The sequence below is a fragment of the Nicotiana tomentosiformis genome, chromosome 6 (genome assembly GCF_000390325.3).
Source record: "Nicotiana tomentosiformis chromosome 6, ASM39032v3, whole genome shotgun sequence".
Classification (NCBI taxonomy): Eukaryota; Viridiplantae; Streptophyta; class Magnoliopsida; order Solanales; family Solanaceae; genus Nicotiana; species Nicotiana tomentosiformis.
Window position 1 is genome coordinate 68,760,526 of NC_090817.1, and position 72,089 is coordinate 68,832,614.

General features: G+C 39.9%; 2 protein-coding genes across 2 annotated transcripts; one reads left to right on the forward strand and one right to left on the reverse strand.

The window, feature by feature from the left end:
- Nucleotides 1–26,411: 26,411 nt before the first annotated feature.
- LOC138894161 (uncharacterized mitochondrial protein AtMg00820-like) lies at nt 26,412–26,828 on the reverse strand. The gene has a single exon (XM_070178843.1). It carries the CDS (start codon nt 26,826–26,828, stop codon nt 26,412–26,414), a length of 417 nt encoding a protein of 138 aa, XP_070034944.1.
- A 14,976-nt stretch (nt 26,829–41,804) lies between these two features.
- LOC104100678 (uncharacterized) lies at nt 41,805–44,264 on the forward strand. The gene is made up of 6 exons (XM_009607959.4): nt 41,805–41,977; nt 42,078–42,104; nt 42,238–42,300; nt 43,467–43,545; nt 43,662–43,707; nt 43,879–44,264. The coding sequence occupies exons 1-6, from the start codon at nt 41,936–41,938 to the stop codon at nt 43,886–43,888; spliced, it is 267 nt and encodes an 88-aa protein (XP_009606254.1). The 5' UTR covers nt 41,805–41,935; the 3' UTR covers nt 43,889–44,264.
- The last annotated feature ends 27,825 nt before the right edge of the window (nt 44,265–72,089 follow it).

The window sequence follows — 72,089 nt, forward strand, 5'->3', positions numbered from 1 at the left end:
TGGCACCAGCTGAGTTGAAGGAATTGAAGGAGCAGCTTCAGGAACTTCTTGATAAGGGGTTGATTAGGCCTAGTGTGTCGCCTTGGGGTGCACCGGTTCTGTTTGTGAAGAAGAAGGATAGTACTATGCGGATGTGCATTGATTACAGGCAGTTGAACAAAGTTACAATTAAGAACAAGTATCCTTTGTCGTGCATTGATGATCTATTTGACCAACTTCAGGGAGCGAGGGTGTTCTCTAAGATTGACTTGAGGTCTGGGTATCACGAGTTGAAGATTCGGGACTCAGATATTCTAAATACAGCATTCAGGACCCGTAATGGTCATTATGAGTTCCTTGTGATATTTTTTGGGATGACCAATGCCCCAGTAGTATTTATGCATCTGATGAATAGTGTATTTCAGCCTTATCTTGACTCGTTTGTCATAGTGTTCATTGATGAAATCCTGGTGTACTCTCATAGCCAGGAGGAGCATGCCCAGCATTTGAGGATTGTGTTGCAGCGGTTGAGGGAGTATAAGCTTGATGCTAAGTTCTCAAATGTTAGATTTGGATTAGTTTGGTGGCGTTCTTGAGGCACGTGGTGTCTAGTGAGGGGATTCAGGTTGATCCGAAGAAGATAGAGGCGTTTCAGAGTTGGCCCAGATCGTCCTCATCCACAGAGATTCAAACCTTTCTCGGCTTGGCTGGTTATTATCGCCGCTTCGTGGAGGGTTTCTCGTCTATTGCATTGCCTTTGACCAAATTGACCCAAAATGGTGCTACTTTCAGGTAGTCAGATGAGTGTGATGAGAGGTTTCAGTAGCTCAAGACTGCCTTGACCACAGCTCCAGTTCTAGTATTGCTTGCAGTTTCAAGCTCTTATACAATGTATTATGATGCTTCTTGGATCAGTATTGGGTGTGTCTTGATGCAGGAGGGTAGAGTGATTGCTTGTTGGTGAGAGATCGCTTGCAGTTGATGTTCAGTCCTTGGCCAACTAGTTCGTGAGATTAGATGTCTCAAAGCCCGGTCGAGTTCTAGCTTGTGTGGTTTCTCGCTCTTCCTTATATGATCACATCAGAGAGCGCCAGTATGATGATCCCCATTTTCTTGTCCTTAAGGACACGGTTTAGCACGGTGATTCCGGAGATGTTAAATTGGCTACGTGAGTTGATTCTTGAGGAGGCCCACAGTTCGCGGTATTCCATTCATCCGGGTGCCGCGAAGATGTACCAGGATTTGATTCAACATTATAGGTGGAGTAGAATGAAGAAGGATATAGTGGAATTTGTAGCTCGGTGCCTTAACTGTTACCAAGTGAAGTATGAGCATCAGAGACCGGTTGGATTGCTTCAGAGGCTAGAGATTCCAGGGTGGAAATGGGAGCGAATCACCATGGATTTTGTAGTTGGGCACCCACGAACTTCGAGGAAGTTCGATGCTATTTGGTGATTGCGGATCGACTGACCAAGTCCTCGCACTTCATTCTAATTGGGACTACTTATTCTTTAGAGCGATTGGCTGAGATTTACATCCGCGAGATTGTTCGCCTTCATGGTGTGCCAGTGTCCATCATTTCAGATCAGGGCATGTAGTTTAAATCACAGTTTTGGAGAGTCGTGCAGCGAGAGTTTGGCACCTAGGTGGAGCTAAGTATAACATTTCACCCTTAACGGACGGACAGTATGATCGCACTATTCATATATTGGAGGACATGCTATGCTCTTGTGTCATTGATTTCGGGGGTTCATACGATCAGTTTCTTCCGCTCGCAAAGTTTTCCTACAACAACAGTTACCAGTCGAGTATTCAGATGGCTCCATATGAGCCTTTGTGTGGGAGATGGGGTAGATCTCTGATGGGTTGGTTTGATCCGGGTGAGACCAGGCTATTGGATACTTACTTGGTTCAGGATGCTTTGGACAAGGTTAAATTGATTCAGGATTAGCTTCGCACGGCGTAGTCCAGACAGAAGAGTTATGCCGACAGAAAGGTTCGTGATGTTGCTTACATGGTTGGGGAGAAGGTACTGCTCAAGGTTTCACCCATGAAGGATATTATGAGATTCCGGAAGAAGGATAAGTTGAGTCCTCGGTATATTGGGCCATTTGAGGTACTTCAAAGGATTGGGGAGGTGGCTTACAAGCTTGCCTTGCTGCCTGGTTTGTCGAGTGTGCATCCAGTGTTTCATGTTTTTATGCTCCGGAAGTATGTCGTCGATCTGTCTCATGTTTTTTATTTCAGCACGGATCAATTAGATGGTGATTTGACTTATGATATGGAACCGGTGGCCATTTTGGATTGGCCGGTTCGAAAGTTGAGGTCAAAGGACATAGCTTTAGTAAAGGTGCAGTGGAGAGGTCAGCCAGTTAAGAAGGCTACTTGGGAGATCGAGCGGGAGATGCGAAATAGATATCCATGCCTATTTGAGACTCCAGGTATGTTTCTAGACCCGTTCGAGGACGAATGTTTGTTTAAGAAGGGGAGGATGTAATGACCCGGCCAATCGTTTTGAGAGTTGTAACCCCGTTTTCCTATTTACTGCTCATTTGGTACTTTATAGTTGTTATGTGACTTGCCGAAGTGGTCGGTTTGTGTCTGGTGAGGTTTTAGAATGAACTAAGACACTTAGTCTCAAGGATAAAAACTTAAGTTGAAAAGGTTGAGCGGATGTGAACTTATGTGTAGAAGACTCTAGAATGGAGTTTTGATGGTCTTGTTAGCTCCGTTGGGTTATTTTGGACTTGGGAGCGTGCCCGAATTGTGATTTGGAGGTCCATATTAGAATTAAGCTTAAAATGGCGAAAGTTGGATTTTTGGAATGTTTGACCAGGAGTGGACTTTTTGATATCGGGGTCGATTTCTGATTCCGGAAGTTAGAGTAGGTCCATAATGTCTTATGTGACTTGTGTGCAAAAATTGGGGGCAATTGGACGTGATTTGAAAGGTTTTGGCGGCGTTTGTAGAAGTTGGAATTTCTTAGTTTCAATAGGCTTGAATTGGGGTGCGATTCATGTTTTTGATATTTTTTGAGGTGATTCGAGGGCTCAGCTAAGTACGTATCGTGTTTTAAGACTTGTTGGTACGTTTAGTTGAGGCCCTCGGGGCCTCGGGTTGATTCTGGATGGTTAACAGATCAAAAGTTGAAATTTAATGGTTGCTGAAGCTGGAAGTTGCTGGTGTAACCGCACCTGCGGAGCTTTGATCGCAGGTGCGAGCTCGCAGGTGCAGGCTGGGTTGCGCAGGTGTGAGTTTGGAGGGGACTATGCAGGTGGCCGCAAGTGCGAGGGAATTGCCACACCTGCGTGACCGCAGATGCGGCAGGGGGACCGCAGAAGCGGAATTGGGCAGGGGAGCTAGGTTCCGCAGAAGCGGCTTGGAGGCTTGCAGAAGCGAGTCCGCAGGAGCGGAGGAAGGTACCGCAGGAGTGAGGGAAGCCGCAGAATTGGGTATGTTGTTGCTTCTGCAACGCCGCAAATACGGGTAAGTTTCCGCAGAAGCGGAAGTGCTAGACAGAATACTTAAATACAAGGGTTCGCGATTTTGCCTCATTTTAAACATTTTATGCTCTGATTTTGGCGATTCTTGAGAGGATGTTTTAGGGGTTTCTTAAGGTAAGTCCCTTGTACTCATTTTTTATCAATAATCTTGTTTCCCCATTAATTTTCCCACCTAGTTGGTGTGTATTTAAGGTGTAAATTAGGAGTTTGAGGCTAGGGATTTGGAGAGTTTGATTTGGGGATTTGGGTAACAATTTGGTATCATATTTTGGCAAATTTGGTATGGTTGGACTCGTAGTTGAGTGGGATTTTGGGTTTTGTGACTTTTATCGAATTTCGAGACATGGGCCCGGGGGCCAGCTTTTGAGTCGATTTTTGACTTTTGATTAATAACTTAGTATTTTTCTTCTGGAATTGATTCCTTTAGCCCGTGTTGATTCGAATTGTTTATGGCTAGATTCGAGGCATTTAGAGGCTGTTTCGCGAGGCAAGGGTGTGTTGGAGTAGAGATTTGCTCGGATTGAAGGAAGTAACACTTCTAAACTTGGCCCTAAGGGTTCAAAACCTCGAATTATGTGTTATATGATTGGTGTTAAGGTGACACACATGCCAAGTGACGGGTGTGTGGGCGTGCACCGTAAGAACTGTGACCTAGTCAATTCCATGGAACTGTATAGTGGATTTATCTAGTTGGTATCCGTGTTTTCTTCATGTGATAAGTAATTGAGCTACCAATCATGCTAGAAATCATGTTTAGGCTATTGCTGGTACTGTTGAGACCCATAATGGTCGTTTTCTTGCTGTTGACTTATTAATTACATTGAAATTTTGTACTCAGTCATATTTATTCAGTGTATATCATTTCTTAATCTCTGTTGCTATTTATTGCTATGTCATATCATCATTTTGGGCTAGTTTCATGACATTGTGAGCTCGAGAGAGAGAGAGAGAGAGAGAGAGAGAGAGAGAGAGAGAGAGAGAGAGAGAGCAGAGATTTATGACTGAGTGAGGCCGAGTGCCTGATTGAGAGTGATAGTTATGGGATCGGGCTGCATGCCGCAACATGTTTATTGATTTATGCCTGGATCTGGCTTATTATAGCGCTTGGGCTGAAGGAGCCCTTCCGGAGTCTGTACACACCCCTAGTGAGCGCAGTTGATTATATTGAGGGATGGATCTTCCCTGGACATGGAACTTGTCCGAATCATTTATATTTAGGGATGGATCTTCCCCTGGGTGGATTGGCCTTATACAGTACTGAGTGACTGACAGTCAGTCGAGGTATATATATATATGGGATGGATATTCCCTGGGCTAAATTGGCCATATACAGTACTGAGCGATTGAGTATTCTGAGAGTGTGAGTACACGAGACTTTTAGTGTGGTGCATCGCATACAGCATGTGCATTGGCATGCAGATATAGAGAGGTAATACTCCCCATATTATTTAGAATTTGATCTATTTTACTCGTATTGAGTTTAACTGTTGAACTTGAAAGCATGCCTACATTCCTGTACTGTTATTCTATGTTGAATTGTACCTGCTGAGTTCGTCACTGCCTTTCAGTCCTAAGATTAGATTTGTTACCTTTTGAGTTAGTTGTACTCACGCTACACCTTGTACCTCGTGTGCAGATCCAGGTGTTTCAGGTCACGGCGGTTGCTGAGTTATGGAGTCCGAATTTTTGGAGATTATCGAGGTAGCTGCTTAGCATTCGCGGACCTTGACTCTCCCTCCTTATCTTCCATTTCATGTTTCAGTTGATATTTCCTAGATGGTGTATTAGACTGTGTTTTTATGTAGATGCTCATGTACTCTGTGACACCCCGATAGTTGGGAACTTCCGCGTAGTGTTTTGGGTTTTTAACCCGTTTATGAGAATTTTTATTGTTTAAGCTGCTTTAATTCGTTTTCTGCTAAAAGTGTTGGAAATATTTTGAAATGTCAGCTTGCCTAGTACCACAGTAGGCATCATCACAACAGGTTAGGATTTTGGGTCATGACAGCTATATACGCACGAGGTGACGAGAGTCTATACGTAGCTAAATTCATGTTATTGTCCGGGTAGACTTAGGTTCACATCATGCTATAATTGTACCATTGGGGTTATCTTTGCTCGTTTAATTCCTATATTTCACATTACGACTTGTGACTAGACTTGCATAGAGTGATAGACTTTCTATTGCAGAGATTTGATGAGCTTCATGATTAGCTGCGGAATAATTGTACTCCTCTTACGAATTCCTCCCGCGTTGTGCGCTTTCATCGAAAAGCTTCCTTAAAGTTCCTAACTCGCACATTTATTCATAAATGGGGTCAAGGACCCGTTAAAGCATCTTATTCTAATGGGATCGGGCCGTTCACCTTGGAAGTATAATAGATACATCTATGGTTTGTGTCGTTCGACCCTCAGAAGTGTGCACATTATGATGGGATCGGGTCGTTCGCCTCGGCAGGATTATGTATCACACTCACATGGGAGCGGGTCGTTCGCCTCGGATGGGATCGGTCCGTATGCTCGACATTTCTATAAAATACTTTTATGAAATCATGCGTAATATTTCATAAGAAGCCAGTGTACGTGTGAGTTTTCCTTATTTGAACTGTGACGACCTATCTAGTGAGGTCCAATGTATATATACTCCAAATGAGGAGGTAGCTGCTTAGTGAGAGCTTGAGTTTACCGTTCAGAGGAGGATTGTACCTCGTATTTATATCTGTTCATACCGTTTATCTGCTCTGCCCCATATTTATTTACTTCTTACTATACCTGTCTTATTGGACCACTAGTAAGTGTCGATGTCAATCCCTCGTCACTACTTCTCTGGGGTTAGACTAGAACCTCATGGGTATGCGTTGATTTACGTACTCATGCTATACTTGCTGCATTTATTGTGCAGGTGTGTATATATATATATATATATATATATATATATATATATATATATATATATATATATATATATATATATAGTTTCTGGAGGTCATCTGAGCGCAGAGGCGCGGCATTTGCGGAGACTTTACGGTGAGCTGCATTCCATGTTATGATCTGCAGCATACAGAGTCTCCATCGGAGTTATTTATATTCTCCTGTCTAACTTGTATTCCAGACAGATGTTGTATTTTATTATATTTCCTAGTTAATGCTCATGCACTTGTGACACCGGGTTTTGGGGGTTCCTATTGGTTGTTCGTTATTGTAGTTCACGTAGTTATTATCATTTTTACCCAATAAATTCTATTTTATACTATTTAATTAATGGATATTTTGATTTCGAACGTAATAAAATGAGTAATTAAGTTAATCATTCACTGTTGGCTTTCCTGAGGGTGGCGTTAGGTGCCATCATGGCCTTAAGTGGATTTTGGGTCATGACAACTTGGTATCAGAGCATTAAGTTCACTGGGGTCTCACGAGTCATGAGCATGTCTAGTAGAGTCCTGCAGATCGGTACGAAGACGTCTGTACTTATCTTCGAGAGGCTACAGGGCTGTTAGGAGCACTTCCCTTCTTGAATCCTTATCGTGCGATTTGATTCCTTTGAGGCTTATGCTTTTGTTTCCTTCCTACTCAATCTTACGCGACGTGGGGGGTTTGTTATCAATTGGACGTCGAGGAGTTGTAGTGGTACTGCAGATGTGGTGCAGGATGTTTTTCCCTACGTGTTCGGGCAGGCTATTATCGTCGCCTTGCGAAAGGATGTTCTTTTGTTCTAGCTCAGTATCTGTATTTTATATGGTTTCGAGACTGTGCACGGATTGCTACGATGTCTATGCATTGTTATCGCACAATGTTGGTGTAATGGTAGGGTGCTTGTTTATGTGTAGAGGCAGTGAATGACTTGAAAGGAGGATTTCTCAATGCATGATTTGGAGGTTCGACATTTAATTCCACCAAAGGAAAGGCAATCGGACTATGGATGTTCAGGCCTTGGTCAATGGAGCGACGAGACTTGATATTTTTGAGTGTGGTAGAATTCTCATTTGTGATGTGGTGTCGTCGTCCTTGTTGGAACGCATTAAGGTTCGTCGGTGTTATGGTCTTCTTCGATTTTCCTTTCGAGCAGGATATTGGGAAGTGGCGCCTAAGAAGCAGTTGTCAGAGATAGCGGTGTGTAGCGGTTCAGAATCGAATTGGTATTTCTAATGTTGATGCTCGATAAAGATGATCTTCTAGGAGGTTTAGAGTTGGTAGAAATTCATTAGTTCTGGTGCTACAGGTATGGGTTTGACTTGAGGCAATATTTGGGCAGTGAAGTATGAGGAAGGACATGGTGGGAAGTGTCACGCGGTGTTTGAATTACTAGCAGGTCAAGTATGAAAAGCAGAGGTCGAGAAGTTGCTTAAAAGAGATGGTTTAACCGAAGTAAGAGTGGCATATTAGCATATGGATTCTGTGGTAGGATAGCCGCGCGCCTTGAGAAAGTTTAGAGCGGTTTGGGAATCATGGTGGAAAAGTGACTAGGTTTATGGATTTTATTTGGGATGGTGGCTACTATATTGAGGAACATTGAATATGGCAGAAAGGAGTTTGCTTGAAATGAAGAGGGGTGTGAAAACTTGATTATCGTTGGGATGCAACATGACTTCGAGTTTGGAATGTATTATCGGACTTTCAATTGATGTCAATGGGGAATGAACAGACTTGTACAGCTGGTGGATCAGCACGGGCTCAGGGGGTTTACTGATTTCGTGGTAATTGTACCCAGTGAAGCGTCATTGGAAGATGTCGGTATGGAATTCCACAGGTGGGTTATCTCCTGTGGACAGGTCAGCGGTTGTGTGATTTTGATGAAGTTTCTATGAAGAGTTCTACTTACTACGAAGCAGAAGGTCGAGTATACGATTATGGATGATAATTCAGAATGTACTTGAAAAGTTTAATAATAAACTACAAGAAATTTGGCGGGTTGACGGTGCGAGATCATGGTAATTGAGAAGGAGAAATCCTTGCGGGCTCTAGGTTTATATAATTGTAGCTTAAAGCTAAGTGGGGGAGCCCCACCGTCTACGATTGGATCACGTGGTTGTATGCTTGTGCGGCTTCTGGTTATCGGTGTATTGGTGGGTTATTATGACTAAGGAAAGAAAACACCAGGGATAATTCGAGCAAAGAAATTGATAAATGTGCACTATATTCTGCCTTATCGATTCATGTGCAAGTTTTGGGAAGACTAGGAGTTTATGCTTCTTGTGGATGTGATGTACAAGAAAAATAATTCAGTTGGTTTCTTCTTTGAGAGGCTGTTCATATGCTAGCAGAGCATTGAAGTTTGGTTATATTCGGGATCAGGTTAAAGTGAGTGACTCTCAACGACGGTTCTAGTGGGTTCAAGAATTAAAGTGTAGTGCCTCAGGATTTCGGGTCCGTTGTGTGGTTAAGGATCAAGTTTTCACTGTGGATTACGAACGGGACTTGGAATGTTCTATGTTATCATCGGGTATGCGGTGCAGTATTGGAGCAAAGGAAGAAATAACTTTGGATTCGCGGAAGGTCTTGTAGAATGGGTGTACCAGTTGGAGATGTTATTGTGCGCATAAGGAGAGTATGAGATGGTTCAAGAGTATTTAGACGATGTGGTCTCGTGATGCGGATCACTCGAGATGAGTGCGGATTTCGTTTGTTACATTTGTGAATGGAGCTACTATTATTTCTAAGGCAAGTCGACAGTAAATTGGAAGAAGTTGGGGTCGGTTAGTAAGGATTGAATCAGCATGATTGTGGCAATGGTCAGTTCCTTCAGCGTGTGAAGTTATACATGTGGTTTTTGGTTGTATGCACGGGCTTGACAGCCACCACAACTTGATTGATTTGGGGAGATATTTGATTCTAATGGCCTTGTTATATGTTTATGGATTTGACGGGCGCAAAACACACACTTAAATATGCTCGCTAGTCAAATATAGTGTAATAAAATATCGTATCCACAAGGATTGGATTTAAACAGTGTTTTTGTAGCTTCTAGTTTAATTTCTATCCAAGATGATCGACAATTTAGATTTGTGCGATTTAAAACTAAAATTAACTAAAAGTCTAAACTATTGGCTAATGGCAATCGCAACAAGAATAAGCAAAGAAGATATCAATGGGAGAAAATAGGGGTTGATTGGACAGGTGCAAGATACTTGTCTGGGATTTAACTCTAGCTAATTCACTCCTAAGTTTCAAGTGAGTCTCTCCAATTCACTCAATTATTAGTTCAGATGTTCAGTAGAAACTCCTCTCTCGATTAAGTCTCAACCTCACAATATGAACCAATTTATGCTCGGTGAAGATATGCAAGAATTCGTAATGGATTAGTCTTTAGGAGAACCTCTTTCGATTATCCTCCTAACTAGGTCTAAACAATAATTCAACTAGCCTCTTTCGATTACCAAGAAGAATCAATGAATTCACCCAACAAGATAATGCAAAAACATCACAAGTTATGCCTTTTTCGATTACATGAACATGTGAAAATAAATGCAATAATTAAAACACCCAAAATGATTCAATACATACAAACTAGAGTTAATAATCCACAAACAATTCTCGATACACCAAATCCATCAAGCCCTAAAGAGAACTACTCCATAGATGTGGAGTAATTCATCACAAATAAGTTTAAGTAAAAAGAAAACATACAACCATCCAAACTCTTGTCTTGAGTGAGGATTGAATGATGAAATCCTTGTGCTCTTGCTTCTCCCACTACTCCTTAGCCTCCTTAGGTCTAAAGTATGTCAAAAGTCCCAAAAATACCGTTTTCCATGTATATATACTAAGTAGGGTCGGGCGCAACCGAACACACCTTCTCCTACGTGAAATAGGACTCTTTCCGGAATATGACATGCACGGCTACGCACCTGGAGTGTGCTCGCGCATATGGCCACGCACTTTGGCCAGACCACTGCCTCACATACGCGCCCATTGCACAACCAGTGTGTGCTCGCACACCTGGGTGGCGTCCTGCTCGATTCTCCATTTATTTCATTAAGTGGATGATTGTCCGTTGATCCCCGAACACGATCCCAACTTAATCCTTGAGCTTTTACTCAGACTTCAAAGCTCCAGAATAGCTTGAATTCATGCCATAACATCTACATAGCTTGGGATCACTCCTACAAGGCATAAAACACACAATTAGTGCACAACACTAGCAATTAACGCTCAAACGCAGTTAAAGTGCAGTAAATTAGAGTGCGATAAGCAACTAAAACACACAATTATAGGCTACCATTAGGATTCCGGAAGAGTCATGACGGTTTAGACCATGACTTGAGGTCTGTATTTTCTGTGGTTTGGGAATTCAGTTGCGTGTAGCATTGGCTCTTCTAAAATGAGCTAAGTGAAAGGTTTCTAGCCAATGAAGTGTTTATTCTACTGGTAGTTCAGGGGTTATGATGAATTCGTGTATTCTCGCATAGCGGCATGATAGGTGCAGTGAGCGGCATGGGAATTTGAAAGTTGAGGATCAAGGTTGCGGTTCGGTGTTGACAAGAATGTCACGAGCTCGAATGAGCAGGGGAGAATTCAGATGTTCAGAGTAAGCTGGCATTTTCTTTAGTGTCACCTGAGAACGGCGTTCTGTGTAAGAGGCTTAGTGTATTGATTTGTGGATTCTTGATTTTCTTTATAGAGTTAGAACAGTTGGTGGTATGGATATGTAGGCTTTGCTACCTAGTGCGAAAGGTCGTAGGAGAGTATCCCACGGGGAAATCTGTATAAGTGTGACATGTTAGTCACTTGATTGTTAAAGATTCAAACCAAGTATGGAGATTATGGTACTATCGTTAATGTGAGAGTTTATGCCTGGAAGGCACTCTATTCCTTTGGTTGTGAACTGTGGGATTTGTTCAGGATTGAGACGGCTTAATTATTCGCACATGTGTTGAGGTCCCGTGTAGCTTGTGGTTTTATATGAGAAAGATGGCTCTTGAGATGCAGGTCATTTATCGCGCCTTAGTTGTGCTTGGGTTTTGTTACATATTGCGCTATCCGTCTCCCCAGAGTTGTATTTTTACACTTGGCGTGCTTGTGGACGATATTCGGTATTCCGTAGGTATAAGCATTATGGGTTGATGGGTACGTCCTTATTTATTGTTATGTGTGGATGGGTGGCACGCCGCCACGGGTCTGTTGTTTGGATCGTGTTACATGCCGCAACGGTATCACGTGTGGATCGGGTTGCACGCCGTAATAGTGATATATTGAGTACGGTCCCCTATATTTATTTTGTGCATTTGTTTTTCATTCTCTAGGAAAGGTTCATAGCATCTCTTCAGCTGTTTTATTCGTTATGCGGGTCGGGTAGTTCTTTCTCCACAGTTCATTTTTCCTTATGTATCACATTCGAGTCTGTAGCTTGTTGGCGCATTGTGGGCATCATATGAGATTTGTAGCAGTGTTTGAGATGGCTTATTGCCTGAGCATCTTGTACTTGGGATCAGTGCGATCGGAGTTATGTAAGGTATATTAAAGAGCAAATATCGTTATTAAGTTCAGAATAAGGTAATAGTCCTTGTCAGGAGGAGAGACTCCATGATTTGTTGGTTTGGCAGGTGGTTATTAGTTTCTACACATCTCTTCCGTCGTGATAGTATTTTGAGAGTTGGAACAGGACTTATATGCATCATGAGGAGTATTTCGGGCATCAGATTCGTAAAATTCTAGCTATTGTGTTTGGAGGATGTTATTATGGGCAACCGACTTATGTGGTGCATGGTGTGATTTCAGCATAGGTGCATGATCATGTTTTGGTACAGTGTGTGGTGATTGATACGAGGTTCGAATGTTATAATCAGGTCTTGTAGAGAAATTCGGAGGTTGGAATTTGGTTTTAAGGCTCTTTGACTAAATAAAAGGGAGGATCTTCAGTCTGGATCGTTCTAATAAGCTCAACTGGGTTGTGGTGGCACGGGTAGGTGCGAGAGGTGTTAAACAGTAATTTTGGACAACTCCAGAGCAGTTCTTAGCACGTTCGAGGATGAACGTATGTTTAAGTGGGGGAGAATGTAACGACCCGACCGGTCATTTTGAGCTCTAGCGCGTCGTTTGGCGGTTTGAGGCCTTGAGTAGCTTCACTTTATGTTTTATGACTTGTACGTGTGGTCGGAATTGAATTTCGGGAAGTTCGGAGTTGATTTGGAAAGAAAATTCTAAATTCGGAAGCTTTAAGTTGGAAGAATTGACTAAGGTTTGATTTTTGAGTAAACGACCTCGGAATCAGGATTTGAAGGTTCCAATAGGTTCATATTATGATTTTGGACTTGGGCGTATGTTCGGGTTGAGTATCGGGTCGCCCAGGAGCATTTCGGTGCGTATTATGGAAGGTTGGCATTTTGAAAGTTTTAGGATTTCATAAGTTTGGTCTGAAGTGGATTTTGATATTATCAATGTCCGTTTGAGGTTTTGAGCTTTGGAATAGGGTCGTATTGTGATTTGTGACTTGTGCATAAAATTTGAAGTCATTCCGGATATATTTGGTACGTTTCGGCACAAGATATAGAAATTGGAAATTTGAAAATTTATAAGTTGATTCGAGGCGCGATTCGTAATTTCAACGTTGTTTGGTGTGATTTGAGGCCTTGTCTAAGTTCATATTATATTGTTGGACGTATTTGCATATTTGGATAAGGTTCTGAGGGTCTCGGGTGGATTCTGGATGGTTAACGGATCGTATTTTTGACTTCAGGAAAAGCTAGAAAATTTCTGGTTGTTGGTGCAATCGCTTCTGCGAAGTCTTGGTCACAGAAGCGAGATAATCGTCGCACGTGTGAAGAATTTCCCCCACCTGCATGATCACAGAAGCGGGTGAAGGAGGCGCAGAAGAGGACAGCATCGCAGAAGCACAACTCTAGCCGCACATGCGGTTATGCAGAAGCGAAGCTAGTGTCCGCATGTATGAGGCTTCAGCTGGCAGTGGTCATTCGCAGAAGCGAGGTTGGTCTCGCAAAAGCGAGCTCGCAGGTGCAATAATTTGGCCTATAGGTGCGAAAGTCGTTGGGTAGTGGGGGTATTTTTAATCTGAGACTTAGCCCATTTCTCTCACATTTTCATTTGGTTGGGCGATTTTTGGAGCTCTTGAAGGGGAGATTTTCATCATCTATGTCAAGGTAAGTAATTCCCGCATATTGTGAGTTAAATACAAGGTTTATATATGGATTTAAACATGAAAATTAGTAGAAATTTGGGATTTTGGTAGAAAACCTAGAAATTGGTATTTTTGGATTTTAACCACGACATTGGGCATGGAAATTGGAATAAATTATATATTTGAGTTTGTGGTATTATGGGTAAAGTTTATCTTCAAAAAATTTCGGAATCCGGGCAAGTGGGACCGAGGGTTGACTTTATTGACTTTTCGAGTGGAGTTGGGAATTGTTATAAATTGTTAAATTGTAAGCATTGGAGTATATTTTTGTCACGCCCCAAAACTGAGGAGCGCGACCGGCGCTCAACCGAGTGAACCCGACCGAGCAAGCCTGTTAAATTCCTTCTACCTAAACTCATTCATGAATAAAGAGAATATATGTTTTCCTTAATTAAACAATAAAGTGGTCATGTCTGCAATTACCAATTTCCTACCATAAGTCTCACCATTTTTAAAGTCTCAAATGGACAAGTAATACAGCCACAACATAGCATAGTTTGTCTTTCCCAGCACCAATACACAACCCATACTATGTCTACAGAGCCTTTATAAATAAATAAGAGTACAATGATAATACCGGCAACAAGGCCCCGGCTATACCTCAAACAGAATACACAAAGTACAAAAGATTCATGACCCTGATATGAAGTGGGGCTCACCAAGTCAGCTGGGAAGAAGGTGTACTGCTATCACTGATCAATATCTCCTGCTGTGGAACCACCTGCATCCATTGAAAGATGCAGCGCCCCCGGCAAAAGGGACGTTAGTACCGTCGAATAGTACTAGTATGAAAACTAAACACCAAGTTAAGAATTTAGAAATACAAGATAATTATGATGAACCAGTGCGGCAATAGAATAATATAGATAACCATCTCAACCATAGCAAGCTTATTAAAAGCTATCAATAACATTTATAGGATTTAAGATGAGATCCTCTATAACCATCTTCACACAAAGCGGCCCTGTCGCCTCACCCGATGTATGCAGGTGGAGGTGTACGTATGATACCACAACTCTAATCAAGCGGACTGCCGCCTCACCTCAATGTATGTGGGTGGATGTATAACCACAGTACCAAGAACCTACACAAAGCAGCTATGCCGCCTCACCCCAATGTATGCGGATGGAAATGCATCAACGATACCAATACCAACACAAAGCGGCTATGCCGCCTCACCCCAATATATGCAGGTGGTGGTTCCACAACAATACCAAATCCATACACAAAGCGGTTGTACCACCTCACCCCAATGTAAGCGGGTGGAGGTGCAGTCCCACAATATCATAATCCCTACACAAAGCGGTCATGCCGCCTCACCCCAATGTATGCAGGTAGAGGTGTATCACAATCACAATCTCTACACAACTTGGCATAATACCTTTCACATAAATCACGACTAGAAATTATAACATGTGGATACGTAATCCATAGTTTAGGACACATCCTCAATTTATAATGCAATATGATAAGAGCATTTGAAACAGGGATTGAACATATATCTTCATAACAAAACTTATCGGAATACTCGATTTATAATCAACATGTTGGAACTTACAAGGATAATGAGAATTCCAACTCTTAAAGAAGCGTTTTGCCAACATACCTCAATTGAGCTTCCTTAAACTCTAAAACGTTCCGGAATTCTTAGCAACTTCAATCTATTTTAGAAATATAACAAATTGAACCACAATTAGGAAGATGATTATGGTTCTAGCTCATTTGAGCATTTTATCAAACACTAGGTGTGCATTAAGGTTTCAAGGCTCTTTTTATGGAGGATTCCATCATCCCACAACCCAATCTTTACCATTTTTAGCTCAACAATCTTCCTACATCCTTTGATAACACATGCATGTAAGATAACCAATCCTCTTGCCCAAAAATTATCTTGCTTACTATCCATTTCTACACAAAATTCGAAATTGAGGGTTAGGGTGTAGAATCTTACCTCTAGGATGAAGACCTAGTGAGTTTCCCTTCTTAATCTTACAAAACTTGGGCAAGAATTGAAGGACAGATATTGGAGAATACCTTCTCACTCTAGGGCACCCTATCTTACTCTAAAATGTCAGATAATAGCTCAAAAATAACCCAAAGAGTGTATTTAACGAAATAGGGTCGGGTTTTAAAAACCGAAAAATGGAGCTCCGGAACAAGGTATGCGATCGCATAACTGATATGCGGACCACATATCAGTCGCGTAGTTGGTTACAAAATAGCCAAAAGAACTGTCTGTGTATGCGGTCACTATGCGGTCGCATAATGCACCGCATAACAGTTATGTGTTCGCATAGTCGATCTCATAGTTGCTTCCAACTGACCCAATTAACTGCCTCACTCTGCGGCCATTATGCTATCCGCAGAGTGGTTCTGCGGTTGCATAATGGACCGCAGAAATGAACTTTTCCGCCAAAAATTTTACTTTTCATTCCCGTGCATCCTCAAACACGTAAGCCTAGTCTGGCACCATGAAACATTATTTTCTTTGCAAATTTTACCAGGCCTTACACTTAAGTACTTTGAAATTTTCCGGGGTGTTACATTCTCCCCTGCTTAGGATCATTCATCCTCGAATGAGGGTCAAATTCTGTGATTAGCATCTTATGCAACTCAGTCTTTCATACCACACACCAGCAACCCCAAATTTGATAGACTCCCTAAATTTCAAAAAAATTCGCCAGAGTGTCCTTTGTAATTAGGCCTATCCACCTATCAGAGAGCCCTAGAAACACATCCTAACAGCATATACATAATCCAACAACGTAACATAATACAAAACAATACCAACTGTGGCCTCACAAGCAATTATATTACCAGAACGGAACACCCTTAACACCAAATGTACAAGTCATACATATTTCATAGGAATATCCCTTAGCATTTTCATAAGGCACAACTCATAATTACATGGTTATTCAAATAAATAAGGATACTTTTTCTTCATTTCTTCTTCGGCCTCCCAAGTAGCCTCTTCAACCTGTTGGTTTCGCCATAGCACTTTCACGGATGCAATTTCTTTGTTTCTCAACTTTCGGACTTGCCGATCAATAATAGAAATTGGAATCTCCTCATAAGTCAATTCTTCATTTACCTCAATAGTCTCAACCGGAACAATGACTGTCGGGTCTCCAACTACTTTCTTTAACATAGACACATGAAACACCGGGTGTACTAATGACATCCCAGGTGGTAGCTCAAGCTTGTATGCTACCTCACCGATCCTCTGAATGATTTTGTACAATCTAATATACCTCGGACTTAATTTCCCTTTCTTACCAAATCGCATTACACCCTTCATGGGGGAAACTCTCAAAAATAGCCAATCATCTTCTTTGAATTCCAAATCTCTACGACGAACATCCGAATAGGATTTCTGACGACTCTGAGCAGTCTTCAACCGCTCCTTAATGATTTTAACTTTTTCCATAGCCTGATGCACGAGGTCTGGCCCTATCAACTCTGCTTCCCCAACTTCGAACCACCCAATGGGAGATCTACATCTCCTACCATATAAAGCCTCGAACGGTGCCATTTGAATGCTAGCATGATAACTATTGTTATATGCAAATTCTATGAGTGGTAAATGATCATCCCAGCTACCTTTGAAGTCTATAACACAAGCGCGCAATATATCCTCAAGCGTCTGAATTAGTCCACTCTGCCTGCCCGTCAGTCTACGGGTGAAAGGTTGCACTAAGATTCACTTGATTACCCAAACCTTGCTGAAATTTCTTCCAAAAATTAGCAGTGAATTGTGCCCCCCGATCAGAAATGATGGAAACTGGGGTGCCATGCAACCTGACTATTTCTTTGATATACAACTGAGCATACTGCTCCACTGTGTCGGTAGACTTAACCGGCAAAAAGTATGCTGATTTCGTGAGTCGATCCACAATCACCCAAATTGAGTCAAACTTGCGCGGAGTGCGCGGTAATCCTACCACAAAGTCCATATTAATCATTTCCCATTTCCACATTGGAATTTCTATGTTCTGTGCCATCCCACCGGGCCTTTGGTGTTCGGCCTTCACTTGCTGACAGTTCGGACATCTTGCTACAAAGTCCGCCATATTCCTCTTCATATCATTCCACCAATAGACTTCCTTAAGATCATGATACATTTTTGTAGAACCTGGGTGCACAGAATACCTAGAAGTGTGAGCTTCATTCAAAATTCTTTCACCGAGACCATCCACATTTGGAACACATAGTCGCCCTTAGTACCTTAGTGTACCATCACCCATGCCAAGAGAAAAGGTCATGGTCTTATGTTTATGAATCCCCTCTTTCAATTGAACCAACAATGGGTCGTTGTATTGTTTTTCTTTGACTACCACTACAAGTGATGATTCAGCTCTATTTTGCACAATTACCCCTCCTTCACTAGAGTCTGCAAGACGAACTCCCAAACTAGCCAATCGGTGAACTTCTTTGGCCAATGGCCTTTGATATGCCTCCAAGTGTGCTAAGTTACCCATAGAGTTTTGGCTGAGAGCATCCGCCACAACATTAGCCTTCCCTGGATGGTATAAAATATCAATGTCATAATTCTTGAGTAATTCAAGCCATCTTCTCTGCCTCAGATTCAATTCCTTCTGTTTGAAAATATATTGAAGGCTCTTATGGTCCGTGAATATATCCACATGGACCCCATATAAATAATGACGCCAAATTTTCAATGCAAATACCATCGCCGCAAGTTCTAAATCATGTGTTGGATAGTTCTTTTCATGATTCTTTAGTTGCCTAGAAGCATAAGCTATCACCTTTCCATGTTTCATTAATATACACCCAAGCCCGATTCTTGAAGCATCACAATATACCACAAATCCATCTATATCCTCTAGTAGAGTCAACACCGGTGTCGTAGTCAATCTTGCTTTCAATTCTTGGAAACTCTTTTCACAAGCATCTGACCATTGGAACTTAATTGGCTTCTGCGTCAATTTAGTCAATGGAGAGGCAAGAGTAGAAAACCCCTCCACAAACTTTCTGTAATACCCAGCTAAGCCTAAGAAACTGCGAATCTCTGTTGGAGTTGTAAGCCTCGGCCAATTTTTCACAGCTGAAATTTTCTGAGGATCAACCTTAATTCCCTCACTAGAAACTACATGACCCAAGAATATAACCGATTCAAGCCAAAATTTACACTTTGAAAACTTTGCATATAACTGGTGTTGCTGCAGGGTTTGCAGAGCTACCCTAAGATGATCGGCATGGTCTTCTCGACTTTGTGAATATACAAGAATATCGTCAATAAACACTATCACAAAAGAGTCGAGGAATGGCTTAAAAACTCGATTCATAAGATCCATAAAGGCTGCTGGGGTATTTGTTAGCCCAAAAGACATCACCAGAAATTCAAAATTCACATACCGGGTCCTAAAAGTTGTTTTCGGAATATCCCGCTCCCTGATCTTCAATTGGTGATACCCGGATCGTAAATCAATTTTGGAGAAGTACCTAGCACCTTGCAATTGGTCAAACAAGCCATCTATCCTTGGCAGTGGGTACTTATTTTTTATTGTTACCTTATTAAGCTACCGATAGTCAATACACATACGTAGTGACCCATCTTTCTTTCTTACAAAGAGAACAGGTGCGCCCCAAGGCGACACACTAGGTCCGATGAAACCCTTTTCTAACAAATCTTTCAATTGTTCCTTTAGCTCCTTCAATTCTGTCGGTGCCATTCTGTAGGGTGGAATAGATATAGGATATGTGTCTGGCATCACATCAATCCCAAAATCAATCTCACTATCTGGTAGGATCCCAGGGAGTTCATCCGGAAAGACTCTCGAAAATTCATTCACAACAGGCACGGACTCAAGTGTAGGTGCCTCGGCATCGGTGTCCGTAACCCGAACCAAATGGTAAATACATCCCTTGTTGATCATCTTTGTGGCCTTAAGGTAAGAAATAAACCTACCCTTCGGCACTACATCATCTCCCTTCCACTCAATAACTGGCTCATTTGGAAATTCGAACCTAACAGTTCTGGTTCGGCAATCAAGCTTGGCAAAACATTAATAAAGACAATCCATCCCCATTATCACATCAAAATCGACCATTATCAATTCAATAAGATCAGCCAGGGTGTCTCGACCACGCAATGTGACAACACAATCCCTATAAACCTACGCGGCCAAAATAGACTCACCAACCGGAGTAGATACAGAGAACGGCTCATAAAGTTGTTCTGGTTCTATCCCAAATTCCATAGCAACATAAGGTGTGACATATGACAAAGTGGAACCGGGATCAATAAAAGCATATACATCATGAGATTGGACAGTCAATATACCTGTGACAACATCTGGAGAAGCCTCTGATTCCCGGCGTCTCCGCATAGCATAAAATCTACTGGGTCCTCCCAAATTTTGTGCACCACCTCTAGCTGCACCATGCCCTGCGGGTGCTGGGGTGCCTCGAGCTAGAGGTGCTGTGGATGTAGTAGCTGCAGAATTAGGTGGTTGTGTCGCGCCTCTGCCCATATTTCTACGGGACGAGCGGCAATCTCTTTGAATGTGACCTCGCAAACCACACCCATAGCATACTGGTAGGTCCATGAAACAGGACCCAAAGTGCATCCTCCCACACTTAGGGCATGGAAGCCTCCGCTGCTGAAACCTTCTGTCGGGCCGACCCTGTTGGTGGGGTCCCCTGTTGCCCTGACTAGGTCCAAATAATTGTGCACCCATCGAAGACTGGGCGAATAATTGGGATGGTCCTGATGACGCTCCCTTGAATGCTGACCTACCACCACCACCACCAGAAGAACCACCAAAGTTGCCCGCGGACCGGGCCTTGCTGCTACTCTGACGCTCCATTCTATTCTTCAATTTGCGAGTCTCTGTGGCTTGAGAAAATGCCACCATCTTACCATAGTTCATATCGGAATTCAAGGCAGCTGTAGAGGCCTCATTGATAACCAAGGGTCTAAGGCCTTGTACAAACCGGTGTACTTTAGCCTCCATAGTGGGCAACATGTCAATAGCATACTTGGACAGGCACGCAAACTCCATATGGTACTCCCATACATTCATACTACCCTGCTTTAGGCTTTCAAACTCAGCGGCACGAGCTGCCTTAGTTTCGGCAGGCAAGAAATGATCCATAAAGGCATCTGTGAACTCACCCCACCTTGCTGGAGGGCTTCCCTCCTCACGGGATTCCTCCCACAACTCAAACCAATAATAGGCCACCCCTTTTAGGCGGTAAGAGGCCAACTCTACTCCCTCCGTCTCTGTAGCATGCATAACCCGGAGATTTTTGTGCATCTCATCAATGAAGTCCTGGGGGTCCTCCTCGGGATCAGTGCCCGTAAACACTGGAGGATCTAATTGAAGAAACTTGTTCACCTTGGAACTAGCAGATTCCCCTGGATGACTGGAAGAAGTAGGCCCAACACTCGATCTCTGGGCCTGAGAAGCCACTAACTGTGTCAACATTTGTATGGCTCCCCTAATATCAATATCAGACATACCAGAATCGGAAGCTGGACCTATAGGTGGAACTGGAATATCAGTTGGAGGAACTGTCGCACCTTCTGTAGGTGTAGGGATAGGTGCGGTCCGATCAGTTGTAGTAGAGTCAGGCAGTGTAGTAACTAGAGGAATATTCTCACTCCTCGGGTGCTCACCCGCATCATCAATTATAAAGTCAACTGTCATTCCTGGGGTGACATTGGCTCTTTGGCCAGTTCTTGCCTTCTTCTTAGGTGCCATGTACTGAAAATTAGAGCAACGTAGGAGTTAAAGGAGGAACAATCTTACAACCACCTTTATCGCATGATTAAGAACATGAAAGAAGGGTATTATTCCTAAATGCCCATGTAGCATCCTAATTATAGATGTGGTCGACAACACACCGATAATAAGGACTCTACTAGACATAGCTCCGAGACATCCTAGGACACTTTAAAACCTTAGGCTCTGATACCAAGTTTGTCATGCCCCAAAATCGAGAAGCGCGACCGGCGCTCAACCAAGTGAACCCGACCGAGCAAGCCTGTTAGATTCCTTCTACCCAAACTCATTCATGAATAAAGATAATATATGTTTTCCTTAATTAAACAATAAAGTGATCATGTCTGCAATTACCAATTTCTTACCATAAGTCTCACCATTTTTAAAGTCTCAAATGGACAAGTAATATAGCCACAACATAGTATAGTTTGTCTTTCCCAACACCAATACACAACCCACACTATGTCTACGGAGCCTCTATAGATAAAGAAGAGCACAATGATAATGCCGGAAACAAGGCCCCGGCTATACCTCAAACAGAATACACAAAGTACAAAAGATTCATGACCCCGGGATGAAGTGGGGCTCACCAAGTCAGTTGGGAAGAAGGTGTATTGCTATCACTGATCAATATCTCCTGTTGTGGAACCACCTGCATCCATTGAAAGATGCAGCGCCCCCGGCAAAAGGGACGTTAGTACCGTCGAACAGTACTAGTATGAAAACTAAACACCAATTTAAGAATTTAGAAATACAAAATAATTATGATAAACCAGTGCGGCAATAAAATAATATAGATAACCGTTTCAACCATAGCAAGCTTATTAAAAGCTATCAATAATATTTATAGGATTTAAGATGAGATCCTCTATAACCATCTTCACACAAAGCGGCCCCGCCGCCTCACCCGATGTATGCAGGTGGAGGTGTACGTATGATACCACAACTCTAATCAAGCGGCTCTGCTGCCTCACCTCAATGTATGTGGGTAGATGTATAACCACAGTACCAAGAACCTACACAAAGCGGCTATGCTGCCTCACCCCAATGTATGCGGGTGGAAATGCATCAACGATACCAATACCAACACAAAGCGGCTATGCCGCCTCACCCCAATTTATGCAGGTGGTGGTTCCACAACAATACCAAATCCATACACAAAGCGGTTGTACCGCCTCACCCCAATGTAAGCGGGTGGAGGTGCAGTCCCATAATATCATAATCCCTACACAAAGCGGTCATGCCGCCTCACCCCAATGTATACAGGTAGAGGTGTATCACAATCACAATCTCTACACAACTTGGCATAATACCTTTCACATAAATCACGACTAGAAATTATAACATGTGGATACGTAATCCATAGTTTAGGACACATCCTCAATTTATAATGCAATATGATAAGAGCATTTGAAACACGGATTGAACATATATCTTCATCACAAAACTTATCGGAATACTCGATTTATAATCAACATGTCGGAACTTACAAGGATAATAAGAATTCCAACTCTTAAAGAAGAGTTTAGCCAACACACCTCAATTGAGCTTCATTAAACTCTAAAACATTCCGGAATTCTTAGCAACTTCAATCTATTTTAGAAATATAACATATTGAACCATAATTAGGAAGTTGATTATGGTTCTAGCTCATTTGAGCATTTTATCAAACACTAGGTGTGCATTAAGGTTTCAAGGCCCTTTTTATGGAGGATTCCATCATCCCACAACCCAATCTTTACCATTTTTAGCTCAACAATCTTCATACACCCTTTGATAACACATGCATGTAAAATAACCAATCCTCTTGCCCAAAACTTATCTTGCTTATTATCCATTTCTACGCAAAATTCGAAATTGAGGGTTAAGGTGTAGAATCTTACCTCTAGGATAAAGACCTAGTGAGTTTCCCTTCTTAATCTTCAAAAACTTGGGCAAGAATTGAAGGACAAATATTGGAGAACACCTTCTCACTCTAGGGCACCCTCTCTTACTCTAAAATGTCAGATAATAGCTCAAAAATGACCCAAAGAGTGTATTTAATGAAATAGGGTCGGGTTTAAAAAACCAAAAAATGGAGCTCCGGAACAAGGTATGCGATCGCATAACCAATATGCGGACCGCATATCGGTCGCATAGTTGGTTACAAAATAGCCAAAAGAACTGTCTGTGTATGCGATCACTATGCGGTCGCATAGTCAACCGCATAGTTGCTTCCAACTGACCCAATTAACTGCCTCACTCTGAGGCCATTATGTTGTCCGCTGAGTGGTTCTGCGGTTGCATAATGGACCGCTAAATGAACTTTTCAGCCAAATATTTTCCTTTTCATTCCCGTGTATTTTTCAAACACGTAAGCCTAGTCCAGTACCATGAAACATTATTTTCTTTGCAAATTTTACCAGGCCTTACACTTAAGTACTTTGAAATTTTCTAGGGTGTTACAATTTTGACTTATTTGCACATTATTTGACTAGTTTCGGATCGTTTGTCTTGGAGTTGAGTGTTAGAGTGGCGTTGGAGTCGGTTATGGAACTTTGGAGTGAGATATGTCTCTTGTCTAACTCTGTGATGGTAAGCTACCCCTAGGTGATGTATTTGATATATGCTACTTGTTGCGGGGGCTACGTACACACGAGGTGACGAGAGTCCATACGTAGCTAAATTCATGTTATTGTCCGGGTAGACTTAGGTTCACATCATGCTATAATTGTACCATAGGGGTTATCTTTGCTCATTTAATTCCTATATTTCGCATTACGACTTGAGACTAGACTTGCGTAGAGTAATAGACTTTCTATTGTAGATATTTGACGCGCTTCATGATTATCCGCGGGATAATTGTACTCCTCTTACGAATTCCTCCCGCATTGTGCGCTTTCATAAAAAGGTTCCTTAAAGTTCCTAACTCGCACGTTTATTCGTAAATGGGGTCGACCCGTTAAAGTTTATTATTCTAATGGGATCAGGTCGTTCGCCTCGGCAGTATAATAGATACATCTATGGTTCAGTTCGTTCGACCCTCGACAGTGCGCACTTTATGATGGGATCGGTTCGTTTGCCTTGGCGGGATTATCTATCACACTCTCATGGGAGAAGGTCATTCGCCTCGGCAATCAAATAGATGTATCTATGGTTCGTGTCGCTCGACCCTCGGCAGTGCACATATTATGTTGGGTCGGGCCATATACCTCGGCATTTCTATGAAATAGTCTTATGAAATTGTGCATAATGTTTGACAAGAAGCCAGTGCACCTGTGAGTTTTCCTGATTTGAACTGTGATGACCTATCTGGTGAGGTCCAATGTATATATACTCCGACTAAGGAGGTAGCTGCTTAGTGAGAGCTTGAGTTTACCGTTCAGAGGAGGATTGTACCTCGTATTTATATTTGTTCATACCGCTTATCTGCTCTGCCCCATATTTATTTACTTCTTACTGTACCTGCCTTATTGGACCACTAGTAAGTGTCGATGTCGATCCCTCGTCACTACTTCTCTAGGGTTAGGCTAGATACTTCATGGGTACGCATTGATGTACGTACTCATGCAACACTTGTTACACTTATTGTGCATGTGTGTGTGTGTGTGTGTGTGTGTGTATATATATATATATATATATATATATATATATATATGTTTCTAGTGGTCATCTGGGCGCAGAGGAGCGGCATTTGCGGACACTTTACGGTGAGTTGCATTCCATGTTACGATCCACAACATACAGAGTCTCCATCATAGTTATTTATATTCTCCTATCTAACTTTTTTTCTAGACAGATGTTGTATTTTATTATATTTGGTAGTTAATGCTCATGCACTTGTAACACCGGATTTTGGGGGTTCCTACTGGTTGTTCGTTATTGTAGTTCACGTAGTTATTATCATTTTTACCCTGTAAATTTTATTTTATACTATTTAATTAATGGATATTTTGATTTCGAATGTAATAAAATGAGTAATTAAGTTGATCAATCACTGTTGGCTTGCTTGACGGCAGCGTTAGGCGCCATCACGGCCTTTAGTAGATTTTAGGTCATGACGCCGATTATACGTGATATGTCTTTCATGACTTGAGGATTTATAAATACAGGTTGAGCCCTTACTTGTTGAGATTAGCATGTGATATTTGAGGACTTATAATTGTTATCTTGGTAAAGGATCATTTAATTATTGCATCTTATTCTATTATTGATGTTGTATTTCATGCCTATTAAGTATTCTCCTACATTATGTATATTTCACACTAGTAAGAGTCGATATCGACCCCTCGTCACTATTTCTTAGAGGTTAGACTAGATACTTACTGGGTATACGTAGTTTACGTACTCACGCTACACTTCTGCACATATTATGCAGGTTCTGAGGCAGGTGCATATGGAGTTTGTCCGGGAGCGCATCTGCATTACCCGTAGGCTTAGTGGTGAGCTGCTTCTCATGCTCCGTTCCACAGAACCTGGAGCCTTTTCTTCTTATGTTTTTATCATTTCTGTCTATTTTGTTTTAGCCAATAGTTCTTAAAGAGTTTTATATATTCTACTAGATGCTCGTGCACTTGTGACATCGGGTTTTGTGAGTTCTAGTAGACAGTCATGTGTTTTGATTATTTAATTCACTATCTTACTTTCCCGTTTAGTTAATGCTTTACATTACTACGCTCACTTATTATTTTCGTATTAAGTAAAAATCAAATACTTTAAAAATATTAAAATGAGAAATTAAATGGGTAGTTCACCGTTGACTTTCCTAGCGGCGACGTTGGGCGCTATCCCGACCTATAGTGGAAATTGGGTCGTGACAAATAAGAAAAGATATTGACCACCAGATGAATAAACAAAGATAGATGAATCTGCACGACTATTCTGAAACCCATGTGATAGTAGAAAATAACAAAACTGACTAAACTATGCATGAGGTGCCTACTTGAGATCATATAATGCCTTATGTAGTTTGCAAACATAGTCTGGTCAGAGAGAATCAATGAACCCTGTGCCTGCTCCATATAGACAGACTCATGCAAATAACCATTAAGAAATGCATTTTTTTCAATCAAACTGACGAATATACCAACTACAAGAAAGAGCAATAGAGAGTATCGGACGTATAATAGTGGGACAAACAACGGGACTAAAAGTCTTACTATAATCCACACCAGGTGCCTGAGTATAAATCTTGGCCACCAATCTTGCCTTACAACGATCAAAAGAGCCATCAGACTTCTGTGTAACTCGATAGACCCATTTGCAACCAACAATATTAACACTAGATGGACGAGGAACAAGAGACTGCGTCTGATTTGCAAGTATGGCATTGAACTTTTCTGCCACAGCACTCTGCCATCTGGCATCCTTAACTACAGAGTTGAAACAAGTAGGCTCAACAGGCAAATTAGCCAAAGAAATGGAATTAAGAGCATACTTAGGATTTGGTTTAACCACTCCACACTTTGATGGAGTAACCATGGTACGAGTAGAATTAGAAGTGGAAGTTGATGGCTCAATAATGAAGGTAGATATAGGAGATGAAACTGTACTAGATAACAGTAAGGACGAAGAATCTAAGGAACTAGGAGGAACAAAAGACAAACTAGGAGATTCAACAGAAAAAGAGGTGGACAAAGAGGTAGTGGCAGAACTAGTAGACCCGGGTGTTGTAGGTGTAGGACTAGGTAATGCAGCAGGTACAGGGAGGAGGATACGAGGCATAAAAGGACGAGGAGGTAGGAAATCAAATAAATGTGTATAGGAAAAACAATGCTCAATAAAGCAAACAAAGTGACTAATATAGGCACGGTTAGTACCAAGACATAGACACTGATATCCCTTGTGATTAGAACTATACCCTAAAAACACGCAAGGAGAAGAATGAGAGTCAAGTTTGTGAGAACGATAATGACACAAATTTGGATAACAAAGATACCCATAAGATTTTAAAATGGTGTAGTCAGGTGGAACCCCAAATAGGTTCTCATAGGGAGAGCTCTTAGCTAGAGAGTAAGAAGGAAGCGAATTAATAAGATAAACAACAATAAGAAAAGCTTCAACCCATAAAGAAAGAGGGGCATGAGCATGAAAAAGTAAAGTGTAAGCAACATTTGTGAAATGACAGTGCTTACGCTTACTTATACCATTTTGTTGAGGTGTGTGAGGGCAAGAAAATTGATGATGAATGTCATGCGAGTGAAGAAAGGAGATAAAGGAAGAACTTTGAGTCTGAACAAAATGCCTTAATAGACCCCCTAAATTGATTTTTAACAAGGTTTAAAATGGGTAAAACAAGATATGACATCACTTTTATGATGAATAGGATAAATCCATGTGTAACAAGTGAAATCATCAATAAAAATAACATAATAATGATAACCACTAACTGGGGGCACAGGGGACTGCCAAATATCAGAATGAATTAATTATAAAACATAATAAGTAGTTGAAGTACTGTAATGACCCGATCAATCATTTTAAGCATTTGCATTCTGTTTAGCTATTTGAATTCTTGAGCAGCATCGTGTGATGTATTATGACTTGTGTGAATCGTCGGTTTTGGGTTTTCGGGTTATTCGGAATTGATTTGGAGGAATGAATTTCATTATTGAAGCTTTAAAGTTGGAAGAGTTGATTGAGTTTGACTTTTTAGTATTTGACCTCGGATAAGAGTTTTGATGGTTCCGTTAGGTTCGGATGGTGATTTTGGACTCGGGTGTATGCCCGGATTTGCATTTGGATATTCTAGAAGATTTCGGCACTAATTGGCGAAAGTTCGAAATTTGAAGGATTGGAAAGTTCATAAGTTTAATCGGGAGTTGACTTTGATGATATCGGGTTCGAATTGTGGTTGTGGGAATTTGAATAGCTTCATTATATCATTTGGGACTTGTGTGCAAAATTTGAGTTCGTTCCCAGTTGATTTGATATGTTTCGGCGCAAGTTATGGAAGTTGAAAGTTCAAAAGTTCATTAAGTTTGATTTGAGGTGCGATTTGTCATTTCGATGTTGTTATGTGTGATTTGAGGCCTCGAGTAGGTCTGTGTTATGTTATGGGACTTGTTAGTATATTCAGACGGGGTTCCAAGGGGCCCGGGTGAGTTACGGACGTGTTTCAGATCATCTTTCATTCATGTATGATGGCTAGCCTTTGCTGGATCTGGTGTGACCTCACCTGCGGAGCCATGGGCGCAGGTGCAGAAATCGCAAAAGTGGCAGTTGTGTTAGGGGTAGGAGTCCGCAAATGCGGAGTTTTCTTCGCATCTGCGAAGGTGCAAATGTGGCGCATGAGGGCGCAGAAGCGAGAGGCAGTGCATGTACGTGAAGTTTGTTCGCACCTGCGTTTGTGCAAAAGCGGAGATTTACCGCAGGTGCGATGGGCTGGTTGGTAGTGCTCTTCCGCAGGAGCGAGAATTTGGTCGCATGCATGAGTACGCAAATGCGAACGACGCTGGGCAGAAGCTATATTTTCGAGGGTTGGTCGTTTTATTCTCATTTTTGAGACTTAGAGCTCGGTTTTGGGTGACTTTGAAGAGGAATTTCATCACACAAATTGGGGTAAGCATTCTTAACAGTTTTGATCATATTTCACTAATCTATACCCGTTTTTGGCATTTGGTTGATGATTTCGAAAGAGAAATTTGGGTTTTGTTTCTAAAGTTTCATAGAGTGAAGTTTTGAGTTTTGAATATCGATTCGAAGTCGGATTTGAGTGAAACTAGTATGGTTGGACTCGTAATTTAATTGGTTGTCAGATTTTGTGGGTTTCATCAGGTTCCGAGGTGTGGGCTCGAGTTTGACCCTTTGGTTGACTTTGGGCTTTTGATTAAAGATTCAACCTTTATCGATTGGAATTGTTTCCTTACGCATTATTTGATGCATTTGAGTTGCTTTTGGCTAGTTTTGAGCCGTTCGGATGTCGGTACGCACGGTATGGCATTTTTGGAGTATCGTTTGGCTTGCTCGTTGTTGAGGGTATAAATCCCTAAATATGTGTGTTTTGTGTTTAGTGTTGAGGTGACGCACATGCTAGGTGACGGACGTGTGGGTGTGCACCGTGTGAATTGTGACTCAGTTATTTCTGTGGTACTATGTAGTTACCTAATCTTATCTGTAACCGTGAAATCTCTACGTGCTAGTGTAATTAAGTTATGATCCATGTTAGAAATCATGCTTAGGACACATACTGGTACTGTTGAGACCCACGGAGGTCGTGTTACATGTTGAATTAATAGCTTAATTTGAAATTTATACTCGCTCACGGCTACTATTTGCATATCATATCTCAGTCTTTGTTGTCCTATATTCATACATCATATCATCATTATTTGGGCTGATTATCATGATTCTTGTGAGCCTGAGAGACTGGAGAGATTGATGACTGAGTGAGGCCGAGGGACTATTGTGAGTGATATTTATGGGATCGGGCTGCTCGTCGCAGCAGGCTTTATTAATTCATACCAAGATTTGGCTTATTATAGCGCTTGGGCTGGATCAGCCCCTCCGGAGTCTGCACATCCACAGTGGGCGCAGTTGCTATGAATTTTTGGGTTGGATCTGCCCTGGATTCATTTGCATTGAGCTGGATCTGCCCTAGATTCATTTGCATTGGGCTGGATCTGCCCTGAATTTATTTATGTATGGGCTGGATCTGCCCTATACAGTACTGAGTGACTGAGTGTGCTGAGTATTGAGCATGGTGAGTGAGAATACGAGGCAGTGAGATTGAGTACTCTTAGAGTGTGAGTACATGAGTTCATCAGTGAGATGCATTGCATTTGACATGCGTACTTGAGATACAGGCATAGAGATGCATTTCCTCATGCTACCCAATTTTGGCGACATTCATGATTTCTCTTGCATATCGACATATAGGTATAGAGATGTACTTTTCTCATGCTATCTGAAAATGAAACATCTTAATTATTATTGAAAGATTTGTTTGGGAAAAAATCTCAGTCTTTCGAACTTACTCAAATCTTTGGTGATTTGGTGAAAGGAATTGAGTTTTACTAGCATCTTTGAAAAACATGCCTATTTTCCTGTAATTGTTAACGAGTTGAGCATCATACCTCTGAGTTATTTCTCTTGCACCACTTTTATTATGCTGTTATGAACTGTTGCTGGTTATTGGAGTTGGACTCTGACCCTTATCCCAGCTCGTCACTACTTTCAATATAAGGTTATGTTTGTTACTTATCGAGTACATGGGGTCGGTGTACTCACACTACACTTCTGCACCTTGCGTGTAGATGTTGGATGCTGATGTTGTTGTGTACCGTGGGAACTGGATGTGAAGATATACCTGCATTCCAGTTATGGCTATCACTTGTCCTTGGTAGCATTAGATTCGAATTCTGTTCATTTACATTTCAAACAGATATTGTAATTATTTCAATTTAGTTTTGTAAAAATCTAAATCTTAGAAGCTCATGATTTGTACTACCTGTCCCTGGGATTTTGTATAAAAGTTCGCTTATTTCATCATTATTGTCTCATCAAATTTCAATGGAATCGATTTATTGTTAATTGGCTTACCTAGCGGGGTGGGTTAGGTGTCATCACAACTAGTTGAATTTTGGGTCGTGACAATTTGGTATCAGAGCTCTAGGTTCATAGGTTCTACAAGTCATGAGCAAGTGTCTAGTAGAGTTTTGCGGATCGGTATGATGACGTCTATATCTATCTTCGAAAGACTATAGGGCATTTAGGATAAACTTCCCATCTTTCTTTCCTTATCGTGCGACGTTGATTCATCTTGAAGCGTAACTCTTTGAATTCCTTCCACGCGCTCGTATGCGCACGTGAGCGCTCAATATCAGTTGTACATCGACGACTTGTAGTTCTATGGATGAGGTGCGAGATGTGATTTCTGTGTGCTGATAATGGGCCAGTCCGGAGGACTTGAGGCCAATTTTGACTATAGCTTGAGCATGGGGATTTCAGTTATGTGAGCATGTGCTTTTGGACTTATAAGTCTGGTGTCCCTATTAATGGAATTTGTGGCTCGATGAGTGGCTGGATGGCTATATGACGAGTATGATGTGACTGCGGGATGTGTTCAAGTGGTTTGAATGTGACGAGAAAAGTTTGCTTGGGATGTGAAAAGGACTATTGGGTGCTATCTTGATGTGACGTATAGTCTCGAGTTATGAGTGTGTTGAAGGATCTTTCATGTTGTTTAATTGTGGAACGAATTATATTCTCAGGTCTTGTTGATGAGTTCAGACTCAGGAAAATTAGGTGATTGCTTAGTAGTTATGGCTGTGAAAGGGTATAGCGAGATGCCAGTTTGAGGCTAAGTAGGTGGATTATCACCTACGGGGTAATCTACGGATGTGTGGTCCGTATGATGTTGGGTGGAGGCTTTCTTTTCTACCAGTGGGTTACATTTGTGCGATTTGAGTTTGGATAAGTTGTAATAGATGACATGGCTGTCACGAGAATGAATGCGAGCTTAGCAGATGATTTGAGGTATTATGTGGTTTGTGTTACGTGAGTTTATGAAGGATTTAGTTGAATCTCACTGCGGTATTATGGCTGTAATAAAGTATGGGCATTGTGAGTTATCGAGTGTTTTGATCTATGGTTTTGAGCCAAGTGGGGGAGTCTGCTATCGACGAGTTGATTGCACGGTTATGTGTTGTGTTGGTTTTTGTTTGAGGTATACTTGTGAATCAGTTATGACTTGCAGAGGTTGAGTTCGAGGATGACTCAAGTAAGGGAATTTATGGATACGAGTTATATTGCACTTTATGGGTACATGGAACTCATGGAATGACTTGAGTTGTTATTCGTGATGGATGTAGTGCGCATGGAGTAGGGATTTGCTCGGTTGCAATAAGACAGGATTACTTCTTTGGGGTGTGGTTGTGTTAATTGAGCATAGGTCGTCCATCACATTTGGGCGGTGCAATCGAGATTTGAACATAGTGGATGACTCTCGGGGAGGTTCTAAAGAGTTTAAGATTCATATGTGGCATTTAAGGATTTCCGGGTTTGTAAATGGCTAGAATCTGGGATTTACATTAGATGCTGTCGAGACTCGCGGTATTTCTATATCATTATGGATTATACATTTCAGTATCAGGAAGGAGAAGGAAATGACATTAGATTAACAGAAGGTCTCTTTAGAGTTGGTGTCTCGGTTGTGGTACTTTTGGGGTGCTTAAGAGGGGATACATCGGCTTACGGACCTTAGGGCAATGTAGTTTTATGTTAGGACCTCTTGTGGTGAGTTTTGTGTAAGGATCGTGGTGTTCTGGCAAGGAGAAGTGTTAACATGAAGGCAATTCAGAAGAAAACTCGGAGAAGTAGGACAGCTTGATAGTAGGATGGATCAGCACAGTAATGGACATGGTCGGTTCTTTGGGTACTTATGATGTGGTGAGTCTCTACATGTGTTTTATGGCAATGCTCTTTGATTTTGGCGACCTGTGTGGCTTGGTTGAGTTAGAGAGATTCAATTATGATAGTTTGATTACAAGCAAATGGGTTTCGGAGAGTTCACGATGGTTTCTACCACGGGTTGAGACGTATATTTACTATCGGCATGAGGAGCATGTTGAGTATTTTTATTTTCTATTGGATAGGATCAAATGGAAGGTTTCTGGCTAATCAGATATGTATTCTACTTGTGACTCAGGGTTGATTACTTTACATATGATGGCATAATAGATGCAGTGTGTGGTGTGGGATTGAGATTTGTATGTGCAAGGTCACGGTTCAGTTTTGAATGGAAGGTCATGAATTCTTAGGCGACATGGACGACTTCAGATGACTAGATGAATGATGTTACTACTTGGTATTGCCTGAAGAGTGTACATTTCCGAAGCTGCACTGAGTGTTGACTTACCGATGCTTCATAGGTATTGCGGTACTCGTCTGGTTGATCGACTGCTGATATTCGAATTTTTGCTACGTGGCACGGAAGAATGATAGAAGTATTCCTCGTGGGATGGTCGTGTATGAGAGATATGTTAGACATTCGAGTGGTAGAGTTGGGATCAGATATGGTGATTCATGTGTTCTATGGATTTGCAGATCGGGAGTTCTCAGAAGCAGATTGTTTCGTGGTTGTGGACTATGAAGATGTGGCCAAAGCTTGCCAGATGATAGTATGTGTTATGGTAGTAAGGTCATTATGGACTTTCGGAGGGCTATTTATCTATTTATGGATGACCAGGGTTGATTTGGGCCCCCATTGGTGTAGGTAAGCCTAACACTTACTGAATTAATAGAAGAATTTGACCAGCAATTAATAATGATGAAATAAAACCTTATTACACAACTTACAATTCCCAAAATCGAAAGTACAAGTCATAAGATCTACTTAGTTTAATAGGAAAATCCCTAAATACAACTGTTTGAAATGGAAGTTAAACAGTACAAATACAAAAGCAGAGGGTGACTCTGAGGCCTGCGAACGCAACGGCTGGTTTGCGTTGAGTCTCCACAGCTCGACCAGCCAGCTAATAATCAGCAATAATCGTGGCACCTGGATCTACACAAAAATGTGCAGAAGCATAGTATGAGTACACCACAGCGGTACCCAGTAAGTACCCAGACTAACCTCGGTGAAGTAGTGACGAGGGACTGTCAAGACACCTACCGGACTAAACATCCTGAATAAGTCTGAAGGTGAACTAGCAGAGAAACAATATTAATATAAAGCTAAGCATTATAAGAAACACAAAACAATACTTGCAATGATATACTAATAACAACAATATTTAATGGGAAGCAGTCAAGTAGTAATGTCGTAGAGTAAGCTAGACACAGTCTAAGTCCGATGAAACCAAATAAAGGAAACCCAGCAACAACTCAATAAGAACAACCGCTTTCCCACCATATCTATTCGAGCATTTCCACGAGGTACCGAACCTCAAAATCACAACTCATGGGTCCTAATTCTTGAACCCTACTCACTTGGCATCTTGTACCCACATTCCAATTCATAACCACACGGATGACTCACGTGCCAAGAGAACAACTCTCACATAGAAGGCAAATAGTCGAGAGTACATGCAATGGTCAACAACGTCAGGATTCCTCTTCTTAAATCGATCGGGTGATTTAACTACGTGTGTGCTTGTGCAAGTGTGCTACCACGGTTCAAGTCAACCGATAAGAGTAGAGATAATGAATGGCACATGAGAAACGATCACCAAAAAAATATACAGAGTACTGAAAGCAGCAATGAAGTTGAACGACTAGCACAACAAGGTTAGCTACACAGAACCAAACAAATAATGCAACACGGAGGAAGACAATTAATAGTATGCTAAGAAAATAACAATCAAATATAAGTGCACAAAAAAGGGAAATGACAACAGAGCCCTCCCGAGGTATCGCCTCGTAGTCTCAAATCATAAATGAATCACAACGGCATAGCAAAAACCTCATGCAAACAATAACAACCGCACGGCAGAAACCTCATGCCACAATAACATCCGCATGGTAGAAACCTCGTGCCACAATAACATCTGCATGGAAAAAACCTCGTGCCACAATAACAGCCGCACGGTAGAAACCTCGTGCCATAATAACATCTGCACAGCAGAAACTTCGTGCCACAATAACATCGGCACGGCAGAAAACTCGTGCCACAATAACATCTGCATGGCAGAAACCTCGTTTCACACAACACTGAATACCATAGCAACAACGACAATAACACAAGATTACAGCAAGTAATTCAACTCATGAACTCCAGAACATAAAAATACGGAAGAACGAACTCACAAGGAAAGACACAACAGGAGATAATGGTACAACATAGCAATAGCTCAACAAGGAAGGGATAATGTGTATCAATGATCCCACATAAGTACAATTCAACGATAAGAGGGACAACATGAATCAATGACTCCAATTAAGGGTAAGTCAACAATGATAAGGGATAACAAATCTTCACTTAGGGTGGAGTAATTACGGAAGAGATTCAGCAAAATCAATTAAGGATAAGCAGATTATGAAAAAGATAATAATAACTTCAATCAAGGATAAACAATTACGAGAAGGATAGTATAACAATAAAAGAGGCAACAACTTCAGTCAAGGCACATAAGAGTGTAATCCAATAAGGGTAAAACATGGAGTTATTAATTCCAATTAAGACACGTAAGGGTGAATTTAGTAAATGAGGGATTTAACATAACAAAACAACTTCATATCTAATGAACATAAGAACCTAAGAGCCTTAAATAGTCAAATTTCCACAAATAAACCCGAGCACGTACTCGTCACCTCGTGTACGCGGACTTCACGTGACAACATTAGCACCAAAGACTCAAATCCTAAGGGGTAGTTTCCCCCACACAAGGTTAGGCAAGATACTTACCTCAAACCATGCTCAATCAATCAATTAGAAGGCTTTTCCCTCGATTCTATAACTCCGAATAGCTCGAATCTAGCCAAAATAATTTCATACTATGAATATAACTATAGGAAACTAATTTAAATAATGATATAATGATCTTAGCTAAGAATTGAAATATCGCTCCAAAAAGTCGACCCGCGCCCGCGTCTCGAAACCTGACCAAAATTGCAAAAATTAAACACCCATTCGATAACGAGTCCAACCATATAAGAATTACCAAATTCCGATATCAGTTCATCCTTCAAATCATCATTTTACATTTTGAAAGATTTCTATAAATTTTCCCCAATTTTCCAACATAATTCACTAATTAAATGATGAAAATAGCAATGGATTCATGAAATATAACAAGATTCGGGTAGAGAACACTTACCCCAATGAGTTGCTTGAAAAAACCACAAACAATCTCCCAAAACCGAGGTCTACAACTCCAAAAATGAATAAATCCTCAAACCCCTTCGAAATATATGTTTTGCCCAACGCCTTCCGCTTTTGCGGACATGATTTGCGCACTCGCATTTGCGAGCAAATTTCCGCATCTGCGGATTCCACTCAACAGCCAACCCCTCGCACCTGTGGACCTTCTTCCGCTTCAGCACAACCGCATGTGCGACGCCCCAAGCCGCTTCTGCGCAACAAGTTGCTTATGCGACCAACATATCACTTCTGGAAAGCCGTAGGAGCGTGTCCATCTCCCGCACCTGCGAAGCCTCCCAAGACCAGACTTTTTCTCTTTTGTGCCTCCATCATCGCACCTGCGACCATCGCACCAACAACCATCGCACCTGCACCCAGTGGTCCGCAGGTGCGACCATACCAGAACTCAGCCCAAGCCAGCCTCACCCAAAAATGTTTCAATTGATCGGAAGCCCGTCCGAAACTCACCCGAGCCCCTCAGGACATGGTCCAAATATACCAACAAGTCCTATAACATAACACGGACCTGCTCGAGGTCTCAAATCACATCAAACAACGTCGAAACTATAAATCTCACCACGAATTGAACTTATAAATTTTTAAATCTTCTAACTTCTAAAACTCGCGCCGAAACATATCAATTCAACCGGAATGACGCCAAATTTTGCATGCTAGTTCCAAATGAATAATAGAGCTAATAAAACTCTCAAAATTGCATTCCGACCCCGATATCACCAAGGTCAACTCTCGGTCAAACCTCTCAACCTTCCAAAACTTCAACTTTTCCAACTTTCGCCAAAACGCATCAAATTACCCTATGGACCTTCAAATCCAAATCCGGGTGCACGCCTAAGTCCAAAATTTCCATACAAATCTATTGGAACCATCAAAACCCCATTCCGGAGTCTTTTACATAAAAGACAAATTCCGGTCAACTCTTACCACTTAAGCTTCTAAAACAAGAATCTTTCTTCCAAATTGACCCTAAATCATCCGAAGACTGAACTCGTCCATACACGCAAGTCATAATACATAATACGAAGCTGCTCGAGACCTTATGCTACCGAATGAGACTTTAATTATCAAAATAATCGGTCAGATCGTTACAATTGGTAGGCCAATGAGGATGTGTATTCTACATCGGGTCAGATTTGTTGACTCCGAACCATCTTTGTTGAGGAGTGTGGCATTAGATTAGAGTTGATCTTGTTAGTGTTCAGATATTTTCTATGTATTACTCCTCTATGCTACGAGGAGTTGTTATTTGTTGGTTATACGCACACCTGGTGCGGTTCTGTTTGGGTCTTGTAGCAAAATTCGAGCGAAATGGTTATTGGGGTATGGAATGATTGATTGCGCCTTGGTTATGGCCTTTTCCGATTGTGGTATATTGTATTGTTTGCTTCTTTATGGTTATGGCCATGCACTTTATGTACTTGATGATGAATTGCGTATGGTTGATGATTTTGAGCATTGTGGCTTGAGGTATTTTATAGGATCGGTGTTGGATGGGTCACGTATTGCAGCTGGGTTATGATAGGATATGATCCTTTGTGATATATTCATGTGTTTTCGTTCTACTATGTGTGATGGGTAATTAGCATTGCGTTGTGGTGGTACTTGTTGAGCTTGCGGGACGGTTCTCTCATTGGAGTCATTTTCCACTTTTGGGTGCATTGGAATTGTTGCTTAATGGTGCATGGATTGCACGGTTTGTGGCTTTAGGTTGTATTGGTGTGGCCTGTCACTAGAATGGTTGTGTTTGATGGGGTCATTGGACCTAGAATAGGTACTATCAGATTTGATCACAATATGTATTTGAGGAATAATATTGGAGGCCGGCTTAGGATTTGGCTTTGGTTCTTGTCGGACGAGAGAGGGCTCTGTGACTTGTTGATCTGATGAGTGGTACTGAGTTTCTACGCGTTTCTTTCATCATCGGCAATGTACGAAGGTTTTAGAGCGAGATTTTTGTTTGATATGAGGTTTGTTACCGGTACCGAATGTGTTTTGAGCAGCTATTGTGGTCAAAAGTTATTGTTGTGAACATTTGAGTTATGTGGTATATCACATAATTATATCTTGGGTTAGGGATATGACTTGATACAGCTGGTTCAGACTTATATAATGCGTAGGCGCGAGATTCGGGTCTTGTAAGGAATTTCGGATGTTGGAAATTGGGTTCCAAGGTTTATGGACTAAGAGTGAACTAAGGATCTTCAGTTAGGTTGTGTATTTAGGCTTATATGGATTAGGGTGACGTTGGATCACCCCCGGGTATATGCATGGTAAGGTGGGACACTGATTTGATGGCTTTGGAACGACTCTTGGCACGTTCGAGGACGAACGTATGTTTAAGTGGGGGAGAATGTAACGACCCGACCGGTCGTTTTGAGCATTTGCATTCCGTTCAGCTATTTGAAGTCTTGAGCAGCATCGTGTGATATATTATGACTTGTATGAATCATCAGTTTTGGGTTTTTAGGTTATTCGAAGTTGATTTGGAGGAATGAATTTCATGATTGAAGCTTTAAAGTTGGAAGAGTTGACTGAGTTTGACTTTTTAGTATTTGACCTCGGATTAGAGTTTTGATAGTTCCTTTAGGTCCGGATGGTGATTTTAGACTCGGGCGTACGCCCGAATTTGCATTTGGATATTTCTAGAAGATTTCGGCGCTAATTGGCGGAAGTTGGAAATTTGAAGGTTTGAAAAATGGAGTTGAGTTTGATGATATCGGGTTCGGATTATGATTCCGAAAATTTGAATAGCTTCGTTATGTCATTTGGGACTTATGTGCAAAATTTGAGTTCATTCCCAGATGATTTGATATGTTTCGGAGTTGAAAGTTTAAAAGTTCATTAAGTTTGATTTGAGGTGAGATTCGTCATTTTGATGTTGTTATATGAGATTTGAGGCCTCGATTAGGTCCGTGTTATGTTATGGGACTTGTTAGTATATTCGGACGGGGTCCCGAGGGGCCCGGGTGAGTTACGGACATGTTTCAGATCATCTTTCATTCATGTATGATGGCTGGCCTTTGCTGGATCTGGTGTGACCTCAACCGCGGAGCCATGGGCGCAGGTGCGGAACCGCAAAAACAACAGTGGCATCGCAGAAGCGGAGACTGTGCTGGGGACAGGAGTCCGCAAATGTGGAGTTTTCTTCGCATCTGCGAAGGCGCAGATGCGGCGCATGAGGGTGCAGAAGCGAGAGGCAGTGCAGATGCATGAAGTTTGTTCTCACATGCGTTTATGCAGAAGCGGAGATTTTCCGCAGGTGCAATGGACTAGTTGGCAGTGCTCTTCCGCAGGAGCGAGATTTTGGTCGCATGCGCGAGGCCGCAGAAGCGAAAATTGGTTCGCAAATACGAACGACGCTGGGCAGAAGCTATATTTTTGAGTGTTGGTCGTTTTATTCTCATTTTTGAGACTTGGAGCTCGGTTTTGGGCGACTTTGGAGAGGAATTTCATCACACAAATTGGGGTAAGTATTCTTAACAGTTTTGATCATATTTCACTAATCTATACCCGTTTTTGGCATTTGGCTGATGATTTCGAAAGAGAAATTTGGGTTTTGTTTCTAAAGTTTCATAGAGTGAAGTTTTGAGTTTTGAATATCGATTCGAAGTCGGATTTGAGTGAAACTAGTATGGTTGGACTCGTAATTGAATGAGTTATCGGATTTTGTGAGTTTCATCGGGCTCCGAGGCATGGGCCCGGATTTGACTTTTTGGTTGACTTTGAGTTTTTGATTAAAGATCTGACCCTTATCGATTAGAATTATTTTCTTAGGCATTATTTGATGTATTTGAGTTACTTTTGGCTAGTTTCAAGCCGTTCAGAGGTCGGTACGCACGGGATGGTATTTTTGGAGTATCATTTGGCTTGCTCGGTATTAGATTTGGCTTGTTCGAGGTAAGTAACACTTCTAAACTTGGTGCTAAGGGTATGAACCCCTGAATAAGTGTGTTATGTGTTTGGTGTTGAGGTGACGCACATGCTAGGTGACGGGCGTATGGGCCTGCACCGTGTGAATTGTGACTCAGTTATTTCTGTAGTACTGTGTAGTTACCTAATCTTATATGTAACCGTGAAATCTCTACGTGCTAGAGTAATTAAGTTATGATCCATGTTAGAAATCATGCTTAGGCTACATTCTGGTACTATTGGGACCCACAGAGGTCGTTTTACATGTTGAATTAATTGCTTAATATGAATTATACTCGGTCACGGCTATTATTTGCATATCATTCTCAGTCTCTGTTGTCTTATATTCACACATCATATCATTATTGTTTAGACTGATTATCATGATTCCTGTGAGCCCGAGAGATTGGAGAGATTGATGACTGAATGAGACCGAGGGCCTGTTGTGAGTGATATTTATGGGATCGGGTTGCACACCGCAGCAGGCTTTATTGATTCATGCCAGGATTTGGCTTATTATAGCGCTTGGGCTGGATCGGCCCCTTCGGAGTCTACACATCCACAGTGGGCGCAGTTGCTATGGATTTTTGGGCTGGATCTGCCCTGGATTCATTTGCATTGGGATGGATCTGCCTTGGATTCATTTGCATTGGGCTGAATCTGCTCTGGATTTATTTGTTGAAAGATTTTTTTGGGAAAAATAACAGTTTTTCGGACCTACTCATATCTTTGTGATTTGGTGAAAGGAATTGAGTTTTAGTGGCATCTTTGAAAAACATGCCTATTTTTCCGTAACTGTGAACGAGTTGAGCATCATACCTCTGAGTTATTTTTCTTGCACCACTTTTATTATGTTGTTATGAACTGTTGTTGGTTATTGGAGTTGGACTTTGACCTTTGTCTCAACTCGTCACTACTTTCAACCTAAGGTTAGGTTTGTTACTTATTGAGTACATGGGGTCAGTTGCACTCATACTACACTTCTGCACCTTGCGTGCAGATGTTGGATGCCGATGTTGCTGTGTACAGCGGGAGCTGGATGTGAAGATGCACTTGCGTTCCAGTTATGGCTATCACTTGTCTTTGGTAGCATTAGATTCTAATTCTATTTCATTTACATTTCAAACAGATGTTGTAATTATTTCAATTCAGTTTTGTAAAAATCTAAATCTTAGAATTTCATGATTTGTACTACCAGTCATTGGTATTTTTTATAAAAGTTCGGTTATTTTATCATTGTTGTCTCATCAAATTTCATTGAAATCGATTTATTGTTAATTGGCTTACCTAGCGGAGTGAATTAGGTACTATCACGACTAGTTAGATTTTGGGCCGTGACAAGTACTTAAGTAAGAATTACAAACAATTCAATATCTTTCTTTATCCTTCTTGGTTTCATTAGCATTTGAATTAACATTTTTTTTTCAATTTGGGTTTAAATATTTTTATGTTTTTGGCACACTAGATTCATTTTGATAGTGTTATAAACATTATATGGAGATTAAAACTAATTGTTAAATTGACGCAAATAAAAAAATCAATAAAAGCAAAACCAATAAATTTATATTACTATATCTGGTTTATTTGATTTAAGTAGTTAAAAAAACCAACTTAATTAGTTTTGCTTTTTGTTTTTTTTCCTTCTTGAATTAGTCTTGCCTTCTCTTAAGCAAAAACCACAACACACCCCAAACCCGAATTCATCACCGATAATGTAATTCGGGCACTACCCGACATTTCATTTCTATTCACAGATTAAACACTAGGGTTTTAGTAGTATTTTCTAACTAGGTTTTTGCTTCATTCCGTGAGTGAGATCAGAGAGGAAGAGTGACTCGTGAGAGAAACAGGATTAGCAGCTATGGCTAGCACCAAAGTACAGAGGATTATGACGCAACCCATTGTAAGTTTCTTCCTTCTTCCCAATTTTTCTTGTATGAGCAATTTATAACTTTAATATTTCCACTTTTGCACTAACTGGGGATTTTTTTTATTTTTAACAGAACCTGATCTTCAGGTTTCTTCAGAGTGTAAGTTTACTCTCATACGCCTCTTATTTATGCTTTGTTTATTTTTCTCAGTTCAACTATTACGTTAGGGATTAATTTCCAGTTACTGTTTGAATTATAATTGATGTGGTTTGATGTGGAAATTATTTTGCAGAAAGCTCGTATTCAGATATGGCTATTCGAGCAGAAGGATCTGAGGATTGAAGGACGTATTATTGTATGTTTTTTATTTATTTATTTTTATAGAAGAATGAAGATTTATGCTTTTTTGCTTATGAATTATTAACTCTTACCACTGTTTGTCCCATTACTTTATGGTTCATTCTCTTAGTTGCTGAGCACTATTGTTTTTTTTTCTTAGTAGGTTATTTCTCTGATAAAATTCAGCTTAGAATTTAAGGGCAATGCCTCCTTTCTTTTTTTTTTTGGGTATGGATTTATGGAATTGTAATTTTTTGTCCTTTTTGATATTGAGTGAAGCTCCTTAGATTTTAGTATCTGGTTTTATCATTGAAACAATTGAAACCTAGGTTAAAAATTTATGACTGAGGATTTATCATTGAAAAATGATTTTGAGATGATAAAGGTGCATAATTTGGACATACTAAGGATAAATTCCCAACTAAGCTGGATATATCACCTGAAGTTCTTTTGGCAAGGCAAGGTAAAGCATGCAGCTGATTGAAAGTTCAGAAAGGCGAAAAGCAGTTTAAGCTCACATTCCTTTAACACTCAACTAATTGTGTTTTATACGTCATGTAGGTGAACTGCAATATAAATAGTACAAAGCATCTAGCGTAATTGTTGTCATAATATCTTTCGTTCCTGTAGCAAGCTTGTAATTGACATCTAGGTAATTGACAAGCAACTTTAGTTTTTTTCTTTTTATTGCCAGCTTATACTTGAATTTGGGATAGACTGGAGTCCTTATAGTTTAAAAGAGCAAAAAGAAATTCTCTGAAGCAACGCTACAAAGACATATCCACACTGTATAGCCTTGTGTTAGAAGAGCTTTAACCTTGTCGATTGAATTCAATTTTATGGTAGTGTAGCCCAAATGACAGAGAAAAGCATGTTTTGTCTTAAACCTTCTTAGAATTAGTATTTGATTATTTCCTAGGTCATTGCGTGATTTAGTTTTGATGAAGGTTGCTTGCACATGTTCTCTGCCAGCAGATTAAAAAAATGAGTTTTGCTGGATGCCCCTGAATTATTGCTTTTGCATGAGACACCTGCACTGTGTGCTTTTGGCTAGAGTTGTAACATTGGAGGACTAGGGAGAATTTAGAAGTACTATTATTGCCGCAAACTTTACTTATGCCTCAAGATCTTTTCTTGGCCTTGGATTTGTTGACGGAGACATAATTTGTTTTTGTTGTTTAGGGCTTTGATGAGTACATGAATTTGGTTCTAGATGATGCTGAGGAAGTCAATGTGAAGAAGAAAAGCAGAAAGCAGTTGGGTGGGTAACAAAAAAATTTCACTCTTAAGGCCTAGCCTTATTTTTCCCAAGAATAACAAGGAAAAACATACTTCTCTGTGCCTTTTGTGTCTAAATGTCTTTTGTTCCCTGTGCAGGGCGGATTCTTCTGAAAGGAGATAATATCACATTGATGATGAACACGTATGTTATTGACTCATTTCTATACCTATTTTGCTGATGCATAGTTAATTAACAAATACTAGTAGTAGCTTTTAATACTGCTGCCACGGTACCTCTTATTCCATCCGTCTTCTTCCCTGGTAGGACAATCCTGCTATTTTTCTCACTTCATTTGTGTTTTTCTCTATTTAGGGGGAAATGATTTCTTGTCAGCTGGATTGCGGAAGAAGTTTGATTTTATGGGTAAAATCAACTGTTGAAATTCAACAGTTGTGTCTTTGTGGACAAGGAGCACGATGTTGGACGCACGACCTTGATTTTGGACTTTCATTTACTTTTTGCTATTTGTAAATTCAGCCTGGTTTCCTCGAGTCTAAATGTCTAATACTGCAGGGATGTCATGGCTCTGACCTCTTTATATAGTGAGGACAATTGTATGAAAAGAAGTTGCTTGTTGCCCTAGCTATTGGCTCCAAAGTCAGAAGTGCCTTCTGATGCGCTGTTGTGGTAGCAAATTCCTGTTGCTCTTTAAAGTGACACTCAAGCAACTTATAAAAGCAAAGACTCTTTTAACTTCTTATCTGTTGTTGATAGCAGGGTAATTATAAGTGTATTGTGAAAGTAGCTTTATAATCGTTTCTCTATTTTGGGTAGTATGGTAGTCACAAGTATATTACAAGAAAAGAAGTGTGATAGCTTAAAGAGTTTAGGTATTAGTATGGATGTTGGGAATTTGCTTTAGGATGTAGGTATTGTCACCAAGACGTATGAACTTGCTAAGTTGTGGCACTGATGGGTACATGACTAACTTCCTTTTATTTGATTCCTTTTCGACATGTTCGTTATAAATTCCTCAGAAAATCTCCAAGAAAGAATTACTCAAACCATTTAAACATTTGATTGTTTCTACTTTTGTCTTTCATCATTGAGAACAAATTGCCACTAGATAAATTGAATAGAACCCCAAGATGAAGGAAGTAGATGTTATGCAGAAGCTATGAGAAAAAATCGATCCCCTCTTAGAACAAATGGTTCTTATGGTAGTTTTTTTGGAACAACTAGTTCTTATTTTTCAGTCATAGATGTCAAAGCTGAAAGTATTAAACCGTTTTTGTTCAAGTCTTATTAGTCTCTTGTCTAGGACTCTGAATGTCGGGTTTAAGATCTTGAGAAAATCGACGAAGAGAGGGCTAGGTGATATTGTCAATCACATTCGTCGTCTCTCGGTAAGGAACTGGGTGGTCTCTGTTGCTCGTATTTACAGGGAGGTTAATTAGAGCCTCGTTTTAATGTTTGTAATTCAATTAATCTATCAGCACTATGCCCCTAGCATCTCTTCGTGTGTTGTTGGGGTTTCATTCCCTCACTTGATTTCTAGCTAGTTTTCTTTTACGGCAAAGGGCTAAATATAACCCCTCTACTATCGAAAATGGTCTAAAAATATCTCTCGTTATACTATTGGGTTATCTATACCCCTGCAATCACACTTTGGGTTCAAATATATCCCTCATTTAAACGGAGGGACACGTGTCATCGTCCTGTTGGTCAATTCTAAATATCTCCTAATTAATTAAAAAGACTCATTACCCATACACGAAAAATAATTTTTTTTTTGTAAAAATGAAAAAACTGAAATTATTTTTACTAAAAACTGAAAAAAATGAAAATATTTTATTTTCAGTTTTTACAAAAAAACAGCCTTAGAAAAAACTGAAAAATATTTTCTAAAACAATGTTTTTGTAAAAACTAAAAAAAAACTGAAAATCAATTTTCAAAAGCATTTTTTTTTAAAAACTGGAAAAAACTGAAATATTTTTTACTAAAAACTGAAAAAAATGAAAATATTTTTTTTTCCAGTTTTTACAAAAAAACTGCTTTAAAAAAAGCTGAAAAATATGTTCTAAAACAATATTTTTGTAAAAACTGAAAAAAAAAAAACAAAAAAATAAATTTTTAAGGCAATATTTTTATAAAAACTGAAAAAACAAATATTTTCTTTTTTTTTTTTCAGTTTTTAGTAAAAAATATTTCAGTTTTTCCGGTTTTTACAAAAATATTACTTTAGAAAATTGATTTTCAGCTTTTTTTTTCTTCAGTTTTTACAAAAACATTGTTTTAGAAAATATTTTTCAGTTTTTCCTAAGGCAGTGTTTTTGTAAAAACTGAAAAAAAATATATTTTCGTTTTTTCCAGTTTTTTAAATAAAAAAATAATATTTTTCGTATGAATGGGTAATGTGTCTTTTTAATTAATTAGGAGATATTTAGAATTGACCAACAGGACGATGACACGTGTCCCTTGTTTAAATGAGGGGTATATTTGAACCCAAAGTATAACTGCAGGGGTATAGATAACCCAATAGTATAACGAGGGATATTCTTAGACCATTTTCGAAAGTAGAAGGGTATATTTGGCCCTTCGCCGTTTCTTTTATTATTTTGTTTCTCTTTCGATAAAAAAAATGAAATTGAAAAAAGGAGTAGTGAGAAAACTATTTTAGACATTTATGTGAGTATTATTTATTGAATAATATTTCTTACATCATTTTTATGCCTATGTATTTGTTTACCGGAAAAATCGGATAACGTTAGATTTGTGTATGGTTCTAAGGATATGCGATACAATTCGATATAAATCGCGTAGAGAGATGGAAATATGTGTATTGTTGGCTGTGAGAATGAAAATAATAAGCAAAAAAGAATGAATAAGTAAAACAAACATAAGAGGATAACTATCAATATAAGAAGTGATCTTCCTTCCTCCTCTTTTTTCCCTCCCTTTGGCTCGCAAGGATTCCTCTTTTTATAGAAGAGGGTTATTACAAAAAAATAATAAAATAAAACATATAGTGGAAGGCCCATGATGACTTGTGTCTTCTTTGATTCCCGCCAAGATTCTCTCTCTTGGTGCGGTTGCAACGGCTCTTGCCTGTGAGCTCGATACTAGCTCGAACTCGTTACTGGGTCGGGCCTTTCGGTCTCGGATCGAGTTCGACCTTCGAGATGGATGTCGCGTATTTCCGACCTCGAAGCAGTGCCTTGCGGATCGATTCGGTCACGGGCTCGATAGGATTATCGAGCCGCCTCCTCGAGTGACCTTCGAGCTCGAGGTTCGTTAGTACCGACCTCAGAGCTCACTCCCAAAACCTCATTCTGGCTTTTTATCACTCGAACTCGATCGAACGTAGGAAGGCCGAAATCTATTTAGACTGTATACAGATAGTCCCCTAGTTTCTCGGAAAAGGATGTGGCGAGAAACGATATGATTTTCCAGCAGCTCGATCAGATATACACTGATATTTTTATCGATCCCGACCATGACGTATGTAATGCTCGATCATCTTATGCGTCTTTACAGTCCCTGACTTTATCGAGGATACCCGAATTTTTTCTTCCCCCGCTGGGAATTGTCAGTTACCTTCGGTCCTTGGTGACCGGAGAAGATCAATCAGTAATGAATGCGGCGGGGCCCGCCTGTCTTTTCAACGAGGCCCAACATGCTTTGAATCGGGTAACTTCTGATGGCGTTTTCGCCGCCTCTGTACAAAAAATTTGTAAATACAAATCTTTCTTCTTTTTGAAGAGAAATGGCCTTTCAAACTAAATAGATAGTTTGAATTTAAATCTCTGTTGCCTTCGGGCCTCGTGGGTAGTCCCATTTGCTTTATCGGGCTCGAGCGTCCTTCAACTTAAATAGTCAAGTGTTTGTTTTAACTCGAAGAAATGAGTAGTTTTGCTCGAAATAATGTAGCCCGTAGGCGTAATAGTCGAGCGAGTAATTGCTCGAACTCGAAATAAAAGTAGCCCGTAGGCTTGGCAATCGAATGAATGATTCGAACTTGATGCAATGTAGCCCGTAGGCATAATAATCGAAGTAGCCCGTAGGCTTAATGGTCGAGTGAGTGATTGCTCGAACTCGAAATAAAGGTAGCCCGTAGGCTTGGCAATCGAGCGAATGATTCGAACTCGATGCAATATAGCCCATAGGCGTAATAGTCAAAGTAGCCCGTAGGCTTAATGGTCGAGTGAGTGATTGCTCGAACTCGAAATAAAAGTAGCCCATAGGCTTTGGCAGTCGAGCGAATGATTCAAACTCGATGCAATGTAGCCCGTAGGCGTAATAGTCAAAGTAGCCCGTAGGCTTAATGGTTGAGTGAGTGATTGCTCGAACTCGAAATAAAGGTAGCCCGTAGGCTTGGCAGTCTAGCGAATGATTCAAACTCGATGCAATATAACCCGTAGGCGTAATAGTCAAAGTAGCCCATAGGCTTAATGGTCGAATGAGTGATTTCTCGAACTCGAAATAAAGGTAGCCCGTAGGCTTAGCGGTCGAGCGAATGATTCGAACTCGATCCTGTTTGCATAATAAATCTTGAACATAGGATATCAGTAAAGAAGAGAGCTTTCTTTTCAAGTCATTATACATGGGTTCATGTTTTGCGTCAAGGCTCGGGCCAATTGTATAAGCATGGTTCGTTTTGACCATTTGGCCCTTACGACGTTTCCCGTTGAAACACTGTTTGTCATGAAATAACGAAGTAACTTCCTTTGCACCGAACTTGATAATCATCATAGATGCGTTCAATGATAAAGCCCTCTGTGTACGAGGTTGATTTTAAAGAGGCCTCGGATACTCAGCAGTAGTATCATTTCCGCTATATGGCTGGTATCGATCTCTGGTCGACTTTTGCTTTTTCGTAATGGACCTAGAAGTCAACTGGTCATCTTCGACTCTTATTTTGGATTGGTATCGATTGTGCACATCGGTCCAAGTAATACCTGGGTACTCAATCAGATTTTGCTTCAGCCGCCATGAAGCCCTCGAGCTCCTTTCATTTAGACCTTGAGCGAAAGCTTGAACAACCCAATCGTCTGTGACTGGTGGCAGATCCATTCATTCCGTTTGAAAACGAGCTACGAACTCCCTTGGCATCTCGTTATCCTTTTGTATTACCTTGAACAGGTCCAACTTTCTGGTTTCGACCTTTATGGCTCCGGCATGTGCTTTTACGAAGCAATCTGCAAGCATAGCAAAAGAATCAATGGAGTTAGATGGTAAATTATGATACCATATCATTGCCCCCTTTGACAGGGTTTCACCGAATTTTTTCAATAATACAGATTCGATCTCATCATCTTCCAAATCATTGCCCTTGATGGCACACGTGTTAGAAGTGACGTGCTCGTTAGGGTCGGTTGTTCCGTTATATTTGGGTATTTCGGGCATACGGAATTTTTTGGGGATTGGTTTTGGGGCTACACTTGAGGGAAAAGGCTTTTGAATAAATTTTTTTGAATCTAGACCTTTTATCATTGGTGGAGCTCCCGGGATTTGGTCGACCCTGGAATTATATGTCTCTATTTTTTTATCATTGGCTTCGACTCGTTTTGTGAGTTCCTCGAGCAATTTAGTAATTTCGGGAGTAGTCCCCGATTCTTGCTCATTTGACTTCTCTATGGCTGGTTCCGTTCTGTGGGTTACTTCTCGAAGCGGATTGGGCTCCGACCTACTTTGTACTTGAGTTTGGCTCTGCAACTGAGCTATTACTATTTGCTGGGCTTGTAACATCTCGAAGATCATCTGTAAGCTGACTCCGATCTCCTCCACGTTATGGGTGTCTCGAGCTACGGATCGAGTACTGTCCTGATTGCTTTTTTCCGGTTCAGAACGCTGATTCGCCCCTAGAGCTATTTATGAATTGACATCCAATGGTACTTCGGCTCGAATTTTGGGTGCTTCGATTCAAGCCTCAGTGCCATCATCGAGTGACCTTCCGGCCCCGAGTGCCAAATTGTTAGTTTCATCTTGAAGGCCGCCTTCGTGGTCGATAGGTGAAGCCATTGCTGATTTGAAGTTGCAAACTGGCGTGTACTTTAGATTTATATCAAACGATCACTGTTACCCTTAGCCCCACGGTGGGCACCAAACTGTTTACCGGAAAAATCGGATAAAGTTAGATTTGTGTATGGTTCTAAAGATATGCGATACAATTCGATATAAATCGCGTAGAGAGATAGAAATATGTGTATTATTGGCTGTGAGAATGAAAATAATAAGCAAAAAAGAATGAATAAGTAAAACAAACATAAGGGGATAACTATCAATATAAGAAGTGATCTTCCTTCCTCCTCTTTTTCCCCTCCCTTTGCCTTACAAGGATTCCCCCTTTTATAGAAGAGGGTTATTACAAAAAACAATAAAATAAAACATATAGTGGAAGGCCCATGATGACTTGTCTCTTCTTTGATTCCGGCCAAGATTCTCTCTCTTGGTGCGGTTGCAACGACTCTTGCCTGTGAGCTCGATACTAGCTCGAACTCGTTACTGGGTCGGGCCCTTCGGTCTCGGATCGAGTTCGACCTTCGAGATGGATGTCGCGTATTTCCGACCTCTAAGCAGTGCCTTGCGGATCGATTCGGTCACGGGCTCGATAGGATTATCGAGTTGCCTCCTCGAGTGACCTTCGGGCTCGAGGTTCGTTAGTACCGACCTCAGAGCTCACTCCCAAAACCTCATTCCGCTTTTTATCACTCGAACTCGATCGAATGTAGGAAGGCCGAAATCTATTTCGACCGTATATAGTATTTCATACCAAACGGTCAAGAGAGACAAAAGTCTTTCTTTTGGCATGACGGGGACGATCCTTCCAAATCCGAATGAGGACATTAATCACAATACTGCAGCAAATAGGCGGTAGAAGTAGTAAAGATTGACAAGAAAAGATTAGCCCTTGAAAGGGTAAATTATATCTGGAAAAGCCAATAATTGTATAGGGATGCAGCCTATGAATGCTTAGGTTAGGCTATTGCCTATTCGACCTTCTCCAGCTGGCTCTGTTCTCTGCCTGCTTTAAATATTCCTTCAAGACATCTTGGGAGAGTCCGGAACCAAAGTGATGCTTTTCTGTACTCAAAGTACAAAAATAGGATTAAAAAAGAACTGATGATCAATTTATATGTAACGCATTTCTTCAATGCGCTATACCTTAACGTCACGTTTGTCCGTTAAGGTATAGCGCATGGGTTACATGCGCTATATGTAAACTTTACTGACCCACTAATAATTCATCTGAACTTTACTGACCCACCAATAATTGAGGATATAGTGCATGCATAATATGCGCTATACCCCTGGACTGGTTTTTTGCATATTTAAGGAGTTTCAGAATTTCGGTAAAAATCCATTTAGGATCCTTTAGGTCTTCCGAAATATTTGTTTGCTTAACTTATTTTGCATTTTATCATAATGTCCGAAGAGCGAAAAATTAGGGTTACATTATATTTGGGGGGGGGGAGGGGGTTAAGGTTGTGGTGGAGAATAACTCAGTACGTTATAGTTGTTCTCCATAGTGTCATGTTAAGTTTCCACTTACAATGGAGTACGATAGATTGGTATCGTTGTTATGTAAAAAGCATAAGTGTGAGGAAACGTTCAGTTAATATTAAAATAACCGAAAGATATCCGTATTCTGTTACTCCGCAAGGGGTTGCTTGTTATGCTGAGTTTAACATTGAAGATGATGAAACTCTGATAGATTTTTTGAGGACTCCGGATGAACACCGGGAACTTATTGTGATACAAATGTTGGAAATGTACGTCAAGGCTGAATACGGTCGCAATATTGAGGTTCCGTAAAATAGGGATAACCCTCAATCATCGGGTAGTTTTTTTGGAGCAGTTTTATCCGAACAGGTTCCGTTTGAAAGAGTTTGGCCTGATCTAAACTTATCTCCACGGGCGAATGAGGAGCGAGGACATAATTTCTCCCCAAGTTTACATAATCCACAAGCCGGGTAATAAATTTTAATTTTTCCTTGTATTACGATATTTTGTTTTATGTATTGTATTTGTGTTAACACTCATATATTCCAAAGGGGGTACCGCCCATATATGAATTTTACAAGTTATGAGCCAACGGACTGTTGGAATATGCCTAGTTTTGGTGTGTTGGATCATGGTGGTCCATCCGGGAGTCATCAACAACAGGATGATGTGCATCATGGGATATCAACAGATTATGATTTGTAAGTTAAGTGATAAAGTTTATATGTAATGTTTGGATGAATTTGAGAAACTCATTATTTTATTGGTTGTGCAGTGAAAACGAGCAACTTGAAGGTCCTGTCCTTACTCAATTGCCCGAAGACGATATATTTAATCGGGATCTGGCAGATGCGCAGAGTCAGAAAGATGATAGTGATTATGACAACAATGCCGATGAGTCTAGAGATGACACACCCTTCCCTGATGAGGGTGATGATGAGGAGGACGAGAATAATGAACCTGATTTGACGAGGGAGCATGATGCCACCAATGAGCATGCTCCATATATGCAGACTCCACCTCCCATTAGACTGAGAGTGTACGATTCCCATGTGCCATTTCATTAAAGGGAGATTCCTTACCTTGATCAGTTGTCCAGTATGCCGGATGTGGATGCTCTCACAAGGGATCTTGACGACATTCGGACAACAATGTGTGTTGAATCTACACCAACGGTGTTGTTAAAAAATATGCTTTTTGCTGATAAAGCGCACCTAAGCAGGGCAATGCGAATGTATAGCATAAAAGAGTGTCGTGAGATCGTGGTTCATGAGTCATCTCTGGAAGTATACAAGGTTATTTGTCGTAGATGGATTAATGGTTGTACATGGATGCTGCATGTGAGAAAGTTGAAAATAAATATGTGGATTGTGGAAAAATACATTGGCACCCACACTTATGAAATGGACACACTCAGTGGGAATCATTTTAACTTGAATGTTGACTTGATTTCTCTTGTCTTGATTTCACACATTGAATCGTCCGTAAGGTACAAGATTAAAGAGTGTATAACATCTTTCCACCAGGTATATGGATATACCATTACCAAAAGAAAGGCATTTCTCGGGAGTAAACGTGCGTTTGAGATTGTTTATGGTAACTGGGATAAGTCATTTGCCGCTCTACCCAGGTACATGGATGCATTGCAACACTTTAACCCCGGGATTGTTGTTGAATGAAAGCTTGACCGGAGTCCGGGAATACAAGAATTCATATTCAGATATGTGTTCTGGGCATTTAAACCAGCTATTGATGGTTTTGTGAATTGTTAGCCAGTAATATCCATAGACGACACTCATGGCTATAAAAAGTATGATATTAAGTTGTTGATCGTCGTTACAGTAGATGCTAATGGAAGCATATTTCCCCTCGCATTTGCTATTTATGCCAATGAAAGCCAAGAGACGTGGACATTGTTTTGAACCACTTGAAGGAGCACGTTGTCAGACAGCGTTCAGGTATTTGTCTAATATCTGATCGGCATGGCGGTATTTTAAGTTGTGTACAGAATTTGCGTGCATGGCAGGAATCGTATGCCTACCACCGTTACTGTGTTAGGAACTTGAAGGCCAACCTCCAGAGGGCTCATCCGAACAAGGACTTACATGATTTAATGTGGATGGCTGCAACAGATCACCAAAAGTGTAAATTCAGGAGGCAAATTGAATTGATTAGGCAAGAAGACCCAGAAGCCTATCGTTGGTTGATGCGACATGAGCTTAACAAGTAGATTACCTGTCACTGCCATAGTACGGATGTCATTCAAGCAGATGGTGGAGAGGTTTATTACAAAGATCTAGAGGTGCATCGTCATTGATGGAAAGGGGTGTTGAATTTATGCCACAACCAATGAAACAATTTGAGAAATATAGGAAGCGAGCACAATGACATACAGTTTTGCAGTATTGCAGCGAGCGAAATATTTTTGAAGTTCGTACTGGTCTGCATCAAAACTGTGGGAATAATACACACACCGTCAATGAATCTAGAAGATTATGCTTGTGTAGAAAATGGTCAATCTATCACTTGACATGCTCATATGCCATGAAGTGCTTTCAACATACAGGTTTCGCGACAACGAGGTACGTTGATAAAGAATATAGTGTTGCTGCATACGTAAGCACCTATAGTGGATAATTGCAGCCAGTGGGTGCTGAGCATTATTGGCCGCCAGAACCATTTAAAATGGTGTGTAACAAGGATTATGAACGTCAACGGCAAGTGAAGAAAAGAACGCAGATACGGAACCAAATGGATGTTGGTGGTACCGTTTATGCGCGTAAATGTGGCATATGTTCCCAAACAGGACACGATCGCCGTAAATGTCCTTCAGCTGATTTGGGAAGCGGTGGTAATTTAGCTCCAGGTGGCAGTTCATCCAATGTGCCCAATTATCAAGGATAAACGTAGTGTTTTATTGCAGTATTTTTGTTGTACTAAATGTCTGTAAAGGTTCAGTTTGCAAAATTTCTAAAATAAAATTATGTTTCCAATATGGTTAAATCTAATTGATATTTAGCATTAAAGAATCAATACAACAATTTTAAATATTCCCCAAGAAATAAATAACAATTTTCATTCGTCATTGTCTGGCACTATTTCATTGTCACTGTCTTCATCTTCTTCGTCAACATCTTGTACGCACCCTTCCGGACCGAGGGCATCGTAATCTAGGCCCCAGTTGACACACATTTCTCATATTTCATCTTTATCATCAATAAGACCACTTGCTTGATTTCTACAATAATATAGGACTCCTACATCCAACGTCTGTGGTAGAAACTTAGGTAGTCCCTCCCACTCGACAACTGTTGGGAAAACAAGATAATTAATGTCTCTATGAAATTTTTCATTTTCTAATAGATCTCAATACTGATCCTCCGTTCCTTGCAGGTACTTAAGATCATCCAGTGCATAATGAACGGCTAGTGTCTTTTCCATCTCTAAAATCTCCTTCATCAAGTGCCGAATCACTTCTGGTTCATCTTTGTGTGTGTTTGTTTGGAAGGTTGCAGACAGTGCTTGTAGTACAACTAGGCCATGCCAGTGGCATAGTACTTCATAATCACACCGTTTTGAGTAAAGAAGAACCCATTGTAGTTTTTTTCCCCAAATTCGCATACCTTCAGGCTTTGTAGAATGCGTTTCGCCCTCAATAATGTGCCTTGCAACTTTGAGATCAGTGTGTATATTGATAGACTTATTTTCCAAGGGATGTAGAATACCATACCACTTGTCATCAACCAAATCAGTATAGCAACCTAGCATATTTGTTTCAAGGTAGGGATCGATTGTGCTATGACGTGTTCCATATGGATCTGTTGAACTACCTTCACCTTTTTGCCTCTACTTAAACTACTTATTAAATATTAGTGGCATTTATGAAATGGATGTTGTAATGGTTCTTGAAATGGTCTTTGAATACTGATCTCTTGGTTCAACTTAAGAAGAACTAAATTGCACGAACTTGTATATTAAACGTAACGCATCACCAATATGTGTTATGTGTATTGTCATGTCGACCTGAAAAAGTTGTCAACCTGAAAAAGTTATCGATCTGAAAAGTTGCACCCACTTGTACCCTAAAGAATCATTATCACGTGAAACGTAGCACATCACCAATATGCTTTATGTGTATTGTCATGTCGACATAAAAAAGTTATCGACCTGAAAAAGCTGTCGATCTAAAAAGCTGCATCCACTTGTACCCTAAAGAATCATTATCATGCGAAACATAGCGCATCACCAATATGCGTTATGTGTATTGTCATGTCGACCTGAAAAATCTGTCGACATGAAAAAGCTATCGATCTGAAAAGCTGCACCTACTTGTACCCTAAAGAATCATTAGCACGCGATACGTAGCGCATCACCAATATGCGTTATATAACCTAAAATCACTCTTAGCTACCTATAAAAACCTCGCACATTTTAGTTATTATTTGCATTGTAACGAAACAAATAAAACAACTTTCCATTAATTTTTTATTTTCGAGCATTACGACATATCTGGACGCAATGACGCACCAAGGTGTTACTGTAGCAAACATGCGCTTTAGAAGCCATATTGGTCAAATTGTAATCTGGGGCGCAAACGTTGGATGTGTAAACAAGTTGTAAGTTATTATTATTGGAAAAAATATTTGTTAATATTTTTTATATAACATGTTAATTAATAGTCTTTTGTTATCATCCCCATTGGTAGGACGAAAATCAATGTGATTTTGAAGAATGGTATGATGAACCCATTAACCAGAAATACTATAAATCATGTTTGCTAAACATTTAAAATTTGACCGGTGAGTACGAACTCCAGATCTTGAAACTTCAAGAACAACCTGCGGCAGTGAAGGAGAAACTAAAAGAGGAAAAACAAGAAAATAATCGGTTTGAAGAGAAATTTAAGTGGTTAAAGCATAGAATAATAGGCGATAATGACTAAACAAACACATGGATACGTTTAGTATAGTTTTTTATTTTTATGTTGTACGTGTCATGTATTATCTTTAATTGTTAACGAATTTAAATTAATGTTAAGCTTTTTTATTTTGTGTTCTAGTGATAAACTAATAAATAACCCGAAAAATAAAAACACATGCGCAAATTATGTAAAACATAAATAATTTTGCTATTATATATTTAATGTCATTTATACAACTAAGAATACATATCAATGAGTCCCAACCGGACGATCTCTATGATCCTGTAAAAACCCGTCCCCTGAAGGCGTCTAACTATACGGGGATGCAGTGGGTGGTCCCTAATGAACTCTCACATATCGTCTATACGTCTGGGGCGGAAGGTCTGGAACAGACACTGCTCATACCAGATGTGTGAAGACCTATGGTTGCCCTGTAGCAACAGTAGCTCTCGAGATGCAAGTCCGGGATGCACAGGGGGAAGCTCTATGACGATGTGTGTAAATTGAACAATATTAATTAAAGTATTTTTTTCTGTTTAATTGTTTTAACATCTTTAAATATATTGTAATATATTTTATATTAATATTTAATCGATAATTTTTCTATATTATTACTTAGGTTGATACATTTTCTATATTATTATTTTATATGTTAGTTTCTTACATTTTTTGACTAAACTTCGGCGGAATTTTGTTTGAACTATCATCTTTTTCAGCTATTTTTGGGTAAAATAGAATTAAATACTTAATTTTCATAACTATACATGATATAATTAATAAGTATTCATGTAAAAAAATACTTAGTTTGACAAATTTTCTACATTGTTGTTTTATATGTTATTTTCTTACATTTTTTGACTAAAATTTTGAGAGGGTTTTTGTTTGAACTATCATCTTTTTCAGATATTTTTGGGGTTAACAAAGAATTAAATAATTAATTTTAATAACTAAAAAGATATTTTAGTAGTTACTCATATAACAAATACTTAGGTTGATAAATTTCCTATATTAATATTTCATATGTTACTTTCCTACATTTTTCTACTAAAATTCTACATGATTTTGTTTGAACTATCATCTTTTTAAATTTATTTTTGAATTATAACTGAATTAAATATTAAAATTTCATAAGTAATCAAGATATATTCAATAATTATTCATATAAAAAATACTACAAACTTAATATTAAATAATATTAAATTTATTTCATTCGTAACGTTTTATTTGTTAACTGTCATATTTTGCCCAAATTTTCCGGCAGCGTCTCTTTTGTAACGTCAACTGATTATTTTATGATTCACATCTAATATTTGATAATTATTTACTAATACATTAAATCCATAATTGAGTACTCTATCCGAATTTATTAAGGAGAGCACGTAATTTTTATTCTATACAATGGAATCTTAAAGAGTACTAAAGTAACACTACTCTAAATGGCCATAAACAAAGTCAACTACCATAAGCTAAAATTTATTATCAGTTTTACTACGCTAAAGGGCATTACATAACAATTAAGGACACAATATAACACTAAAGGGCACTAAACAACAATAAAGCCACATATTAATATACGTACAATAATAAAATCACATATAATAATAATTATTCATAAAATAACAATATATATTTTTACTAATTGTTTAGCACATAAATAAACTAATGCGTATAAAAAACAAAAAAAATAATTAAATAACAAATCGATCACAAAAAAAACATACAATACATTAAATAACAACTAATAAGCATTTTATATACATGAGTGTTACCAAAAAGTAAGTCGGAATACCTCGATTTAAAGTTTTTTAAAATGTAAAAATTTGATGATTTGGAAGCCGAAACAAGCGATAGACGAGATCCACTACACGACAACGCCTTGGATCCGGTGTTAGCTTGCTAAAATACGGAGAAGACATAATTTTTGGGAGACGGGTGGGCTCCAATGGAGTTTTTTGATTAAAAAATGGGAGGGAGAGGGGGGCTGTCTTTTCACCTTCTGCTTCTATCTGGTCGGGGAAGGAGACAAGCCCAATATTTTATATAGGTATAGCGCATATATTGGATGCGCTATACCTACCCGTCTTTTCAACTTCTGGTATAGCGCATCCTACATATGTGCTATATATATATATATATATATATATATATATATATATATATATATATATATTTTGCCCTCCAATTTAAAATTCAAATATAGCGCATGTAACCCATGCGCTATAACTTCACGGGCAAACGTGCCGTTAAGGCATAGCGCATTGAAGATATGCGTTACATCATTCCTTTTTAACCTATTTTTGTGCTTTGAGTCCAAAAAAGTAATATTTTAGTTCCGGACTCACATCTTGAAGGTACCTGTTCCTGTTGGTCGAGAAACCAGAGTGTGCTTTTCAAAAATAATTCTTTTGAGTTAAATTTGCCAAAGTTATTGTTTTACCGACAAAAAGTTTACCTGAAAAAAGGCTTGTGAAAACTAGCATATCACTTCAAATCAATGTTTTAATATTAATAAATTCTTATAACTAAATCACTCCCCGTTCACTTTTATTTGTCCACGATACTAAAAATATATTTTTAATGTTATTTGTCAATTTTAGCAAATCAAGAGAAGACCATATATTTTTTTCTTGTTTTACCTTATCATTAATTAATCATTTCACAAATCATAACTTCTCATAATACTATTATTATTATGGGTAGTATGGTAAAATATGCACTTTATCTACTATTTCTTAGTCGGTGTACAAAGTCTATTATGAACAAGTAAAAGTGAATGGATGGAGTAATATTTATAAATGCGAAGGCATTTGGACAATATTCGGTTGAAATAAAAAGAAGTATTTGAAAGTCATCAAATTATGTTTACACATGAAGTTTACTTGGAAATAAAGTTCAATACAAAAGAGCAAAAACCATTGTTTTACATAATACTTGTCAAATAAGTTTTGAAAATGTTTTAACCAGTATTTCAAACAATATTTGTAAATATTGGTGGTTACACCAGTATTTATAAATACTAAATTTCAGTGTTTGTAAAGATTGAAATATTATTTATGAGCAAACAATAAATACTAAAATGGCAGAAATAAAGTTATATATAGATTAGTTAGCCCAAACCAATTTGCTACTATATGTAAAGGCAAAAGGCAAAGACGCTACTTAGGCAGTCTATGCGTTTGACAGCCAAAAACGAAGCAAAGCTTTTGTTGTTTCAGTGATAAAGAAATTGAAGTAGGGTATGCATATTGCCTTTCTTCTTCAACTTTTGCAAATAATTTGCTCCTTACATTACATGGCATTTTCTCCATCTCTTTCTTCTGGGGAAGCATTACTTTGTAACTAACTTCACAATAACGTTACTTTGCACAACTTTAGTTTGTCGTCGTCTATGCATTATTTGCTTGATTGATGAAAGAAGACAGCAAAATTAAGTATTTTGATGTAGGGATATATATATAGGCACTGTTTGAAATGGAAGCAAAACTGAAAGCAGAGAAAAAAAGTGGTGGTGAGGGTGAAGCTCCAAATCACTCGAGGAGGAGAAGCTTCACTAGGTCTTCTTGGCTTCTCTGCACTATTGCTGGTAACCAATCTCATATATGCTCTTCTTTTTCCTCTTTCTCTTCATAACATTATTTCTACTTCATATCCATATTTTTTGTTAGACTGCATTTGTTTTAAAATATTTGTCGTTCTAGATAACATGAAACATTTACTTGCTTTTTTCTTAAATTCACTTTACAACTTTAACAAGTGAAGTGTTACTTAAGTGAGAATGTTTTCAACACATATAATATATATGGAAAAGGGTTAAAAATATCCCTCTACTATTCGAAATATCATTTATGTCCTTCGTTATACTATTGATACACAACAGGCCCTGACGTTATAAAACTGGTACAAAATTACCCCTCCGTCGTTAAGACCCTCCACCATGACAACATTCTCCCATGTGTCCTGACATATTATTGACGTGGATTCCACGTGGCATACTACCTCATCGTCCCAAATCCTATTTTTCCCCATCCCCGCCCGTTCTTCCTCTAACACCACTACAATTTCACTGCCACCACTTTGAATTCACCTCCACAACCTCCAGTAGCCCCCTCAATAATATCAAGTCTGCTCAAAATAGTGTTAAAAAGATGGAGTTCAATGCCTGTAGTAGTTGGGAGGCATGAGGTTTAACAATTACAAGGAACAGAAGCTAAAGCCACCTTTAACCCTAACGAAACAACAAAATGGTTCATTAAACTTGAAAACTGGAAGACACCCAGAACAATTTCTATGGAATATTGTAAAAATCATGCAATTTTGGATTCATAAATAAACTATCGTGGACTTAACCTCATATATTCCTCAGCAGAGACAGGTGCATTTTGATTTTCTACTTTAAAGTTTTCGTTCAAGTGTTCAACCTCTTCACCTTGGGGTATTTTATGCTTTCCACACAGATTTGGTGCTTATTCTTGTGCATTTAACCTTTCTTCTTAATTTGGTATGATGCATTAAGATTATGATAAGGTATATTATTTTATTTTTTGATGATTTGCCAAACAGTCTCGAGGAACCGGTTGTGATCAATTCCTTTGTTCTGGTTCTCAGGGGGAATATGGTTGATTCGTAGGGAGAATAATGTGGAGATCTGGTTCTCAAGGGGATATCAATTCTAAGTTTGTCATCATCAAAAAGGGGAAAATTGATAAGTTATGCGTCTTTTGTTTTGATGATTTGACAAACGTCATGAGAGAACCAGATAAGGAACCTAATACAATTAGTTCCTTTGCATTCAGAGTAACTAGTCAGATGTCTGGTTCAATTCTCAATGAAATCAGATAAGGGAACATCAGAGGGAACAAATATGGATTAGTTCTCATGGTTGTCGTATAGTCAACTCTACAGCTGTAAAAGCTGCTACACTGTACCGTCTGGCAGCAGTACAGCAACACAACTGTAGCTTGCTAAGTCCAAACTAAAAGGCACTTTATTGTATCATCCTTGATGACATCACACACACATATCATCAACATGAGGCAAGGGATTTCATCTCTCCAATACTTGCAAATCAAAAGATAATATTATCTCAAGTGCTAGCCACCACCACTCTCAAGAACAAAGCTGCTGCAACCTCAAGGATCAAATCCAAAGATTGAAGATATCTTAAGTCCTTAGGTTTGTTGAGTCATTGTTATTTTGTTCTTCATTTGTAGTCCTACACTACTTTCAAGAAGTGTCTTTGTAGGACAGATTTAAACCACTGTTTGGTTTAGTTTCTTGACTAGAGTTAGTCAAGATTTGTTGCTTTGTGATAGAGTTATTGCAAAGGGCTTACAATAGAGTTATTATAAGGGGTGAGGGATTAAGAGTTTAATTCCTAGATTGCAATAGGTTGTAATCTGAAGTTTGCTCGGTTTAGTGGAGTTGAAATCCTACTAGGGTAGGTCATGATTTTTAATCCCTTAAGCAAGGAGTTTTTCATGTAAATATCGCATGTTCTTTATTCACTGTGGGAACAGATAGAGAACCTGGTTCCCTATACTGTTTGGTTTCATAATTTATTGCTTACTGTGGGAACTGATAAAGAATCTGATTCTCTATAAAGTTTGGTAGACTCTTATTTTCTATCAATTGGTATCAGAGCTATCTTTCTAAATGTTTAACACCTACAAAGGATCTTCATCATGGCTGCTCTACCAAACTTCGAGGAAAGACAATCAACTTATAGACCCCCAAGATTCAACGACCAATACTATGATTGGTGGAAAACAAGAATGCATGACTTCATTATGGCTTAAGACTCCGAGCTTTGGGACGTGATTTGTGATAGCCCCTTTGTCCCTATGAAGGCTGTTGGAGAGGGAACAAAGACTGTTCCAAAGACAAGAAAAGAATACAATGGTGCTGACCGAAAAGTTATTGAGAAGAACTTCAAGGCAAAGAAGATTCTTGTGTGTGGTATTGGACCAGATGAGTATAATCGTATCTCGGCATGTGAATCTGCCAAGGAAATATGGGAAGCTCTTCAAATGGCTCACGAAGGGACTACTCAGGTAAAGCAGTCCAAAATAGATATGCTTACAACTGAGTATGAACTCTTTAAAATGAAAGAAGATGAGTTTATTCAAGAGATGCATACCCTCTTCACCTCCATAATCAATGAGCTTCATTCACTTGGTGAAATCACTCCAACCAACAAGCTGGTCCGAAAGATACTCAGTGTTCTACCAGGTTTCTGGGAGAGCAAGGTTAATGCTATCACTGAAGCCAAAAACTTGCAGAAGCTGACTATTGATGAGCTTATTGGAAATCTCAAAACTTATGAGATAAAGAGAAATAAGGATCTTAAAAGAAGAGAGCCCAAGAAGGAGAAGAACCTGGTTCTCAAGGCTGCCAATAAGGATTCAAGTAGTGATGAATCCGACATGGAGTATCTCACTCAAAGATTCCAAAAGATGATTCAAAAAAATGGTGGGATTCCAAAGAAAGGAAGTTCCAACAGGAATTTCAAAGGAAATGATTGCAGTCATTAGTGTGGAAAGTCTGGACACTTCATTAAAGTATATCCTCTTCATAAGCAGGATCATTACAAAACCAACACTGATAAGGTGGCTAAGAGGAACCAGGTCCCTGACAGGAAGTTCAAAAGAAAAGATGCGACTGACAATGTGGTGAAGCAAGCTTTGGCTGACTGAGGAGATTCCTCCAGTGAATCTGAAGGTGAAGATGACCAAGGAGATACATCTACGATGATTGCTGACAATGGATCTTTATAATATGAGTCAATATTTGCACTCATGGACAAATCTGATGATGAGGAGGAGCAAATGTGTTGATTGATGCATATCATAGCCTCATTAATGAGAAAAATGCTTTAATAGAAGTAATTGGTGACATAGAACAAGAGAGGGATAATATGGTAGTTTCCATTGTATATTTGAAGGAACAAGTGGAAGAAGTAACTAGAGAAAATAACTTGTTGTAAAACCAAACGGAAACATGGATGGACAACACTAAGGGTAAAGAAGTGGCTAATGCGGCTCAACTTGAGCTTGAGAGTGAGTTTAAGAAAGTTAAAACAATTCTTGTTGTTGAGCTTGAAAAGAATCGATAACTTCAGGAGGATTTGAAAAGGGTTAAAAATGATCTTGAAAAGTCACTTAACTGTACCTAGTCCTCTGATGTAATAACGTCTATGTACAAGAGTAATGGTGGAAAAAAGCAAGAAATCAGGTTACAAACCTCCTATAATCCCCATAGCAAGTATGTAACCGTGGCTGATAATTGGTTATGTACTCACTGTGGTCAAACGGGTAATTACAAGGACTCTTATAAAACTACAATTCAGTCTTTTGAGAAAAATAAAGTTTTGGTTGAAAAGAGGCCTACTTTTGAGAAACCTGGTTCCCTGGAAAAAAAATATGTGTTGCCTACATAGGCAAAAAAAAGTTTGATCCGCCCGTTCTATCATAATAAGGGACCCAAACAGGCTTGGGTTCCTAAGTCTAATTATTGATTTCGTGTGTAGGCTGGAGTGAGAGGTAGCAGTCAAAAATTGATACATGGATAGCGGCTGCTCTAAGCATAAAACTAGAAGAACGAATGATTTCCTCTCACTCTAGGCCTTCCAAGGTGGGAGTGTGTCCTTTGGAAACGGCAAGAAGGCTATATTCTTGGTGTTGGAAAAATTGACAAAATACTCCCATGCAATTGAAAATGTGTACTATGTGAATGGCTTGAAATATAGCTTGTTGAGTGTGTCTCAAATATGTGATAAGGAAAAATGAAGTGAAGTTCTTATCCAAATCTTGCACTTTCACTAATCTTAAAACTGGTGAAATAGTATTGATAGCCAAGAGATTCAAGAACATCTATGTTGCAGACCTTGATTCACTAAATGGTGGTGATATAACATGCCTAAATGTCATTGATGATGATGCGGAGTTATGGCACAGACGACTGGGGCATGCGAGTTTTTATTTGCTGAACAAGTCAGTTATAGAGGATCTGGTTCGTGGGATGAAGCATTCAATACTGCTTGCTACTTGATTAACAAATGCATGATCAGTCCCTTCTCGATAAGTCTATCTATGAACTTCACAATGGGAGAAAACCCAAGCTGACTTACCCAAGAGCCTTTGGATGCAAAATATTTTGTTCTCAACAATGGTGGCAAATGGTCACATAACAAAGACGATGAAGATGAAGAATTTACTAATTCTCCTGGTGAAGCTATAGATATTGCAAATGGAAAGACTGATTTGATGAGTCAAGGCAAGCAAAGCGATTAAGGAGATGCAACAGAATCTCCAAAAGGCATAGAGGAACCTGGTCTCTCTATCACCTCGATGGAAGCTGAACATAGGGTTGTTGATGCTGCATTAGGTACTCCTGATGCAAAACAAAGGAGTGGAAGTCATAATTCTATTGATGTCAATGATGTTTCAAATATGGAGGAACCTGGTCCTTCAAATTCTGAAGTTTAAGTACTTCAAGGAGCTGCTAAAAAGATTTGAGATGGAGAATGCTAAGACCATTGATACACCTATTGCCACTACTACTCATTTAGACATGGACGAACCCAATTCTCCTGTCAATAAAACTATGTATAGGGGTATCATTGGATCTCTTATGTACTTGACTGTTAGCAAACCTGATATTGTTTTTAGTGTTGGGTTGTGTTTTGGGTTCTAATCAAGCCCAAAAGTATCTCACTTGAAGGCTGCTAAAAGAATTTTGAGGTATCCTAAGGGAACGTAGGACCTGGTCCTTTTCTATCCTTCAGGAGATAATTTTGACTTGATTGTATATGTTGATGTTGATCATGTTGTATATCTAGTGTATCAAAAATAGAACATCTGGAATGGCATATTTTTTGGGGTCATGCTTGATCTCAAAGGGTACAAAGAAACAAAACCCGGTGGCTCTTTATACTATTGAAGCTGAATATATGGATGTTGCCTCTTGTTGTGCTCAACTGCTATAGATCAAGCAACAACTAGAAGATTTGGGTGTGTTTACAGATTGTATGCCATTGTTGTGTGATAATAAAAGTGCTCTAAACATTGCAAAAAACCAGTACATCACAAGGAGACAAAGCACGTTGATGTGCGATATTACTTTTTGAGGGACAATGTTGAAAAACGGATTAATTGTATGGAGGTTTGCAAACGGAGGATCATATAGCAGATATCTTCACCAAAGAACTTAGCAAAGAACACTTTGAAAGAGGTCGTCTAGAGTTAGGATTGATCAAGATCAACTAAGGACCTAGTCCTTCGATGATTGGCTATGTAAAGAAGGAAAGGTACAATGCCAAAAAGTATTTTTCTGGTGGCATCTAACTCAATTATGTACCGTTACAGGTATACACACATACCAGTTTCAGGAAAAAACAAGTATGAATGACATTGTAATTCTAGGAGTTTTTGCTCAAATTTTTAAAAACCGTCAAGTAACCTGGTTCTTGTGACTCAGGTTAGTAGTCTCTTCAATACTTATATGCCTTTTTAAACTACTGAAGTGTTATGTAATTAATTTATTTCTGCCTCTCTCTTAATTTTTAAAGTCCAAAATGTTAAACCTTTCTGAACTGACACGTTGCCCCAAAAACAAAAAAGGAAAAAACTATTTTATCCTCTCACACCGAACCAAAACCAATTATTTTCTTCAAAACCAAATCAACCTTATCTAAAAAAGAATCCTTCTCTCCAAATATGCCCGAAGTGAACCCAACTCTGTTACCTTCCAAAATCCTAACTACATCTGAATCAAAACCCAAGAAGTCTTTAGTAGATTTTGATGGGACTTTAACTGAAAAGGAATAGGGTAGATCTAATATTCTAGAGAGTGAGGCTAAAATTGTTGTTAGGTTTGTAGAAGCCTTGAAGGATGGAGGAATTGGTGAATGTGCTGGAAAAGGGGGGAATTGAATGAGGGACCTGCTCCCTAAATCCTTCTTAGGATACTAATTCTGATGATGATCTTTTTCTCTTGAGTTCTGTGCTTAAACGAACCTCCGATCCAGTAAAAAGGATTGATGAAAAGTAGGTTGATTGATGATGAAGTGGTGTGACCTGCTGATGTGGTGATTGTGGAAGAGAGGATGAAGTGGAAAAATCTTCACTTATGAGAAAGAATTCAAATTAAAAAAATGGAGAAATTTAGCTGAGAAAGATGCAGTAGATGATAAGGGTGAACAGATTAAGAAGAAGAAGAAGAGGGAGACATGGCCGCTCAGGGAAAGAAAGGGTAGTGTGAGTGAGGACCTTGGTTCCTTAAAGTAGCAAAAGGTTGAGTTATCGGGTTTGGAGAGGTAGAAAACTCTGAAGTCTCAAAAAGTATTATTAAGCAGAGTGTTGACTTTGATATTGCTGAAAAATGGACGAACTTCTTGACATTGTTGAGTTCAAGAAAATAGAATCACCTCTTTGTTCCTCCAAGACCCAACGTTTATGAAGAAGAAGTAAAAACTTCTATGTTGTATGTGATACTCTGATGCTATATGTGCATGGGACTGAGTTTTTTCTTGATGAGGAGAAGCTTGGGAAGATTCTTGGTGATCTGATTGATAGTTCAACCTGCTCGGATAGGTAGAGAACCAGGTCCCCGTGGACCCTTGGCAGAATAGATGTCATGACCCAAATTCTATAATAGGCCGTGAGGGCACCCAGCGTCATCGTTAGGCAAGCCGATAATGAACTAACCACCTGATTTCTCTTTTTAATAAATTTCCAAGTAATTAACTTCTACCAATATATAGGTGTTCCCACATGAGCTCACAAACGGACCCATAAAATCAATGCCCCAAACATCAAAAATATCAATCTCCAGGATGGTGGTGAGAGGCATCTCATTTTTCTTGGAGATCCCACCGGCCCTTTGACATTCATCATAACGCTTAACGAGCTCGCTAGCATCTTTGTACAAGGTAGGCCAATAGAATCCACAACTTAGGACCTTTGTAGCAGTTCTCGCCCCACCATGGTGACCACCATAAGGCAAAGAATGGCAAGCTTCAAGAATACCCAATTGCTCTTCTTCTGGAACACATCTCCGGATAACACAATCGGTGAAAATTTTGAAGAGATATGGCTTATCCCAATAGTAGTCCAGGCAATCCCGTTTGAGCTTCTTCCTTTGGTTTGAGGAGACCTCATTCGAAACATTTCCACTCACAAGATAGTTGGCCACATCGGCAAACCATGGTATACTAGTCATAGAAATGGAAAGAAGTTGTTCGTCAGGAAATGAATCATTGATCTCAAGACCATCATGTGGCCTCCCCTCCTCCTCCAATCGGGACAAGTGGTTTGCCACTTGATTTTCACTACCTTTTCGGTCTTGAATCTCTAAATCAAACTCTTGCAATAGAAGCACCCACCGCATCAACCTTGCCTTAGAGTATTTCTTGCTCATCAAATAACAAAGTGCCGCATGATCGGTGTGAACAATCACCTTGGTACCCATTAGGTATGGGCAGAACTTCTCCATAGCAAAGACAATGGCTAGGAGTTCTTTCTCGGTTACTGTATAGTTGACTTGAGCCTCGTTCATGATCTTGCTAGCATAGTAGACCAGATGAAAGATCTTATTAATTCGTTGCCCCAATACCGCACCAACTGCCACATTACTTGCATCTAGGGCTGGCAAGTGGGCCGGTCCCGGACCTAAACGGGCCAAGTGGGCCGGTCCCAAAATAAAATGGCCAAACGGTCCCGGACTAAACGGGCTTTTTGTAGAGACCGGGACCGGGACCGGAACCGTTTAGTCCCGGGCTAAACGGTCCCGGCCCGCGGGTTAAACGGGCTAAGTGGACCCAACATATTTCTTAAAAATAAATAAAATTAAATAGATATTAGAGACAAAAAGATGCTAAAAAATATCTAAGACAATGCTTTGTAAATTTTATTATAGAATTGTGACCTAAATTTTAATATTCAATATTTAATATCGAATATATATAGTATATAAGATGTATATATAGTATAGTATAGTATAATATATATATTAAATGTATAATATATATCGATATAAGATTTATATATAGTATATATATATATATATAAAAACTATATTCGATAAGCTATATATACATCTTATATACTATATATAAGATGTATTAGTATATAGGATGTATATATATTAAATGTATAAAAAGTTTGGGGTTAAAACAAAGTTGGGGGGGTTAAATGACTTTTTTATAAATAGCCAACGGCTATTTTTGACAGGCCAACGGTCCGGGTCCCTGGCGGGCTAAATGGTCCCGGACTTGGCAGGCCCAAATCATAGGACCTGCTCAGGCCCACTAAAACCGGGCCAAACGGTCCTGGCCCGTTTAGCCCGTTTGGCCCGCGGTCCCGGGCCTGGACCGGCCCACTTGCCACCCTTACTTGCATCACACATGAGCTCAAATGGTAAGCTCCAATTTGGCGCGGTGATAATAGGAGTGGTAGTCAACTTATACTTGAGTAGTTCAAATGCCTTTAGACACTCTTCACTGAAAAGGAACTTGGCATCTTTCTCCAAGAGTTTGCACAAGGGGTTTACCACTTTAGAAAAGTCCTTGATGAATTGGCGATAAAACCCCGCATGACCTAGAAAACTTCTCACTCCCTTTACGGAAGTAGGGGGAGGGAGTTTGGATATCACTTCAATTTTTGCTCTATCAACCTCAATACCATTCTAGGAAATCATGTGACCGAGGACAATGCCCTCCTTGACCATAAAGTGACACTTCTCCCAATTCAGTACCAAGTTAGTTTCTTTACAACGTGCCAATACCTTATCCAAGTTATCCAAGCACTCTTCAAAAGAATCCCCCACGATAGAGAAATCATCCACGAAAACCTCGAGACAGTCCTCCACCATATCGGTGAAGATGGACATCATACACCGCTGAAAAGTTGCCGGTGCATTGTATAACCCGAATGGCATCCGCGAGAATGCAAATGTGCCATATGGACAAGTGAACGTGGTCTTCTCTTGGTCTTCAGGTGCAATAAGAATCTAGTTATATCCAGAATATTCATCCAAGAAGCAATAATAAGCACGTCCGGCTAACCTATCCAACATTTGATCAAGAAATGGAAGCGGAAAATGGTCTTTCCACGTAACTTTGTTGAGCTTTCTATAATCCATGCACACCCTCCACCCGGTGACAGTTCTTGTGGGGATCAATTCATTTTTGTCATTTGTGATCACAGTCATGCCCCCTTTCTTTGGGACACATTGTACTGGTGATGTCCACGAACTATCGAAAATAGGGTAAACCACCCCGGCATCCAACCACTTGATGATCTCTTTCTTTGCTACCTCTTGCATGGCCTCATTCAATCGTCTTTGATGTTACACGGAGGGTTTGGCATCCTCCTCCAAAATGATTTTGTGCATGAAAAAGGCAGGGCTTATTCCCCGAATATCCGCCAATGTCCAACCTATTACTTTCTTCCTCCTTTGAAGCACCGCAAGGGTGGCATATACCTGCACGTTAGTTAAGCACGAGGAAAGAATAACAGGTAAAGTGGAACAAAGGCCTAGAAACTCATTTCTGAGGTATGAAGGCAAAGGCTTTAACTCCAAGGTGGGAGGTTCCTCGATTGAGGGCTTTGTTGGTGGAGTCTTATAGTTTTTGAGATCCAAGGAAAGTTTTCTGGGCTTATGAGTATATGATCCCATTCCTTGCAAAGAATTGACATATTCTACAAAGCCTTCCTTCTCATCCTCATCATGATTCAACAACACAATTTCTATGGTATCTTCCACATTTATTATAGCACTTGTGTCATCAATAATTACTTCGGCCACAAGGTCCACGAACGAACACACTTCGTTGTTATTTGGCTGCCTCATTGATTTACAAACATGGAACACCACTTTTTTATCGCCCACTCGGAAGGTGAGCTCTCCAGCTTCCACATCAACTAAGGCTTTCCCTGTAGCAAGGAAAGGTCTGCCTATAATGATTGGCACCTCGTAGTCAACCTTACAGTCAAGTATCACAAAATCTGCGGGAAGGATGAACTTGTCGACCCTAACTAGCACATCATCAATTATTCCCAATGGCCTTTTCATTGTCCGATACGCCATTTGCAACCTCATGTATGTGGGTCTTGGTTTCCCAATCCCCAACGTTTTGAACATAGAATAGGGCATCAAGTTAATGCTTGCCCTCAAATCACATAAACCTTTGGCGAAATTGGCACTCCCAATAGTGCACGAGATTGTGAAAGCACCGGGGTCTTCCAACTTTGGAGCCATGGAGTGCACCATAGCACTCACTTGATGTGTCATTTTGATCGTTTCACAGTTCATTGATCTCTTCTTTGTTACCAAATCCTTTATGAACTTGGCATATCCCGGTATTTATTCTAAGGCTTCAACCAACAGGAAATTTATGGACAAACTTTTCATCATATCAATGAATTTCTTGAATTGATTCTCATTGTTTTGCTTTGCAAGTCTTGGGGGTATGGAAGAGGAAGCCTTGGCATTGGTTTCTTAGCCTTTGGCACTACCGGTTCCGGCATGTCAGTCACGTGCTCCCTAGAGGGGTTCACTTCTTCTTGCGTCTCCTCCACATTTTCATCAACATCAATCCTCGCTCTTCATTAGCTTGAACATCATTATCTGGCTCACCATCATCTTGCACTAACACATCATCACCCACATGTTTTCTTTGGTTTGAGGTACTAGCAACTCCACCTCTCCCACTTCTTGTTGTCACGGCCATTGCATGCCTCGTATTCCCACCTTTTGGGTTCACCACCATATCACTAGGTAGTTCCCCCTTTGGGCGAGTATTTAAAGCTTGAGAAAGTTGGCTAAGTTGAACCTCCAAGTTTCGGATAGAAGTGTTGTAGGAGGCTAATTGGCCTCAGAGTCGGCATTTTTCTCCATCATTTGCTTAAACATGTTTTCAATCCGTCCCATTTCATTATTGGAAGAACTGGGACCTTGCGACGGATATGGAGGCGGGTTGTTTGGTTGTTGATACATCGGGGACCTCTGAAAACCTGACCCATGATTTCCTTTATTGCTATTGTTCCAACCCCCTTGATTATTGTTGTTCTCCCAATTGCTTTGATTGTTGCCACCCCAATTACCTTGGTTATTTCCTCCCCAATTGCCTTGATTACCCCAATTGCTTTGATTTTTGTTGTTGCCGCCACTCCAATTTCCTTGGTGGCCTTGGTTGTTCCAGTTTCCTTGTGATCTCCATTGTTGTTGATTTGGAGCATTGCTTCTTTGACCTTGATAATTGTTGACATATTGAACTTCTTCATCTTGCTCATTATATAAATCATCTTGATTATACCCACTATTACTTTGCTCAAATTATTCCGGATGGTTTTGTACTTATTGACCTCGTTGCCGTCTCTTGTTTACCATCATGTTCACTCCTTCCATAACATTCACCTGTTTTGACCCTTGAACCTGTTGAAGGTGAGCCTTGGCCAATTGGTTCATGGTGGTTGTCAACTCCGCAATAGCTTGCCCATGATCATGTAACTCCTTGTGTAGGTGAATAACATTTGGGTCACCCTGAGGAAAATTGTCTCTACTTAGCCACGCCGAAGATGTGTCCGCCATCTCATCCAAGATTTCACAAGCTTCAGAATAAGGCGTGTTCATGAAGTTACCCCCAGCGAGTTGATTTACCACACACTGATTTGTTATGTTGATCCCCCTGTAGAAGGTCTGTTGGATCATGGCTTCGGTCATATCATTGTTCGGGCATTCTTTGACCAAGGTGCGATATCTTTCCCAAATCTCGTGCAATGGCTCATTGGGCTCTTGTTTGAAAGATAAAATTTCATCCCTTAGTGTAGCCATGTGCCCCAGAGAGACGAATTTGGCAATGAACTTCTCAGCCAACTCATCCCAAGTGTGTATGGAATGATTGGGAAATCTCTCTAACCAGTCCAAAGCCTTTCCCCGTAGAGAAAAGGGAAATAGCCTTAACCAAAGTGCATCCCCGGTGACATTTGTTTGCTTGCTCCCCCTACAAGTATCAACGAACCCTTTGAGGTGCTTGTAGGCATTTTGGTGAAGAAACCCTGCTGCTCAAGCAGTGTAAGCATCACGTTAGTAATTTGAAAGTTGCCCGCCCTAATCCGGGGGAGGGGGGGGAGGGAGGGGGCTATTGCACTTGCATAGCCC

What these genes read in the sequence shown, in the direction of transcription:
- LOC104100678 (XM_009607959.4), top strand. Translation starts at nt 41,936, where the DNA reads ATGGCTAGCACCAAAGTACAGAGGATTATGACGCAACCCATT. An exon ending in GGATTGAAGGACGTATTATT is followed by an intron (nt 42,301 to 43,466) that starts GTATGTTTTTTA and finishes TTTGTTGTTTAG; the next exon opens with GGCTTTGATGAGTACATGAA. An exon ending in GAAAAGCAGAAAGCAGTTGG is followed by an intron (nt 43,546 to 43,661) that starts GTGGGTAACAAA and finishes TTCCCTGTGCAG; the next exon opens with GGCGGATTCTTCTGAAAGGA.
- LOC138894161 (XM_070178843.1), bottom strand. Translation starts at nt 26,828, where the DNA reads ATGGTTACTCCATCAAAGTGTGGAGTGGTTAAACCAAATCCTAAGTAT.